Raw genomic sequence first — 72,089 nt, 5'->3', positions numbered from 1 at the left:
ATTTTTCTCCAGAATACATAGTGCAGTCTCTATTGTGTATTTTAAGGCTATAATTTTTCCCAAATTTCTTTTTGATCTCCTAAAAATCATTTGCCTGCGGGTGCCAATACCCCCTTTTCAATTTTATTTTCAATTATAGCTCTTGTTTATTATTGTGGTCACAATGTTCTAACATTTTAAACCATTTTTCTTGAGAATTAATAATGAATTTTTCATTGTGTATTCGAAGACTATAATTTATCCCAAATTCTTTTATTATTCCTTAAAAATCATTTGCCTGCGGGCGCCAATACCCCCTTTCCATTTTTATTTTCAAAATATAGCTCCAGTTTGTTTTTGTGTACACAATTATTAAACATTATAATCCACTTACCACTAAAAAAACATAATTTTATCATGATTTAATTATCCTTCTTTTATTTTTCTTGAGAATACATTATGCATTATTCATCGTGTATTCGAAGACTACAATTTTTTCCAAATTTCTTTTTTGATCCTTATAAATCATTTGCCTGCGGGCGCCAATACCCCCTTTCCATTTTTATTTTCAAAATATAGCTCCAGTTTATTTTGTGTACACAATTTTTAAACATTATAATACACTTGCCACTAAAAAAACATAATTTTATCATGATTTAATTATCCTTCTTTTATTTTCCTTGAGAATACATTATGCATTATTCATCGCGTATTCGAAGTCTATAATTTTTCCAAATTTTTTTTTTGATCCTTATAAACCATTTGCCTGCGGGCGTCAATACCCCCTTTCCATTTTTATTTTCAAAATATAGCTCCAGTTTGTTTTTGTGTACACAATTTTGAAACTTTATAATCCACTTGCCACTAAAAAAACATAATTTTATCATGATTTAATTATCCTTCTTTTATTTTCCTTGAGAATAAATAATGAATTTTTCATCGCATATTCGAAAACTATAATTTTTTCCTAATTTCTTTTTTTGATCCTTATAAACCATTTGCCTGCGGGCGCCAATACCCCCTTTCCATTTTTATTTTCAATTATAGCTCTTGTTTATTCTTGTGGTCACAATGTTCTAATATTTTTAACCATTTTTCTTGAGAATTAATAATGAATTTTTCATCGTGTATTCCTTTCCATTTTTATTTTCATAATATAGCTCTAGTTTATGATTGTGTTCACAATTTTGAAACTTTATAATCCACTTGACACTAAAAAAACATAATTTTATCGTGATTTAATTATACTTCTTTTATTTTTCTTGAGAATACATTATGCACTATTCATTGTGTATTCGAAGACTATAATTTTTCCCAAATTCTTTTATTATTCCTTAAAAATCATTTGCCTGCGGGCGCCAATACCCCCTTTTCATTTTCATTTTCAAAATTTTGTTCTTGTATATTATTGTGGTCACTTTTTGCAAACTTTTTTAACCATGTTCGACTAAAAAACATAATTTTATCATGTTTGAAATATCCTTCTTTTATTTTTCTCCAGAATACATAGTGCAGTCTCTATTGTGTATTTTAAGGCTATAATTTTTCCCAAATTTCTTTTTGATCTCCTAAAAATCATTTGCCTGCGGGTGCCAATACCCCCTTTTCAATTTTATTTTCAATTATAGCTCTTGTTTATTATTGTGGTCACAATGTTCTAACATTTTAAACCATTTTTCTTGAGAATTAATAATGAATTTTTCATTGTGTATTCGAAGACTATAATGTATCCCAAATTCTTTTATTATTCCTTAAAAATCATTTGCTTGCGGGTGCCAATACCCCCTTTTCAATTTTATTTTCAATTATAGCTCCAGTTTATTATTGTGTTCACAATTTTGAAACTTTATAATCCACTTGCCACTAAAAAAACATAATTTTATCATGATTTAATTATCCTTCTTTTATTTTCCTTGAGAATAAATAATGAATTTTTCATCGCATATTCGAAGTCTATAATTTTTTCCAAATTTTTTTTTTGATCCTTATAAACCATTTGCCTGCGGGCGTCAATACCCCCATTCCATTTTTATTTTTAAAATATAGCTCTAATTTATTTTTTTGTTCACAATTTTGAAACTTTATAATCCACTTGCAACTAAAAAAACATAATTTTATCATGATTTAATTATCCTTCTTTTATTTTCCTTGAGAATAAATAATGAATTTTTCATTGTGTATTCAAAGATTATATTTTTTTAAAATTTTTTTTATTATTCCTTAAAAATCATTTGCCTGCGGGCGCCAATACCCCCTTTCCATTTTTATTTTCAAAATATAGCTCCAGTTTATTTTGTGTACACAATTTTTAAACATTATAATACACTTGCCACTAAAAAAACATAATTTTATCATGATTTAATTATCCTTCTTTTATTTTCCATGAGAATACATTATGCATTATTCATCGCGTATTCGAAGTCTATAATTTTTTCCAAATTTTTTTTTTGATCCTTATAAACCATTTGCCTGCGGGCGTCAATACCCCCATTCCATTTTTATTTTTAAAATATAGCTCTAATTTATTTTTTTGTTCACAATTTTGAAACTTTATAATCCACTTGCCACTAAAAAAACATAATTTTATCATGATTTAATTATCCTTCTTTTATTTTTCTTGAGAATAAATAATGAATTTTTCATGGTGTATTCGAAGACTATAATTTTTTCCTAATTTCTTTTTTTGATCCTTATAAACCATTTGCCTGCGGGCGCCAATACCCCCTTTCCATTTTTATTTTCATAATATAGCTCTAGTTTATGATTGTGTTCACAATTTTGAAACTTTATAATCCACTTGACACTAAAAAAACATAATTTTATCATGATTTAATTATACTTCTTTTATTTTTCTTGAGAATACATTATGCACTATTCATTGTGTATTCGAAGACTATAATTTTTCCCAAATTCTTTTATTATTCCTTAAAAATCATTTGCCTGCGGGCGCCAATACCCCCTTTTCATTTTCATTTTCATAATATAGCTCTAGTTTATGATTGTGTTCACAATTTTGAAACTTTATAATCCACTTGACACTAAAAAAACATAATTTTATCATGATTTAATTATACTTCTTTTATTTTTCTTGAGAATACATTATGCACTATTCATTGTGTATTCGAAGACTATAATTTTTCCCAAATTCTTTTATTATTCCTTAAAAATCATTTGCCTGCGGGCGCCAATACCCCCTTTTCATTTTCATTTTCAAAATTTTGTTCTTGTATACAGGGTGATTTTTTTATCATGAACCACTCATTATTTCAAAAAGTATCAATGTTTTTTAAAATATTTTTTTACAAAGTTTCATATTGTTAAAAACACAACGTTTTTATGAAAAAATTATATTTTTAAATATTTTTTATCCTTATAATTTTTTAAGTTTTTTACTTTTTTGAATGGCAACCTACAGTTTTAATTTCATATTCCAAAGCAGAATATTTTTCTAAGTATTTTGATATGTAAAAATCGAATTTTGGACGAGTAGTTCATGAGTTATAAGTATTTAAAGTTTAGACAAGCGGAGTAGTGGACAAACATTTTGCGGGGTAACCCCGTACCACTCCACTCCGCCAATCTAAACTTTAAATACTTATAACTCATAAACTACTATTCCAAAATTCGACTTTTACGTATCAAAATACTTAGAAAAATATTCTGCTTTGGGATATGAAATTAAAACTCTAGGTTGCCATTCAAAAAAGTAAAAAACTTAAAAAATTATAAGGATAAAAAATATTAAAAAATATAATTTTTTCATAAAAACGTTGTTTTTTTAACAACATGAAACTTTGTAAAAAAATATTTTCAAAAACATTGATACTTTTTGAAATAATGAGTGGTTCATGATAAAAAAATCGCCCTGTATTATTGTGGTCACTTTTTGCAAACTTTTTTAACCATGTTCGACTAAAAAACATAATTTTATCATGTTTGAAATATCCTACTTTTATTTTTCTCCAGAATACATAGTGCAGTCTCTATTGTGTATTTTAAGGCTATAATTTTTCCCAAATTTCTTTTTGATCTCCTAAAAATCATTTGCCTGCGGGTGCCAATACCCCCTTTTCAATTTTATTTTCAATTATAGCTCTTGTTTATTATTGTGGTCACAATGTTCTAACATTTTAAACCATTTTTCTTGAGAATTAATAATGAATTTTTCATTGTGTATTCGAAGACTATAATTTATCCCAAATTCTTTTATTATTCCTTAAAAATCATTTGCCTGCGGGCGCCAATACCCCCTTTCCATTTTTATTTTCAAAATATAGCTCCAGTTTGTTTTTGTGTACACAATTATTAAACATTATAATCCACTTACCACTAAAAAAACATAATTTTATCATGATTTAATTATCCTTCTTTTATTTTTCTTGAGAATACATTATGCATTATTCATCGTGTATTCGAAGACTACAATTTTTTCCAAATTTCTTTTTTGATCCTTATAAATCATTTGCCTGCGGGCGCCAATACCCCCTTTCCATTTTTATTTTCAAAATATAGCTCCAGTTTATTTTGTGTACACAATTTTTAAACATTATAATACACTTGCCACTAAAAAAACATAATTTTATCATGATTTAATTATCCTTCTTTTATTTTCCTTGAGAATACATTATGCATTATTCATCGCGTATTCGAAGTCTATAATTTTTCCAAATTTTTTTTTTGATCCTTATAAACCATTTGCCTGCGGGCGTCAATACCCCCTTTCCATTTTTATTTTCAAAATATAGCTCCAGTTTGTTTTTGTGTACACAATTTTGAAACTTTATAATCCACTTGCCACTAAAAAAACATAATTTTATCATGATTTAATTATCCTTCTTTTATTTTCCTTGAGAATAAATAATGAATTTTTCATCGCATATTCGAAAACTATAATTTTTTCCTAATTTCTTTTTTTGATCCTTATAAACCATTTGCCTGCGGGCGCCAATACCCCCTTTCCATTTTTATTTTCAATTATAGCTCTTGTTTATTCTTGTGGTCACAATGTTCTAATATTTTTAACCATTTTTCTTGAGAATTAATAATGAATTTTTCATCGTGTATTCCTTTCCATTTTTATTTTCATAATATAGCTCTAGTTTATGATTGTGTTCACAATTTTGAAACTTTATAATCCACTTGACACTAAAAAAACATAATTTTATCGTGATTTAATTATACTTCTTTTATTTTTCTTGAGAATACATTATGCACTATTCATTGTGTATTCGAAGACTATAATTTTTCCCAAATTCTTTTATTATTCCTTAAAAATCATTTGCCTGCGGGCGCCAATACCCCCTTTTCATTTTCATTTTCAAAATTTTGTTCTTGTATATTATTGTGGTCACTTTTTGCAAACTTTTTTAACCATGTTCGACTAAAAAACATAATTTTATCATGTTTGAAATATCCTTCTTTTATTTTTCTCCAGAATACATAGTGCAGTCTCTATTGTGTATTTTAAGGCTATAATTTTTCCCAAATTTCTTTTTGATCTCCTAAAAATCATTTGCCTGCGGGTGCCAATACCCCCTTTTCAATTTTATTTTCAATTATAGCTCTTGTTTATTATTGTGGTCACAATGTTCTAACATTTTAAACCATTTTTCTTGAGAATTAATAATGAATTTTTCATTGTGTATTCGAAGACTATAATGTATCCCAAATTCTTTTATTATTCCTTAAAAATCATTTGCTTGCGGGTGCCAATACCCCCTTTTCAATTTTATTTTCAATTATAGCTCCAGTTTATTATTGTGTTCACAATTTTGAAACTTTATAATCCACTTGCCACTAAAAAAACATAATTTTATCATGATTTAATTATCCTTCTTTTATTTTCCTTGAGAATAAATAATGAATTTTTCATCGCATATTCGAAGTCTATAATTTTTTCCAAATTTTTTTTTTGATCCTTATAAACCATTTGCCTGCGGGCGTCAATACCCCCATTCCATTTTTATTTTTAAAATATAGCTCTAATTTATTTTTTTGTTCACAATTTTGAAACTTTATAATCCACTTGCAACTAAAAAAACATAATTTTATCATGATTTAATTATCCTTCTTTTATTTTCCTTGAGAATAAATAATGAATTTTTCATTGTGTATTCAAAGATTATATTTTTTTAAAATTTTTTTTATTATTCCTTAAAAATCATTTGCCTGCGGGCGCCAATACCCCCTTTCCATTTTTATTTTCAAAATATAGCTCCAGTTTATTTTGTGTACACAATTTTTAAACATTATAATACACTTGCCACTAAAAAAACATAATTTTATCATGATTTAATTATCCTTCTTTTATTTTCCATGAGAATACATTATGCATTATTCATCGCGTATTCGAAGTCTATAATTTTTTCCAAATTTTTTTTTTGATCCTTATAAACCATTTGCCTGCGGGCGTCAATACCCCCATTCCATTTTTATTTTTAAAATATAGCTCTAATTTATTTTTTTGTTCACAATTTTGAAACTTTATAATCCACTTGCCACTAAAAAAACATAATTTTATCATGATTTAATTATCCTTCTTTTATTTTTCTTGAGAATAAATAATGAATTTTTCATGGTGTATTCGAAGACTATAATTTTTTCCTAATTTCTTTTTTTGATCCTTATAAACCATTTGCCTGCGGGCGCCAATACCCCCTTTCCATTTTTATTTTCATAATATAGCTCTAGTTTATGATTGTGTTCACAATTTTGAAACTTTATAATCCACTTGACACTAAAAAAACATAATTTTATCATGATTTAATTATACTTCTTTTATTTTTCTTGAGAATACATTATGCACTATTCATTGTGTATTCGAAGACTATAATTTTTCCCAAATTCTTTTATTATTCCTTAAAATCATTTGCCTGCGGGCGCCAATACCCCCTTTTCATTTTCATTTTCATAATATAGCTCTAGTTTATGATTGTGTTCACAATTTTGAAACTTTATAATCCACTTGACACTAAAAAAACATAATTTTATCATGATTTAATTATACTTCTTTTATTTTTCTTGAGAATACATTATGCACTATTCATTGTGTATTCGAAGACTATAATTTTTCCCAAATTCTTTTATTATTCCTTAAAAATCATTTGCCTGCGGGCGCCAATACCCCCTTTTCATTTTCATTTTCAAAATTTTGTTCTTGTATACAGGGTGATTTTTTTATCATGAACCACTCATTATTTCAAAAAGTATCAATGTTTTTTAAAATATTTTTTTACAAAGTTTCATATTGTTAAAAACACAACGTTTTTATGAAAAAATTATATTTTTAAATATTTTTTATCCTTATAATTTTTTAAGTTTTTTACTTTTTTGAATGGCAACCTACAGTTTTAATTTCATATTCCAAAGCAGAATATTTTTCTAAGTATTTTGATATGTAAAAATCGAATTTTGGACGAGTAGTTCATGAGTTATAAGTATTTAAAGTTTAGACAAGCGGAGTAGTGGACAAACATTTTGCGGGGTAACCCCGTACCACTCCACTCCGCCAATCTAAACTTTAAATACTTATAACTCATAAACTACTATTCCAAAATTCGACTTTTACGTATCAAAATACTTAGAAAAATATTCTGCTTTGGGATATGAAATTAAAACTCTAGGTTGCCATTCAAAAAAGTAAAAAACTTAAAAAATTATAAGGATAAAAAATATTAAAAAATATAATTTTTTCATAAAAACGTTGTTTTTTTAACAACATGAAACTTTGTAAAAAAATATTTTCAAAAACATTGATACTTTTTGAAATAATGAGTGGTTCATGATAAAAAAATCGCCCTGTATTATTGTGGTCACTTTTTGCAAACTTTTTTAACCATGTTCGACTAAAAAACATAATTTTATCATGTTTGAAATATCCTACTTTTATTTTTCTCCAGAATACATAGTGCAGTCTCTATTGTGTATTTTAAGGCTATAATTTTTCCCAAATTTCTTTTTGATCTCCTAAAAATCATTTGCCTGCGGGTGCCAATACCCCCTTTTCAATTTTATTTTCAATTATAGCTCTTGTTTATTATTGTGGTCACAATGTTCTAACATTTTAAACCATTTTTCTTGAGAATTAATAATGAATTTTTCATTGTGTATTCGAAGACTATAATTTATCCCAAATTCTTTTATTATTCCTTAAAAATCATTTGCCTGCGGGCGCCAATACCCCCTTTCCATTTTTATTTTCAAAATATAGCTCCAGTTTGTTTTTGTGTACACAATTATTAAACATTATAATCCACTTACCACTAAAAAAACATAATTTTATCATGATTTAATTATCCTTCTTTTATTTTTCTTGAGAATACATTATGCATTATTCATCGTTTATTCGAAGACTACAATTTTTTCCAAATTTCTTTTTTGATCCTTATAAATCATTTGCCTGCGGGCGCCAATACCCCCTTTCCATTTTTATTTTCAAAATATAGCTCCAGTTTATTTTGTGTACACAATTTTTAAACATTATAATACACTTGCCACTAAAAAAACATAATTTTATCATGATTTAATTATCCTTCTTTTATTTTCCTTGAGAATACATTATGCATTATTCATCGCGTATTCGAAGTCTATAATTTTTCCAAATTTTTTTTTTGATCCTTATAAACCATTTGCCTGCGGGCGTCAATACCCCCTTTCCATTTTTATTTTCAAAATATAGCTCCAGTTTGTTTTTGTGTACACAATTTTGAAACTTTATAATCCACTTGCCACTAAAAAAACATAATTTTATCATGATTTAATTATCCTTCTTTTATTTTCCTTGAGAATAAATAATGAATTTTTCATCGCATATTCGAAAACTATAATTTTTTCCTAATTTCTTTTTTTGATCCTTATAAACCATTTGCCTGCGGGCGCCAATACCCCCTTTCCATTTTTATTTTCAATTATAGCTCTTGTTTATTCTTGTGGTCACAATGTTCTAATATTTTTAACCATTTTTCTTGAGAATTAATAATGAATTTTTCATCGTGTATTCCTTTCCATTTTTATTTTCATAATATAGCTCTAGTTTATGATTGTGTTCACAATTTTGAAACTTTATAATCCACTTGACACTAAAAAAACATAATTTTATCGTGATTTAATTATACTTCTTTTATTTTTCTTGAGAATACATTATGCACTATTCATTGTGTATTCGAAGACTATAATTTTTCCCAAATTCTTTTATTATTCCTTAAAAATCATTTGCCTGCGGGCGCCAATACCCCCTTTTCATTTTCATTTTCAAAATTTTGTTCTTGTATATTATTGTGGTCACTTTTTGCAAACTTTTTTAACCATGTTCGACTAAAAAACATAATTTTATCATGTTTGAAATATCCTTCTTTTATTTTTCTCCAGAATACATAGTGCAGTCTCTATTGTGTATTTTAAGGCTATAATTTTTCCCAAATTTCTTTTTGATCTCCTAAAAATCATTTGCCTGCGGGTGCCAATACCCCCTTTTCAATTTTATTTTCAATTATAGCTCTTGTTTATTATTGTGGTCACAATGTTCTAACATTTTAAACCATTTTTCTTGAGAATTAATAATGAATTTTTCATTGTGTATTCGAAGACTATAATTTATCCCAAATTCTTTTATTATTCCTTAAAAATCATTTGCCTGCGGGCGCCAATACCCCCTTTCCATTTTTATTTTCAAAATATAGCTCCAGTTTGTTTTTGTGTACACAATTATTAAACATTATAATCCACTTGCCACTAAAAAAACATAATTTTATCATGATTTAATTATCCTTCTTTTATTTTTCTTGAGAATACATTATGCATTATTCATCGTGTATTCGAAGACTACAATTTTTTCCAAATTTCTTTTTTGATCCTTATAAATCATTTGCTTGCGGGTGCCAATACCCCCTTTTCAATTTTATTTTCAATTATAGCTCCAGTTTATTATTGTGTTCACAATTTTGAAACTTTATAATCCACTTGCCACTAAAAAAACATAATTTTATCATGATTTAATTATCCTTCTTTTATTTTCATTGAGAATAAATAATGAATTTTTCATCGCATATTCGAAGTCTATAATTTTTTCCAAATTTTTTTTTTGATCCTTATAAACCATTTGCCTGCGGGCGTCAATACCCCCATTCCATTTTTATTTTTAAAATATAGCTCTAATTTATTTTTTTGTTCACAATTTTGAAACTTTATAATCCACTTGCAACTAAAAAAACATAATTTTATCATGATTTAATTATCCTTCTTTTATTTTCCTTGAGAATAAATAATGAATTTTTCATTGTGTATTCAAAGATTATATTTTTTTCCAATTTTTTTTATTATTCCTTAAAAATCATTTGCCTGCGGGCGCCAATACCCCCTTTCCATTTTTATTTTCAAAATATAGCTCCAGTTTATTTTGTGTACACAATTTTTAAACATTATAATACACTTGCCACTAAAAAAACATAATTTTATCATGATTTAATTATCCTTCTTTTATTTTCCTTGAGAATACATTATGCATTATTCATCGCGTATTCGAAGTCTATAATTTTTTCCAAATTTTTTTTTGATCCTTATAAACCATTTGCCTGCGGGCGTCAATACCCACATTCCATTTTTATTTTTAAAATATAGCTCTAATTTATTTTTTTGTTCACAATTTTGAAACTTTATAATCCACTTGCCACTAAAAAAACATAATTTTATCATGATTTAATTATCCTTCTTTTATTTTTCTTGAGAATAAATAATGAATTTTTCATTGTGTATTCGAAGACTATAATTTTTCCCAAATTCTTTTATTATTCCTTAAAAATCATTTGCCTGCGGGCGCCAATACCCCCTTTCCATTTTTATTTTCAAAATATAGCTCCAGTTTATTTTTGTGTACACAATTTTTAAACATTATAATACACTTGCCACTAAAAAAACATAATTTTTTCATGATTTAATTATCCTTCTTTTATTTTTCTCGAGAATACATAGTGCAGCCTCTATTATGTATTTCAGACTATAAATTTTTAAAAATTTCTTTTTGATCTCCTAAAAATCATTTGCCTGCGAGTGCCAATACCCCCTTTCCATTTTTATTTTTAAATTATAGCTCTAATTTATTTTTTTCTTCACAATTTTGAAACTTTATAATCCACTTGCCACTAAAAAAACATAATTTTATAATGATTTAATTATCCTTCTTTTCTTTTTCTTGAGAATACATTATGCACTATTCATTGTGTATTCGAAGACTATAATTTTTTCCAAATTTCTTTTTTGATCCTTATAAATCATTTGCTTGCGGGTGCCAATACCCCCTTTTCAATTTTATTTTCAATTATAGCTCCAGTTTATTATTGTGTTCACAATTTTGAAACTTTATAATCCACTTGCCACTAAAAAAACATAATTTTATCATGATTTAATTATCCTTCTTTTATTTTCCTTGAGAATAAATAATGAATTTTTCATTGTGTATTCGAAGACTATAATTTTTCCCAAATTTTTTTATTATTCCTTAAAAAATATTTGCCTGCGGCCGCCAATACCCCCTTTCCATTTTTATTTTCAAAATTTAGTTCATGTATATTATTGTGGTCAATTTTTGCAAATTTTTTTAACCATGTTCAACTAAAAAACATAAATTTATCATGTTTGAATTATCCTTCTTTTATTTTTCTCGAGAATACATAGTGCAGTCTCTATTGTGTATTTTAAGGCTATAATTTTTTCCAAATTTCTTTTTGATCTCCTAAAAATAATTTGCCTGCGGGTGCCAATATCCCCTTACCATTTTTATTTTTAATATATAGCTCCAGTTTATTTTTGTGTACACAATTTTTAAACATTATAATCCACTTGCCACTAAAAAAACATAATTTTATCATGATTTAACTATCCTTCTTTTATTTTCCTTGAGAATAAATAATGAATTTTTAATTGTGTATTCGAAGACTATATTATTTTCCAATTTTTTTTATTATTCCTTAAAAATCATTTGCCTGCGGGCGCTAATACCCCCTTTCCATTTTTATTTTCAAAATATAGCTCTAGTTTATTTTTGTGTACACAATTTTTAAACATTATAATCCACTTGCCACTAAAAAAACATAATTTTATCATGTTTTAATTATCCTTCTTTTATTTTTCTAGAGAATACATAGTGCAGTTTCTATTGTGTATTTTAAGGCTATTATTTTTTCCAAAATTCTTTTTGATCTCCTAAAAATCATTTGCCTGCGGGTGCCAATACCCCCTTTCCATTTTTATTTTCAATTATAGCTCTTGTTTATTCTTGTGGTCACAATGTTCTAATATTTTTAACCATTTTTCTTGAGAATTAATAATGAATTTTTCATCGTGTATTCGAAGACTATAATTTTTCCCAAATTTTTTTATTATTCCTTAAAAATCATTTGCCTGCGGGCGCCAATACCCCCTTTCCATTTTCATTTTCAAAATTTTGTTCTTGTATATTATTGTGGTTACTTTTTGCAAACTTTTTTAACCATGTTCGACTAAAAAACATAATTTTATCATGTTTGAAATATCCTTCTTTTATTTTTCTCCAGAATACATAGTGCAGTCTCTATTGTGTATTTTAAGGCTATAATTTTTCCCAAATTTCTTTTTGATCTCCTAAAAATCATTTGCCTGCGGGTGCCAATACCCCCTTTTCAATTTTATTTTCAATTATAGCTCTTGTTTATTATTGTGGTCACAATGTTCTAACATTTTTAACCATTTTTCTTGAGAATAAATAATGCATTTTTCATTGTGTATTCGAAGACTATAATTTTTCCCAAATTTTTTTATTATTCCTTAAAAATCATTTGCCTGCGGGCGCCAAAACCCCCTTTCCATTTTTAATTTCAAAATATAGCTCCAGTTTATTTTTGTGTACACAATTTTTAAACATTATAATCCACTTGCCACTAAAAAAACATAATTTTATCATGATTTAATTATCCTCCTTTTATTTTTCTTGAGAATAAATAATGAATTTTTCATTGTGTATTCGAAGACTATAATTTTTCCAATTTTTTTTATTATTCCTTAAAAATCATTTGCCTGCGGGCGCCAATACCCCCTTTCCATTTTTATTTTCAAAATATAGCTCTAGTTTATTTTTGTGTACACAATTTTTAAACATTATAATCCACTTGCCACTAAAAAAAACATAATTTTATCATGTTTTAATTATCCTTCTTTTATTTTTCTAGAGAATACATAGTGCAGTTTCTATTGTGTATTTTAAGGCTATTATTTTTTCCAAAATTCTTTTTGATCTCCTAAAAATCATTTGCCTGCGGGTGCCAATACCCCCTTTCCATTTTTATTTTCAATTATAGCTCTTGTTTATTCTTGTGGTCACAATGTTCTAATATTTTTAACCATTTTTCTTGAGAATTAATAATGAATTTTTCATCGTGTATTCGAAGACTATAATTTTTCCCAAATTTTTTTATTATTCCTTAAAAATCATTTGCCTGCGGGCGCCAATACCCCCTTTCCATTTTCATTTTCAAAATTTTGTTCTTGTATATTATTGTGGTTACTTTTTGCAAACTTTTTTAACCATGTTCGACTAAAAAACATAATTTTATCATGTTTGAAATATCCTTCTTTTATTTTTCTCCAGAATACATAGTGCAGTCTCTATTGTGTATTTTAAGGCTATAATTTTTCCCAAATTTCTTTTTGATCTCCTAAAAATCATTTGCCTGCGGGTGCCAATACCCCCTTTTCAATTTTATTTTCAATTATAGCTCTTGTTTATTATTGTGGTCACAATGTTCTAACATTTTTAACCATTTTTCTTGAGAATAAATAATGCATTTTTCATTGTGTATTCGAAGACTATAATTTTTCCCAAATTTTTTTATTATTCCTTAAAAATCATTTGCCTGCGGGCGCCAAAACCCCCTTTCCATTTTTAATTTCAAAATATAGCTCCAGTTTATTTTTGTGTACACAATTTTTAAACATTATAATCCACTTGCCACTAAAAAAACATAATTTTATCATGATTTAATTATCCTCCTTTTATTTTTCTTGAGAATAAATAATGAATTTTTCATTGTGTATTCGAAGACTATAATTTTTCCAATTTTTTTTATTATTCCTTAAAAATCATTTGCCTGCGGGCGCCAATACCCCCTTTCCATTTTTATTTTCAAAATATAGCTCTAGTTTATTTTTGTGTACACAATTTTTAAACATTATAATCCACTTGCCACTAAAAAAAACATAATTTTATCATGTTTTAATTATCCTTCTTTTATTTTTCTAGAGAATACATAGTGCAGTTTCTATTGTGTATTTTAAGGCTATTATTTTTTCCAAAATTCTTTTTGATCTCCTAAAAATCATTTGCCTGCGGGTGCCAATACCCCCTTTTCAATTTTATTTTCAATTATAGCTCTTGTTTATTATTGTGGTCACAATGTTCTAACATTTTTAACCATTTTTCGTGAGAATAAATAATGAATTTTTCATTGTGTATTCGAAGACTATAATTTTTCCCAAATTATTTTATTATTCCTTAAAAATCATTTGCCTGTGGGCGCCAATACCCCCTTTCCATTTTTATTTTCAAAATATAGCTCCAGTTTATTTTTGTTTACACAATTTTTAAACATTATAATCCACTTGCCACTAAAAAAACATAATTTTATCATGATTTAATTATCCTTCTTTTATTTTTCTTGAGAATACATTATGCATTATTCATCGTATATGTCATACATGACAATTCAATTCACATAGTGTATTAAACCAGGCGTGGTTATTTTAATAGTAATAGTTCAGTAGTATAATTCATATACCATCAAATACATTACTATTTATGCACATGGGGCCCGTCCCCCCCCCCCCCCATTCACCGTATTTTATACTAATTTTTATTATATGAGAAATTTTACAACTCTACACCCCATGTACGCGAATTTGAACTTTTTGTTTGTGGGCCCCCCCTTAAGACATTTCTAAATACGCCCCTGCCCCCTTTCTCATTTTTTTTTCAGTTTTAACGAGTTGATTTTTGTCACGCAATTTTTAAACTTAAATAATTATTTGCCTAATTAATAATTATCCTGATATGAATTGTAATAAGATACATACTGGATTCTTCAGTGTGTATTTCTCCTGTGTTATTTTTGCCTCTTTAAACACTTTTGCCTGCGGACGCCAATGCCCTCTTTCTCATTTTTTTTTTCCGATAATTTAACTCTAGCTGGTTCTTGTGTACCAATTCTTAAACTTAAATAACCCTGTGTAAACTAAATAATTTTACTGTATGTTAATAGTGTACATACATTTTATTTTCTGCTTTTTGAAGTGTATTTGCCTGCTTATCAAATTTAAAAGTAAGAATATTATCTAGTGAACCTCTAAGGGTTTTTTTAAAATAATTTGGAAACAAGTTATGAAAAATTTAAAAAAAAAAAAAACCAAAACGAGATTCAATAGAAAATATTCTTACTTCTAAATTCAATAACAGATTAATTTTCTCCAATATTAATCATAACAGACTAACAGAGTTAATTTGTTTATCTAGAATGTACAATTTGTTATAATACAAGTTTGTCAGCCAGAGACAACACGTGGGAATGTTGCATCCTCTTAAAATAATTATTAAGGATAGTAAAAGAAGCGTAATATGTTTAGTTTTTGTTAATTGATTATAACATAAATCATTATTTTAACGATGAACTTAAAATATGATAAACAATATTATAATTAAACTTAACTCACAAAATATATATGCAATACAATACTTAATGACCTAATCCCTTAAATGGTCATTATTTCATTCAATTAATTAATTTCAACGTATGTTGCAGTGTTCAGACTTTTTCCGTTAATTCACTACCACTACTTTATTTTATTTTTTTTGTTTTTCTGTTTTTTTTTTTTTAGATGATTATGTATAATAATGGAATGATTCACAGAAATGTGTTGATAAGTTAGGTCAAGTCTTTAGTAGGAGCGCCACTCATCAGTAATTACTGTCGTGCCTGCAGCAACATATTCAATAATAATTTTTCGGAAACAGGAACTAGAAAAGTTTCTTTGGCTTATTAATTTTGTAGATCTTAACACTTTGGATCCCACTAATACTATTGAGAGTTCTTGGAGCAAAATAAAATCTCGAAATAAAAAACAGTAGGCTACCTACCGACCAATGCTGAACAGTTACTTGGTCGAGTACATGTGGTGTAAGCGTATGGTCCTAATAATTTATTTGAAACAATACTACAAACTACAACATATTGCACACTTAATGCCCTAAAAAATTAAAATAATATAATATATATATAATAATCTAAAAAAAAATAGAGAAACCAAAAAAATAAAATAAAAATAGTGGTAGTGAATTAACGGAAAAGGTACCAGTGTTCTAATACAGGTATTAGGTAACAATAACATAAAGTCATAATTTATGTTTTAAAATACAATTAAGTTTAAATATAACATAAAAATAAATATCAAAATCTCTAAACAATCTAAACACAAAGTGTCAAATATATAATAATAAATTTAAAAAAAAAATATCACAAAGTAGTTTTAACTAAATTATAAAATAATCTCTTGATTAGCACATAATTTTTGTAGGTAAATAAAAATAAAAAACTGGATGGCCAAATTACAATAAATGGGAATCAAATTAATCATAACTATTAATGATTTTTTTAAAAATAATATTAAACAATTTCATATCACATACATATTAATAATTGAACACAAAATTTATATATGCTTATATTAATAATATTATCCCTTCTCTTGAAAATTAAGAAAAAAAAGTTTTGAAGTTTGGGTTTGGTATGTTACATGTATCTGTCAATAAATAACAGAATTTAATTAAACATAATTATTGATAAAACCACTGATCTAAAATTACTTAACCAAATAAAAATTTAAAAAAATATAATTTTTACAGATAGTAATAAATTAACTATAAACCGAGTTTTCCCAAATAAAATATATAATATACATATACATTACTTATAAATACTTAAAAAACTAAGATTTCGTTAATGTAATTATGTTATAGAGAATTCAGTTATAATTTGTTACAAATTACAATGTACCACAACAGTCTAAATAAGCAATAATCAGTTTAAACTTTCCCATTACTAGTAAGTAAAGCGTAATGTCAGGTTTTCTTCTTACTACAGTTTAAAGGGTTATAAACACGTTCACAAAGAGCTCTCAGTATATTGCCAGGTACTTTTTGGTGTTGACATATTAATTCTTCTATTGCACTTGCAACCTAAAACAAAAATAAAATTCAATTAGGTATAATACTAATAACCTTCAATCAGATTATTAAAAAGTATAGGAGATGTTAACCTTACACTTTTTAAACCATTTACGATTATTTAATACATTTTAATAATAATATAACATATGTCATATAGTTTTTCAATTAAATAAATATAACTATATAAGCATTACCTTTTTTTGTAAGTCTTCAGCTGATAGATCTGGATCATATGGAATTGGTTTACCAATATGAGTTCTTAGTTTGACGGGAAACCCTCCATAAATTGGTACTATTGGTAATCGGGTCCATAGATATATTCTCAACCAGAAACGACGACCAATACCAATACAACGAAATGCTTCACGAATGTTTTGTGTGAATACTGGTATAATAGGCTGAAGCAGAATTACAGAGTTAACATCAATTAATAATAATAATAATAATAATAGTAATAATAATAAATAATAATATATTATAACAATGTCACGAAAACTTACTACTTTAGCATCTATAGCTACTTTAGCAAAACCAAATCGCTTTTTCCACATAAGTCTGTAATACCTGTCACCAAATTGAGCTTCATAAACACCACCAGGCGAAATTGCTAAAAGATTGTTTTCTTTTAGTATGTCTGAACATGTCTGCACAGTACCGGGTATTACTTTTAATGGTTCAGATATTATTGACCATCCTAAACATACATTAATAATATAAAACAAGTTTTAAGTGGCTTTAAATTATAATTGATAAATCCTTTTAATGGAAATCATTCAATCTGCTATAGCAAAAATAAAAAATAATAATAATTACCAGGTAATTTAAACAGAAAATGATCAGCTACAGTATGCACTAATTTTGCCTTTATCAAATATATTCTAGAAATCATGTAATACAAATCAATAGGAATAGCACCATGATAATACACTAACAAAGCTGGACTGTCAATAGGTACATTTTCAATGCCATTTACTTCATATCCTAAAAAAATAAATTATACATTTAAATTGATAATGAAATATGTTTTAAAGTTTGAAATTAATTACCATGCCATATCCAACCATGGGCATCCCATAATGCAGCTACAGTTTTTAATGCACCATCCCAAAAGTTATTTTCATATGCATTTATAAGTCTTTCCCTAAAATAATACAATGCATCACAATTAAAAAATTTTTTTTATTAGAATTAAGGCTTCAACTACTAAGGTTATTAGCTTGGTACTTGGTATTTGTATGTGAGGGGGGGGCAATTATATGTATGGTAATGATTTGTTGCTAAAACCCTGGGCGGTCACCCATTCAAACAATTTACTGAAAATATTTAAATTTGATGATATTTTCAAGTCACTTCTAGTCACCTACAGAGGACTAACTTTGTTTTAATATTTATCATTGTTAATTCAAATTGTCGATAAAAATTAGTTAAATTTATCTACTAAATACTATGAAATATGTTTTAAAATCATAATCAAAATATGTATTATAAGGCTATATGATTAGGTTGATTTCTTTCAATTTTTGAACTAATGGAGCGCAAATTTGCTATGCACTTTTAGGACAAACACAAAACACAACAAATGGCTGCATAGTGTCTTCTTAATATCACTATAAACATTGTATGATCATCTATATGATTTCATTTAAATTCTTTTTAAATGTATTTTATACACCTACTATATTATTCAAATACCATTGTTTAAAATTACAAGTTATAATTTACATTACCTGACAATCTTAAATAAGTGAGTTTTCTAGGGGCCCTGTAAGTATATGGATATTTAATACTATAAAATCATAGTAAAAAATAATGATTGGTATAATATACCTAATACCTATTTCCTTTTTAAATTTATACTAGATAGTATTTTTTCCTATAAAATTATATTAACTTTTCATTTTGTGATTTTTTCAAGGATACATTGTAATAATAAACATGATATATGAATATAACCTATAATATAACTCATGTGTAATTAGTATGGATTTCCAGAACCAACTAGCAATAATTTAAACATTTTAATTATGGTTCACAGATACAATGTAATCAGGTGAATCATTACATAATTGTAGCATATCTAAGATTTTATTATTTTCACTGAATATTATTTGAGCTTTAACCTTACAGTCAACATAAAGCAATATTTTTAAATTGTACCTACCATATAAATCTCCTCTTATCTTATTAAGTAGGTATTAAGTTTATAGTTTACTAACTATTTTATAAAAATATCAATTAAATTATGAAGTATAATGTATCAAAAAAGTTATTAATTAGACAAATAAACATGTTAAAAAACAAATGATCTAAGAATAGTAATAAATGAATAAATGTGTGGTGCATCTGAATGTCAGCCAATTTTCAATAGCGTATTATGAGAATTTTCAATTTTTTACAATCAGGCCACCATTTTTTCTTATTGCTTTGTGTTAGTTTCATATGATAATAATTAAACGATGTAGTTCACACTTAAAATTTAAATATACCTAATTTAACACCCAAAGTTTTATCCTACCTAGATAGCATATACAACTCAGCCATGCGACATGGCATCTTCCGTCACTTGGAAACATACAATAATAATTCCACTATTCCAGTACATAAACCAGGAAAATCGGCCCACTCCCCATAAAGCTACAGACTAATTAGCCTTCTTCCATTATTATCATAACTCTATGAAAGGATACTGCTCAATAGACTAAAATCATTCACACACATCATTTTGAAACATAAATTTGGATTCAAAACGCATCACTCTACATGTCATCAAATCCAACAAATCTCTGAATTAATTTTAAATGGCTTTGAAAACAATATATAACAGCTGTCTTTCTCGACGTAACATAAGCCTTAAACAAGGTATGGCACTATGGTATGGACTTGAACAAATATTGAACACTCAGCCCTTCCCAAATATTTGTTAAAACCCATAATCTCTTTGATATCGTATTGAATGTTTCAAGTCAGAATTGGAACCAACTTTTTCAACTTTACAATATACAAGCCGGAGTCCCCCAAGGCTCAGTTCTAGGCCCTACTTTATTCAACATCTACTGCTATGACATACCAATTCCCTCAAACTCAAAGCTGGCGATGTTTGCGGATGACACAACAATAATAACCCAAAGCAACTTCCTATAACCTTCAATTCAAAATCTTCAAACAGCTCTAAACACAGTAATCACCCGGTTCAAAATATGGAAACTAAACCTCAATCCAACAAAAAGCACAGCAAAAATATTTCCCCAAAAACGATACAGATCCTTAACACATTTACATTGATAACCAACTAATACAATGGGGCAATAAAGATACTCTGTCAAGTACCTTGGAGTGTTTTTAGACAAAAAACTGACATGGAAAATTTATATAAATAAAAAACTCACTCAAGGCTATGCTAGAATGAACACGCTATATCCATTAGTTAACTTTAAATCAACCCTCCAAATGAAACTGTTCATCTCAATAATCTGACCACTCATCACTTATGCCTGCCCAATCTGGACAGCAACTTCCTCTAAAAAATAAGCAAAATCCAAATCCTTCAAAACAAATATTTAAGAATATGTCTCTAAGTGCCATGGTTCATGAGAAATAGACGAATCCACAATGATACATCCCTCTTCTTCAAGACTGGATCAAAATACAATTCCAAAACTTTCACGCTAAACTCAAAACACCCGATGGCGCACGGTTTTACAATATGGGAATCAAAACAAAAAATTGGCATTTAAAATCATGTCTACTACAGGATCTTTCTATACCAGACCAAAGTAAAGACAAAGATCAATATAATTTACCACCACAAATACTAACTTTAAAATGTATAAATCAATCACAATATCTCAAACTAATTATAATTATAAATAGAATCTTGTAATTTGTAATTTATAAACTGACTTGTGATAGCATGTAATATGCAAAACATTTTAATCTTAATTATACAAATATATGTGTATACCTACAAATGCTTTAAAATAAGGAAAATCGTAAAAAGTATAAACTATACAATAGGTATGTTATTCACTAACACTGTTACACAATAAATTAACAATCCAAGATATACATTTAAAAATAATAATTTACTAATCAAACAATTATACCGAAATTTAGAAAATAAATTTTTAAAACTTATAATACCTGCAGCAAATAAAATATTTTTTTTTAATCACTTATTAAAACTAAATTAAGTAAAATTAGGTATCTGTTACTGTTATAGTTGAATTGTTAAGCACTTAATTAAATATTTTTTTTTTTAAATTGAATAATGATTGTTCAATAATCTTGTTTTATTTTGTATAAATTAAATGTTGTGAATTGATATTATTATTATAACTGTTTAGGCATTGCTACAGATATTTATAATTTACTTCAAATTAAATTCTAATGCTTATTTTATTATTTTAATACAAAGGTTGTCTATTAATGACCATGTATTAAATTTTAAATTTTAAATAAATATATTTAAATTTTCATAAACTATCAATTGAATATATTATATTAACTCATTAATATAATTTCAAGATCCATGTACCTGTGAAGTTTATAGACGTAGAGTATAACACCAGTTATGTAGAACAACAGAACGATAGTGAGGGGCAACAGGAATGTAACAATGAGTGGCCAAAGCAGCCATGTCATCCAAAGCCACAAATCAACATCCACCCCAATATAGCTGACTGTAACATTCAAATATAAATCAAATAAGTATTACAGAATCAGGAAACATGCTCATCAATTCTGAAACACACACCTGTAATTGAAGCAGTGTAGTTATAGGCGTTGTTGAATAGCGTTAACATTGTATCTTTGCTGTTAATGGAGATAGTAGAACAATTTTACACTATTGGTTAGTACTGTGTGTAGTGTAATCGAGGGCTATAGTGCGCACCTCAAACCATGTTCAGTGCAAGACATGTCTGAAGAAAATCGAGCAACAACAAATCTACAGGTTACGGGTACCTATGTAGTTATAGTTTTTTTTTGTCGTTCCTTTACTATATCACATACAAATGCGCTGACTGAGCAACAACGAAATCCCGTCACAATTGAGTTTGTGGAACGGAATCAAAAATGCGTCCGTCGACAAGTTTTTTTTCAGGACAATTTTTTTTGTTCTGCTTACATTTTTTTCATTTCTTGTCAATCGCCGCCACCAACGATTTCTAGAATTTATTGTTGCGACGACACGATTATTGTTTACTGCAGGCACCGTCGTGTTGGACGTCGAATGTTGTGAGTTACTGTTGAACTTGTTGAAGACTTGAAGTGTCGACTGTTGAGTGTTGAACTGTTGAAACGTCGAGTATTGAGAGTTAAGCGTTGACTGGCGAGTGGCGACTGCCGAACCGAGCCGAAGTGCCGAACTGCCGACGGCTATCAGTGAACGAAATACGAATACAAAAATCAAACGATAACAAACGATTCCGTCGACCGAAGTGCGCACGATCGTGCTGATAAGGTTATGATAAGTTTATGTGTCTATAATCTATATATATATATATATATAAATATTAATATATTAATAATATTACCTATGTGAATACTAAAAATTACTTTAAAAAAAAAAATTACTGTATCAGGGTATCTGCATATCAAAATTCAGTAGTTGGTATTTGGGAGCACGTGGAGAACATCTCAAAGATCGATTCGACTTAACTATAGCACCATCACGGTTAAATCACGATTGAATACCTAATATAGAAACTAGCTTAAACATTTGAATATAATAGATGATAATATACTAGTGATTAATAATAAATTTAGTATAGTTAATGCTTAAACAAAAGAAATAAAACGATAATGAATTTGATAACAAACGGAATATATATATTCGATTGCCCGTTGTTTTAGCTGCAACTACGAAATTGCAGGAAAAATATTGTTCTAGCAGTTATTCGTTCTTCAGTGGCGATGGCAAAGCATATACGCCGATTTGCATGATTTGTTCGGTCTGCATGACGCGACTCGAATGACGATTCGATTGTATTTTGTAAATATTTTGATTTTTGACTCATTTTGGTTATTTACAAAAATTTTCATTTTTTTTTCAGTTTTTCCAATAAAAACCAATAAAATAACCTACACTTGGTCAATTAACTTGAAACAATGATGCTGATTAACAAGTTAACGGAAGGTTCCTCGTCAATTGAAATATCAGTATAGTTTGAAAGTATTAAACATATTATACGGTCACGTTTTTTTTTTATAATCTTTTTAAATTTGAACATAAATACTTCAGTCAAATGTATTGAAACATTTAATATGAACGAAAAAAAAAATTTACATTTAAACAAAATTTATACAATCATATAGATAATAAAAATATTCCAATATATTTTTAATTATAATGTTACAGTTAAGGATTAAAAATTTAAAACAATCCTTCTCATAGTATTTCATACTGTCACCTATACTTAAAAAAAGCAGGTAAGTGGGTATCGGTCTTCTGTACATTGTGGGTGGGGTGGACCTCTGACTAGGGTAGGTTAAATTTGAATGAAATGATAGGTATCATTGTATACGAAAAACGATTCTGGACGGAGACGGTTTATCTGTCTAGGATATATTATAGAATATTAACAATTTTCAAATCTTAGATTTAAAAAGAAAATTTTTTGTGAATTTCTAGCTTAAAATAATTTGCGAACTTTCGTGATTTTTACATATGTTGTCAAAATTAAAATTTGAATGCATGTAACAAAAAAATTGTGGCTACATATTTCTTTTATTTTTCAACTGCTATTGTAAAAATATATTATGAGCCTTGTATTAAATTCTCAAATCTTAGAATTAAAAAGAAAAACTTTTATGAATTTCTATCTAAGATAATTTGAACATTGCCGTAATTTTTACGTATTAAGTCAATATTTGAACTTCAAATGCTAATGAAAAAAAACCGTGCCTATGTATTTTTATAATTTTTAAATATCTATAAGAATAACTTATGAGGAACTTTGTATTAAATTTTCAAGTTTTTTGATAAAGCCAAAAAAATTTTATCGACACTTTAAAAAAAAATTTCAGAAAAAAAGAAAATTTCAGTTGTCTATAAATATCTAAAAAAAAGTCAAAATATTTCGAAAATTAAATCATTTAAAGAAAATGCCAATCTAAATAACTGGTGAAATTTTCGAGTATCTACGACTTATACTTTTTGAATAATAACAAATGTTTAAAATCGTTTGAGGATAAATTGTTATCGTTACGCTATTTCGTAAAAATTTAAAATTCAAACGCACTTAAAATTTTTCCTATAATGATGTTTCAGTTTTCTCTATAGCTACTTGAAGCAAATAAAATAAAATGGAAATCCCGGGGCCCCCTGGACAATCCCCTAAATCCGGCCCTGTATATGTCATATGGAATATTCTATCTTTATACTCTATCTATACTTCTACAGTGTATTGTGTACTTATAGTGATTATACATGTGTACAGTTTATATACAGAAATAATATTTGAACGTCGTTGACAAAAATACTAATTGGTTATGACTTATGACCGTCCGCGATAGCGTGAACTTCTCAAAAACAGATAAACGAATAAAATAATGTTTCAACGTCTCAATACAACGCGACAGTCCACCGCGTGTCTTGTGACCTGTGCGTTATATTCGAGTGTGTTGTGTTATAAATTTATTTTTTTTCTCAAAGTTAGTTTTGTTATTTTGTTTACAATATGGAGAGATGGCTTAAAAAAGGAACTCAGAAACGTTCCTCTCCAGAACCTGAATATTTTGCGGTGAACTGAAGTCATATTGATAATCATAGTAAAAATGAGAATGATACAAATTAAATTTCCCCAAAATATTTTAGGAAAGTAACTAAAAAATTTAGAAAGTATGAGGAAAGTTACATATCATTAGGATTTAGGAATAATAATGATAATCCTCAGTGCGTTATTTGCAGCAAAGTTCTCCCAAATAGCTCTATGGCTCCAGCTAAAATGCGTCGTCATTTAGAATCTGTTCACGGTGAACTTAAAGAAAAAAATGTAGAATTCTTTATTCGAAAGCGTAACGAACTACTAAAATCAATAAACTGTATGGCTCAAACCACAAAAACTATGAATGAAAAAGCGACCGAGGCTTCTTATTTAATTGGCTATCGGATAGCTCAACGCGGTGAAGCTTACACAATTGCCGAAAGTCTAATAAAACCTTGTACTATGGAGATGGTAAAATGTATGTTAGATGAAAAATTGGCAAAAGAAATATCTAAAATCCCACTATCAAATGACACGGTAGCTAATCGTGTCGATGATTTAGCAGCCGATATACAGAATGAACTTATTTTTCGTCTCAAATCGTGCAAATTTGCATTACAAATGGATGAGTCTACCGATGTAGCTGGGCTTGCAATATTAATTTTCATCGTTAGGTATCAACACGAAAGCACATTATTGGAAGATCTTCTTTTATGCAAATATCTACCAACACGTATTACTGGAGTTGAAATATTTGATCTTCTAAATTCATTTCTTGAAGGAAATGAAATACCTTGGGAAAACTGCGTTGATATCTGTACTGATGGAGCAAAGGCTATGAGTGGTACAATTAATGGAGCTGTACAGCGTATTAAAAATATTGCCAGAAACTGTATGATACATAGACTAATGTCTAAACTTTAGACGATCGGACGATCCTGCAATTTAGTCCTCCTCCTCCTTAGCTCAGAGCCATTTCTCTTTCACAATGTTTTTATGTATGTTGCTATATTGAATTCAAAACTAACAAATCTATTAGGTACCTACAGTTCAGACATCTAATATACATCTCAACAGAGTGACGACTGACGAGTAAACCTTGTTGTCAGTAAAGTTGTCCGTATTTTTTTTATTAATTTTTATAAAGCATTTTCAATTTGTTATAAAGTAATATATGCTAGTAGGTATTCTCAATTTAAAACTAATTGTCGACATGACAGGCATACCTATTATGTTTAATAATCTTAGGCTATTAATAATCTCAATGAATCGTGATTCTAAATTGTTTTTATTAATAATATAAATTATTGTTTTAACTTATGTTTATTATACATTTCTAAAAAGTTGTCCCAAACTTGGAAAATGTATTGAGTATGTAATAAAAATCTATTGATTAAAAATCTAAAATGCAATTTGGAATAAACCAACAATTGGAATAATATGCCTTAGAACCTTAGATCAGTTAGATCATAATATAGATTGTGATCATTTGAGAATATTATAATTGTATAATATATAAATATAATCAATATGGTATTGTGGTACAACATTAAAACGTTAATTATGATTATGATCTAATATTTTAGCTTTGAACAAAACCTTATTGGAAGAATTGGGTAAGTTATGGCAAGTGTATTAATACGCCTTGGGTAGTGGTATAAGTAGATAATGGAACAATTGGTCATTGGAACAAAACCATGGACATACGAAATATTAGTCAATGGTTTAATATGGTTTAAACTTGTGATGCTATCGCCTGCCTGCTATCGCACATGTGGTTATGTTATTGTTTACAATATTTTATATTTTAAAATTTTAAACTGACTACCAATTATTACCGGTCATGGTAAACAGAGCTTAGTAGTAGGTTAGTACAGACTATGATGAAGATGTTTTAAAATTAAACTGAAAACTACAGGTTACGGGCTATAAATACACAAAATTGAAAAGTAAAAACAATAAAAGTGAACACTGAGCACAGTTGTTTACTGTTGGTACTTTAATATATTATTATAAGCCGCGGTGTATTATTATCTATTACACATATTCTGTCTAACGCCGTTGATTTCGGTTTTATTCGTCGTTTCTCCAGAAGAAGATCGCACGTTATTCACCTGAAAAAATAATAAATGTGAAGAATTTATTCAATATTTGTCTCATTGGTTAGTGGTAGCTTATAATAATTCTTCGTTCTCACTACCATGGAACCTGAAGCAGTGTGCCGAACCGTGCTTAATGAAATCGAAGAATGTTTGTCGCAAATCAAACAAATGCCTTTACCACCGTTTCCCGTTTACGAGAGTGAGTATGAAACATCAATTTTCTAATCGAACACCTATAGCTATTATTATAAGTGTGAACTGTTGGCAATAAGTTTTATAAATGTTCATTTGCATGGTAAGATAACAAGTTGAGTAGTAAGTACTACACTTCTAAATAGATGCTGATTGGAAAACATACTATAATGTTTTGGTTTGAAAAAAAAAATATTTTACGATTACCTATATCATTAGACAATTTTAATATTACTTTGCTTATTGAATTAAATGTATTTGTGATTGTGGATATCATATTATAACTCTTACAACCTCATTAATCTAGTCTAATTAGGACAGCCAGGATTATACAAAATAATTATGAATAGAGCCAAAACACATATTTAGAAATTGGAAATTAAGATAAAACTTAAATGATAAAACTTTGCTACATCGTTACTTTATTTATAATTTTTGAAAGCAATAGTATTTCTGCAAGGAATTCATGTTATACCTAGCTATTAAATTCCACTAATTTTATCTTCAATGATCATAATTTTAGTTGCCTATTTTTTTCAAACACTTAATATGTAAAAAATTACAATATATTATTATAATTTAATAATTGTTAATATCATACCTTTTATAACATATAGTACCTACCTAATTGTGTAAATTGAAAACTTATTAAGCGTTGAATGGTGCAATTGTTTTGGACGTAATAGGACATCTGAAGTGGTGATAGGTTAGTTAAGTACAATTACTATGTTTATATGATGGCAATAAAACGCTTTGAAAGTAAATCGATTTTAAATTCTTTAACTACCTAGTGTAGGCATTTTAATTTTTAAAATAGTTTATATAATGTAAACGATTTTAACGCCATCATATTGATATAGTAAGTTGTAAAAACGATTTAAAAAATGTAAACTGTTTTACAAGTTAAAAAGCTCGCACTATGTAGTTTAAAAATTTAAAACCATTTTAATGCTATCATATAAATATAGTAGTTGTGTTTAGTCACTAGATCTAATGCAACATCGTCATGCGTGTATCAGCGTATCTAGGATTTTTTAAAGGAGTAGGTATGTTTTGATTTAATATTTAAATACAACTTTAGGAAAAGATCACACATCTAATATATTTTTGCATTTTAAAGCTGTAAAAGGTGGATTGAGGGGGTTTAATATTACCCACGTTGGGCTATACACTACTAGGCCCTACAAAATATAACATAACTGGATTTTTCAATCATTTTTCTGAAAGTATTAATAATAAGTATTATTAAACAGCCGTTCGTTTTGATTAACTTGTATTGTATCAAAGTATAACTTATCTACCTATGCATTAGTACTACTAAACAATATACTTAATATAGGTATATGAAGTATACTGTCCATAAAAAGCGTGTATTAATTTTCAAATTTTCATAGATACAAATAAAGCTGCTGCTTATATAAGCTATCGTTTAAAAGAGTATGATTCTGTTGCTTATTATTTATCTGAAGCTCATGGAGGTGGAATTCGTTCAAAACTTTCATTGATAATGAATCCAGAGTAAGATCGACATTGTTCAATTATTTTTTATTAAAAACATTAAAAATATATTCTCATTTGATTTAATTAATAAAATAATAACTGCATTTTTGTATGAATTATTTAACTTTTCATTGGGTTAAATACATTTATTTTTATTCTAGTACTGCAAGTAAAAAAGAACTGAATGATTGTTTATCCTTGAACTCAGAATATGTGACCAAAAGATACAATGGTCTTTTGGAACGTTTAAAAGAAATGCCATCAGAATGGACATTAATACAAATCACTAAAAACTATAATCCTAAAGATGTAGTAACTCCTAGGCCTACAGAGAAACCTACAGAAGTTGGTGAATTGTTTATATCTAGATATCAGTGTGGTCAAAAATACAAGAATATGTATGATATTTTTTTAAAATTAATTGGACATTTTTATCATACCTATTGATAATTAAAAAATATTTGACTTTTTAGTAAACCTTTGACTATAAAAGTGGATAAAGCAAAAACCAGTTTAGGACAAAAGACTATTTTTGAAGTTCTGAAAAAAAGCTTAGAAGATACAAATGACAGACAAAATAAGGATCCATCAGTTATTCGGAATTTAAGAGATTCCGCTTCCCAGTCAATTAAAGTAAATAAACAACTATTGAAATAACCCCGAATAAGTCTCCGAACTAAATGCAAAGTCAAAAATTATTAATAATTGAATTGTTATTAAAATGATTGTTTCCAACAGAGCATTTCACAGGAAATTCATACTAGTTGGATAAAACATTGGATTTGTATGTTGTTAGGCAATTATTTTGATGAGAAACTTTCAGCAGAAGTCTATAGCATTATTGATAATGTCATAGAGTTAGTAATTGTATATATAATTTTATCTCTTGAAAATTATAATTCATGTGTGTACAATTTATTTATTTTTATTATGTAATATTCTCAGAGAAGAAAACATGACTATAAGTGAACGGAGCAGAATGATTTTGTATCAGATAACAAATGCAGTCGTCCAGTTGACGAATGATGAAATAAATAATCTTCTTAAAGAAGTTGACTGTTCAACAGAGGAAATGAATAAATTTGAATCTGCTATTAATAAATATAAATTAAATGGTTCACATTTAATGTTGAAAAAAAGACATCCTGTTTTGCTTATATTAGACGAGGTATAGTATTAGTTTGTATTACTAAAAAGATTTATATTTTTTGATTTTCTTGTTTCATAGCATTTAGAATGTTTGCCATGGGAAACAATACCGTGTTTAAAAAGACATCCAGTCTCCCGCGTGTCATCTGTACATATTGTGCACAGGTTATATCATAAACACAAGGATTCTATTCAAAATGGATTAATGTAATATAATGAAAAAATATTTATAAATTATGTATATTCTAACTGCAATTGATTTCAGGAAAATTAGAAACCAAGGATATTACATTTTAAACCCTGATAAAACATTGTCTAATGCTGAAAAAAGAATGTCGAGTTTCCTCAAGGAAAGAAATGTAAACTGGGACGGCATTCAAAGTCAAGAGCCTACTTCAGAACAGTTCAGTTCTTTACTTAAAAAAAATAACATACTATTGTAAGTGATTATATTATTATGATTTTGTTTTGATTTGCTTATCTAATATTATTAAAATATTAACCCTATTTAGATATTGTGGCCATGGTAACGGAACACAATACTTGCATAGTTTGGATTTAGACAAATTAGATCTACAGTGTATACCAATGTTGTTTGGGTGCTCAAGTGTTAAACACACTGACAAAGGAGGACGATCTAATTTTGTGGGTGCTTCTTATGGATATTTAAAAGCTGGCTGGTAATTCATTTCTCAACTACCTACAGTTTTTTAAAAATTTTAATGAACATCTATTTATTTAGTCCCTGTGTCATTGGTATGTTGTGGAATGTAACAAGTTTAGATGCTGATAACTTGGCCAGAGCCATGCTTAATGTTTGGCTACCCGGAAATCCCATCAACCTTCAAGGTGAATAAAAATTATACAATTTAATCATTATTTAATATTTCACAAATTAATGTTTATGTATTATAATAATAACAATAATTTATATAAATTATAATAGATGAACAATTATTTTTGTACCTGAATTTAAAAATAATTTATCTTAATTGGTTTGATTTGGATAATGTTTCAGAGAAATGGCCTAAAGAATTTTTGGATCAACAGGATTATCCCATGGAACGAGAACTCTTGCGTACATTAGCGATTGCCAGAAAAACTACTAGAAGTTTTTTCAACTATGCCGCTTTAGTTGCACGAGGTATACCAGTTATCATGACAGACTGAAAATGATCCTGATGTAATATTATTTTAATTTTAAGTTACCGAAGTTTTTAATGTTTTTTTTTTTATACATATTAAATAGTTCAAAGTATTATACTATTAAGTTTTTACCTATTTACAGATTTACACAATTATTACAATTTGTTAAATTACATTTTTAAGTAATAAATTGTTTATAATTTTTTTTCTCATATTTTGCTGTGTGTTAAGTTTTATATTTAAAATTATAATTACATTCCTACATCTGTTGTGCCTAAAAATTCTATCTCTGGTGTAACAATATAATAACTAAGTATATAATATAATTATATACTTAACGAGAATGTACTTACATAAATATTTTATAAATTATTCAATTATCTTCTAAAATATTTCAGTATCTATAATTTAATCTATTAAGTTATAAAAGGTATGTTTCTTATCCTGCAGCTTATAGCATTAATTAATGGTCTGTTTTTATGATGCTGTGCTGTACAACTGTTTGACACTGCTGAGAAAATGAATCTTAAGAAAATAATATACATAGTTGAATATTAGTTGAATAATTGGAAAATAATTTTACATCTATAAAAGTTATCATGTTATTTTCTGTTAATACTTCAACACTTCTGAAAATTGATTTGGCTAATTCTTCAAAAACATAGTGTATAATAATAATATTGTAATGATCCCTTGTTATTGGATTTTGTTTCATTAACTACTTACCGATGTACAAATCAATATATACTATGCTATACTATAACTATCTGTAAGTACAAGGTAAATTGTTTTATTTGTGTTATTATTGCTAATCTTAAGAGAATATTCAAAGTAATAATATATTCTGCTGTAAATTCACGAAAGTTTATTGTCACAAGGGTAGCAATAATCATTTCAATAACTAGGATCTAGGAGATATGACATATGAGAATACCTACACATGTAAAGTATGAGACATAGCTAAGTTCCAATATTTGATGTACCTTTGACTTGAATATTTAATATTATAAAATAAATATTTGTACCTACTACAGCCTATCAGAAAATTCATCTAATCTGTGTGCTTATCATAGACATTTGCTAGTAATTAGGGGCTGAATTTTACTACAAGTGCTAGTAGGTGTATAATATAGTTAATCATGTACCTATGCAATATTTTTTAATCGTGCTTCAAATAATAATTTCAATTGGGAATCTAGGCATTATATAAGTCGCTGGATTTCAAGGTTGACAAATTTTCTTTGTCAGCATACTAATTGGACAAATGGTATATTTTAATTTAATTAAATATACTTAATTTAATAAGTTGTATAATTTTATTATACAACTAGTTACTAACGTTTTTACTCAAGGGTTTTAGGTATATTATGATTTATGAGAACTCATTTACCAGACTCATATATATCACAATAGCACAGAACATTAGACAAAGTATATTTTGGTCTGACCGACAGAAGTAATCGAAATAGATTCCATGTACTACATACTATCATGCTTAAAAATAAAATGAACAATAATGCATGTATTGAGATTATTGTTTTTTTTTTTTTAATTCTAATTTTGTATAGATCATTCAGATTATTGTAGTATAAAGTATTATGTGGCTATAAACTGTGCTGTAGTGCAGTATCATTGTATCCTCAATTATAAAACTCTTTATACTTGTACAATCACAAATTCTATTTCCTTAGCTTTAGAGTTACTTAAAATCTAAAATCTAAATATATTATTCAAATTGATAACTTTACTATCTCTATACGGCTATATTTTAGATTCTGAGTGGAGCAATGAATGTATTGATTTTAGTAATTTTACAATGTGTATTTTTATAAGTATATTTGTGTGTGTGTGTGTAGGTATACAATTAGACGTGGAAATAATGCTTCGATTCAAAACTTCAGCGAATTTTCCGATGGAAAAGTGAATCTAGTAAGTGCATTAGGGAGATCAAAATTTTAAATTCTCAGTAGTTTTCACAAAAGCACCGAGAAAAACAAAAAAATATTATGAATAGACAGTAATTTGTACGTAAAATCGGTTTTTGAGAAAATCTATTTTGAATATTATGGTGTAACTCTAAAACAAATTACCTTAGGTACTTACATGAAATTATCACTGAATATTTATGTTGACATATTTTTCTATACTTTGAAAATTTTTTAAAACATTTCAAATCTTTTTAAGTTATTTGTAATATTTGAAATTTTGAATTTTTTAGTTTTTTTAAATTAAAATTACAGTCACATATTTTTTAAGCATTTAAAGTTTGAATTTTGACAAATATTTTTAAAATTATACCTACATTTTACATTTAAATAATTTTTACATTTGTTTATTTTATCATTTCATATACTTGATAACATCTTCAAAATATTAATTTTGTAAAGTTATTTATAGGTATTTGATATTTTTTATTTTTTTTATTTTCTAAATGTCGATATAATTTTATTTATTGGGTCAAAAAAGTTGAAAATGTAACACAAAAGGTTCCCCATAAGTTGATATATTAGCAGTTGGAAAATATTGAAAATACATAGGCACGTTTTTTTCTAGTACATGGTTAATGATCATTTAAAGGGCACAAGATTAATAAATTTTAAAATTTGCGTACCTATACAAAAATCAATACAAGTTACATTATTAGAAAAAAAATTGGAAAGGGGAAGTTGGCGTCCGCAAGCAAATATATTTTAAGTGGCAAAAAAAATATTGGAAAAAAATTATCACTTGAAAGCACACAATGAATACTGCAATATGTAGGTAGGTACCAGAGGTACCTACTCTAAATAAGTTGACTAAATGCAAAAATCGAAACTTTAGTATGTAATCTCCAGTTCATGATAAAATGATTATTTAAGGGCATATGGTTATTAAAGAATCAAATTTGTGTACACAAAAATCAACTAGATTTAAATTATCACAAAAAGAGGGGGTATTGGCGACCAGGGGCAAATGTGTTTCAAGACGTAAGACAAACAATTATACAGTAGGGATATACATTGGAGACTGCAGTGTGTACCTAATCTGAATATAATTAAATGAAAAAAATATATAAATATTTAGAATACCTAATAAAATCATGATAGAATGATCATTTAGTGTTCACATAGTTATTAAAGTTTAATGATAGTGTGTACAAAAATCAACTACTATATTTCAATATAAAAAAAAAATGGGAAAGATTGTATATTGGCATCAGCAGGCAATGAGGCAAATATGTTTCAAGAAGCAAAAAAAAAAAATTAGAAAAATTCTACAATAAAAATACACACTGAATACTGCATTATGTAAGCAACAATTTATGTTAGAATAATTTTTTAGAAGGCATATGTCTATTAGTTTGATAGTTGTGTACACAAAAAATTAATTAGAGTTAAATTATGAAAAAAAAAATAAGAAGGGGTATTGGCACCTGCAGGCCAATGTGTTTCAAGAGGCAAAAAATAAATCTAGAAAAAAATTATCAGTAGGAATACACAATAAAGACTGCAGTTGTAATCTTCAGTAGTTCAGTTCATGTTGGAATATATAGTAAAGTAAAACAAAATAACTATCAAGAACTTAAGCACGTGGTAATAAAAGTTTGAAAATTGTTTAAACTAGATTTTAATAATGAAATCAAAAAAAAAACTGGAAAAGGGAATTATTGGCTCCAGCAAGCAACACTGATTCATGGAGCAAAAAATACATTTAGAAAAAAATTATTCAGTAGGAATAAATTGTAATGAAGACTGCAGTATGTAATATAAAGATAACTAAAAACAAAAAAACTATTAAGAAAAATAAAGTCGTGAAAGAATGATTATTTAGAAGAATGGAAATTTAAAAATTGTGTACACAACAATCAACTAGAGTTTAATTATGAAAAAAAAAATGAGAAAAGGGGTATTGGCGCCCGCAAGCAATACTAATTCAAGAAGCAAAAAAAAATTCAGGAAAAACTCTACATTTGGAATACATTGAAGACTTCAGTGTAAAATCTCCAGTTCATGGTTGTACAATTATTTAGTTACACATGGTTATAAATTATAATTAAGTTAAAGCACTGTGTACACTAAAACCAATTAGAGTTAAATTATCGAAAAAAAATAAGAATGGGCGTAAGGCACCCATGGGCAAAAGTTTGAAGAAACAAAAAATAAATTTAGAAAAAATTTATCTGCAGTTGGAGTAGGTACACAATATAGAATGCAGTATGTACTATGTAATATCCAGCTCATTTATATATGATTAGGTATTTAAAGGGTACATGATTATTAAAGTTTCAAAATCGTGAGGACAAAAATCAACTAGAATTAAAAAATGAAAAAAAAAATGAGAAAGAGGGTGTGGGCGCCCACAGGCAAAAGCATTTTGAGAAGCAGAAAAAAATTTTGAAAGTATTATTCAGTATGGAAACACATCGAGGACTGCAGTATGCAATGTCAATAGTCAATATAATGAAAAACAAAATAACTATTAAGAATCTTAAAATCAGAATAGATTGATAGGTAATTAAGAAGGCACATGGTTTTGGAAGTGTAAAAATTGTGTGAACAAAAATTAATTAGAATTAAAAATGAAAAAAAAAATGAGAAAGAAGGTGTGGGCACCCGCAGGCAAAAGCATTTTGAAAAGAAAAAAAAAATTTGGAAATATTATTCGGTATGGTAACACATCGAAGACTGCAGTATGCAATGTCGATATAATGAAAAACAAAATAACTATTAAGAATCTTAAAATCAGAATAGATTGATAATTACGAAGCCACATGGTTATGAAAATGTGAAAATTGTGTGATGATTTGAAAATAAGCATGGCCGTTGCTATTGATAAAACTTCACCTTAAAATAATTATATTAACTAGGGTGGTTTAGTTAGCTATTTTAAATGAATAATAATTAAAGGGATTTGGAATAGCGACTTCTTTTATCCTATCTTTTATTACCAATTAAAGCATATAATTATTACGATTGATTGGGGTCGTGAGTGTATAGATTTATGAACGAAGGGTATAATGATTTATGATGCACCTCAGTTGCATGTAACCTAGGGTCCAAGTGTTGCTCAAGCAACACCTTAAATATGGGTGGGTGGGTGGGTACTAGGTGGGTATTGCTAGAAGGACAATATTATTACAATAATAAACTAATTAAGTGTTTATAGAAAAATACAATATAAATATAATTATAGTATTTGAGTAGTGAGTAGTGTCATAGTGAGTACATACTTATATATGGCTATATAGGTACCTATAGTATACCTATAGTTTTATTATTAAGAGGACGTCTAACCCGCATGTGTTGTCTCCGTCTTACACACGTACGACATAGGAAATGATCAAAACAATAGTAGGTACCTGTATTATAATTTTTAAGTTATAACCAGGGTTCGGATTTTATAGCATTCGCTACTTATTATAGGATAGAGATAAAAATAGCAGAGTGGGCTGTAAATTTGTTTAATACACCACGGACTCTAAATATGAAATTTTATTTTGCTATTTTTTGCACATTTGAAGAATTTTAGAATCTTAGTGCTACTTTTAAAGTTTTAGTGCCATGTTTTGCTAATATTCTTAATTCAACGCTTTATTTTATATTTTTCATAAATCTCGTGACAAATGGTAATCATTAATGCGAATCAATAAGAATTGAAATTTTATTCTTATTTACTCTGATAATTTTGGATAGTTGCGTACAAACGATGTCATAATTCAAGGTATCAATAGTTAATCAGTACATACAAATTTTTTTAAACTGCATACGAAGATTTTAGTTTTTTTTTATAAATATATGATTTAATAATATAAATATAATAATAAAGATATATGATAAATTGAATACAATTTTGATTTGTATTTATTTTTATTTGTTGTTATTTTTGATTTTTTTAGGGAATATTTATAGAGCATATTTTAGGATTTTTGATGCTATAAAATCCGAAACCTGATAATAAACATAATATGCAAATTCGACATCTAAAATAACTGAAAGAAACAATAAAAAAAGCTAAAATAAATTGGTTTATTTGGAATAAGAATAGCGTGAGTCTAATTTATATATATAAAAATTAAATTTCTATCTTCTACCTATATGAAAAAAAGAAGTATTTGCTTTAAAACCCTAGCCCTACTTATTATAATTGTCATGACCTTATGATTAACAATATTATTATGCTACGAAGATGTGTTTAGTGAGATTGTGGTGGCACATGATTGGCATATTGGTGGCTTTTGCCGTAGATAATTAATTAATTATAATAAATAACAAATTTGTAATTAATTATTAGTTTCGTATTCGGAGAAAATTTTTGACTTGGAATTTTACAAACTAGCTGTCGCCCGACATGGTCGGTACGGAATATTAATATGTACACTGTATAACTTAATTTTAACTTTAAAAAGCAGTAATCACATTTATTTAATAGTTCATAAAGAAATATATTTTAGTAAAAATATGCATGTGCTTCTAACATTTAAACACCATCTTAAATATTCTTAATCGATAATCAAATAAATAAATTTAAAAAATATAATTAAAATAATACCAAGATACCTACTTTATTTTGTTATACATAATTTTAATTTAAAGTTATGCATTATTTCGTTATAGTTATCTCATTTCATTATTGCCCGATGTCCTGCAATGAACAGATTGTATACAAGGGCATCGTTGATACAAAAGTAGTATATAATATATACCTAGGTATCTATGGATTTTTCTTATTAATTTAGTACAATATAATCCATGGCGATTGTCAAAGTCGTTGCGGAGGACGCAGTCTATTAAAGATTCTAACATTTCAATTAGATAGCAAAGTAGACATGAACGAAAAACATCCTGTTTTCCGTTTAATCTTTTTTTTTCATAAATCACATTATTTTTAGACTTCAATTCAGCAGTATCTGATGCGTTTCCATTTCAGCGTCGGAGTGCATACACGTCGCGGACTCTAACAAATCCCAAAATAATTGATATTTAAGGTAAGTTTGTTTTAATACCAATTCTTTTGCGGCTTAATATTATAAAAGAATTGAGGTACACGTTTGTACACTTTTACAATGGTGATGTTTGCAAAGAGTTTTTCACCTATGCATTTGAAACTAAAAACTACAATAGGCACTTTAAACATACTTTATATTGTGACTTTTTCAAATATAATAAAATATTCCCTTGAACCCAAAAAGTCAAACTTATTATGGCATTTTAAGTAAACGCAAGACTGTCATATTTTAATATGTGGCTGTATTGCATACAGAAATTGATTTTCAGACATACCAAAATATGGCAGTATTGAACTTTAAATTATTAATGAATAAGAAAATATTATTAACTGTTAGTTTTTTTGAAATTTGATTAAAATTGTTGTGTTATAATTTATAATTGTACAGGTAATATATATAAGGATGAAAATTAATCATTTAATAGTTGTAGGTATAATATATATATATTATATATATATATATATATATCTTTAAAAATAATTTACTATAAAACACTAAATAAAAAATAAAATACTACTTGTCTTTAAGTAGTCAATAAGTGTATTTTTATGTGTCAAAGTAACAAATAATATGACAAATTAAAAAAAAAATATATTCTAAACTGATAATGACTATAAAATTATCAAATGCTTTTGAACAACAAGAGTACAAGACTGTAACATTATGTACGAATTTGAATAATATAGGTAATACTTGTTTGAAATACAATGTAAAAAAAAAAGTTACTCATTATAATTATCATGGCCTTATGTTTAATAATATTATGCTACCTAAGGCTTTGAAAATAAATAAATAATAAGTCTAATTTCATTATATAAATTTATCACCATCTTCATAGTTTTTTATTATTATTATTATTTTATTAGTATTTGTTATAAGTAGTATCAATTTCAGATATTTTTAAGTTTTTATAAAAATGATAATAAGTATCTGGAATAAGTTTTGCTTTGCGCGATAAAATTAAATATTTTTTTTTGTAAGATTCCAGGCTTTTCAATAAATGCGAATTTCATATGTAATGTATGTTTGATAATTTTATTTTTATTTAAAACTATAATTTCTTGATAATTTGCTTGCCCATAAGTTGTTTAATTTGTTGTAAAAACAATTTATCAGGGAATTCTTTTATAACTTTAATTAATTTAATATCTCTCTATAAAACCATATGACCGATATTATTTTTATTAAAGTTGTTACAAAAATCTTTACTATGACACCTTGTTCTAGTTAAAATGTCATCAAATTCTGATTTTAGACCTTTCTTATGATGTTCCTGAGCTTTTATTTTTCTTCCAGTCCTTGTCTTTAATACTATCATCAAAATATTCATTATCTAAATCTGTAAACAGAATACAAACTGTGTTGTAACATAAAGATCATATAAACACGAGATCATTGAGATCAACATAAAATTCTTATTTATTATTAGAGTCAGTTATTTAATCACACTAAGTTTCCATTGGCACCTACTAGCTCAATAGAATTTTGTTTGATTTGTTTGAATGTGTCATGTGTGGTTTTCAATGGTAAATCGTCTAAAAATATATTATAATAATATAGCTTGTAAAAAATTGCAACTGTGTAGCTGCTAAGTACCTAGGTACTTACTGTTCTCATATTCATGTACTTATCACTGAAGGTGTAGTATTTAACCATCCAATATTACTTTATTTGTAATATTAAATTCTGCATTTTTAATACCTGTTAATATAATTTAATAAAATTAAAATTTATGGTTGATAAGGTTTTGTACATTAGAAATTATAAGAAAATGATTAATATAATGAATTGCATTCGGTATTTATTAGGGTATATGATATTATACAAAATATATACAATAAGCCAACAACTGACATAGATTAATATATTGTTACCTATTTATACATTATATTTTTAATTCATAATGCTTAAAAGTTAAAACATTTAAAGTTAAATTAAATTTTTACAGATTTATAGGTAAACAATTTTATATATATATATTTTTTTAATGAGCATATTCACATCGACAACAAAGGTCATTAGTTACACTTATTTACAATAATGATATAATATAATATGTAGGTACTGATACAATGGTAAGTTATTTAATTAGGATAAAACATTTTTTTTTTATATAAGATTGAAAAATTTTGTTTTTCTTAAAAAATTAATTATGTCTAGGTTTTTTTCATGAATAGGTTATTTTATATTTGACGTAGGTACCTAATTCAATAATTTATTAAAATTGCATTTATTATTTATTTTCTAAAAAAAACACAATATATCAAAAATTAATAAATAATAAATTGGAATAATATTTTTATAAATTATCGAAGTAAAATAAATAAACATTAATACAAGTAATTATAATTATTAATCTTATATTATTAAAATAAAAACGAACCGGTAGGTATCCGAGTTTTAGTAGATACCTTGTTGTGGTTAGTGAACTAGTGAAGAAATAATAGCACCTTAAATAAAATATTCAAAAAACATAAATTAACACATTATAACTAGGTAGGGATGATAAAAATTAAACATTAATCGGATTATTTTAGATATATAATATACCTGCATAAAAGAAGCATAATCGTAATCAATAATCAAACAAAAATAGGCTGAGAAAAATAATATATTATTATATTATTATAATTTAAATTTAAATTACAAATATTTTTTGGTTATTGGTGTATCACATTTAATTATTTAAATGAACATTATTCATAAACGTGAACCTCCTTGGTAATAGAAGTTTTATTGAAGTATAAATATTACATATCTTTGGATTTATCCTATTCGCGTAACATAAATTATAATACAATCTGTGGCAATTGTCTTTTCAGAATCAGAAGTGGCAATCGATTAAAGATTCTAAAATTATAATTTCAATGAGCACTAGATCAAACATGAACTAAAAATATTCTGTATTCCATATAATTTTAATTTCATAATTAATAATATTTTCAGACTTCAATTAAGTATCTGACGCGTTCTTAGATCGGTATCGGAGTGTACCCATACACGTCTCGGATTTCACAAAAACCCCGAAAAAGAGTCGATGTTTGAGGTAAGTTTATTTTCATATTCTTTTGAGGCTTGAATCTTATGTTAGGCTTTAAATAAATATTTAACGTCACGAAAAATATATTCCCAAGTTCCAAGTATCGTTGACGCTTATTTTATTTCTAAGCGCAAAATTAAGAAATACACGAGATCGAATAATATAAACGCGCTGCGTCGTTTCTCAGGTTGCCAAACGTATAATAATTATAATTTCATAATTATAACCTATAGGTATGTGTTTATAATCGACATTTTTCAATTTTTGTTTAGTTAGTTAATCGTAATATCCGTTTTAACTGATAACTTCTGTATATACAAAACGCATAGGGAGCAATTTTAATTCGTACCTAAATGGTAATTTGTTAGGTAAATAAACAAACTCTAATTTATTGCAATCGAATTTTTATTCATTTTATAAAACTCAACCTTTCAAAAATTACTATAGAATAATAATTATAATATTCATGAATTCTTGAAATAAAATAAATAAACAAACTAAAATACGCAATAATAATTAAAGTTTGTATAAAAAATTTTAAAATAAAAATGAATCAGTACTAGAGTTTTAGTAGCCATAAAGTAGGTATAATGTTTTTATAGCCATATAAAATTAATAATTTCTTGAATAAAATAATCAAAATACATAATAACATTAAACGGATTGTTTAGCTATATATTATCTGTAATGATAAAAAAAAGCGGGTAAGTGGATGTCGCTCTGCTGTACATTAGGAGGTGGGGTGAACCTCTGACAAGGGTAGGTTAAATTTTAATGCAATAATAGGTACCTTTCATTGTATACGAAAAACGATTCTGAACGGAGATGATTTGTCAGTCTAGGATATATTATATTTAAATATTATCATATATATTTTGAAACAAATATTTTATTTTTCAATTAAGACGCATTTCGCATAAGGCATGGTTAATCAATTTTTCCAAAAACATTGCATGTAGTTATATCATAATTCATAATACCTTGTATTATCATAGATATGCATATACCTGGTTTGAGGATAAATCGTTATCATAACGAGATTTCATAAAAATTTAAAACTCGAACGCTCAAAACATTTTTCCTATAATGACGCATCAAATTTTGTCTATAGTTATTTGAAACAAAACTTATGGAAAACTTAGTGTTAAATTTTACAACCTTAGATATAAATACAAACAATATTATGAATTTTGAATTACAAAATAATTTGCAAATATTCACGGTTTTGACGAATTTTTGTCAATATTTGAAATTCAAATGCTAATAAAAATTTAATTTGAATTTCCGTGAGACATTTTTTTGTGATAAAGATTGACAAATTTGTAAGGAATCTTGTATTAAATTTTCAAATCTTAGATTTAAACAGAAAATTTTTATGAATTTCTAGCTTAAAATAACTTGCGAATTTTTGTGATTTTTACGTATTTTGTCAAAATTCATAATTTGAATGCTTATAAAAAAAATTGTGACTATGAATTTATTTTTATTTTTCAACTGCTATTGTAACAATATGTTAAGAGCCTTGTATTAAACTTTCAAGATTTTCTAACCAAAAAATAATTTTTTATCGATATTAATTTAAAAAAACTAATAATGATCGAAAATTGCATATACCTATGAATAGTTCAACTTAAGTCAAACATTTTTGAAAATTTTATGGTGGTTAGAATATACTTATATAAACATTCGTTGAAAATTTCATGTATCAATGGTCATTTGTTTTAAAGTTACATCAAAAATCAAAATCGATTATGTCGAAAACTGATTGTGCGTAAAATTTCCCGTTTTTCCCTTAATTTTTAGTTTGTTTATCCCGATTATTTAGAAAAATATTAAGAATACTTTTGACCACAAAAGTACCAATTAGATTCACTTTCTGATCGAATAACGTACTGAAGTCAAAAATCGAAGCGCTTTTACTGCCTCAAAACGTGATGACAGACATAAAAAAATATATATTCATGGTTTTGACAAATTTTTGTCAATATTTGAACTTCAAATGCTAATAAAAAAAAATTGTGCCTAGGTTTTTTTAATCACTATAAGAATTACCTATTAGACACTTTATATTAAAATTTAAAGGTTTTTTATAGGGCCAAAAAAATTTTATCGACACTTCAAAAAAAAATTTTCAGAAAAATCTAAAATTTCAGTGGTCTATAAATAACTCTGAAATTAAACTGTATATAGATTACACTAACATAAATATTTGGTGAAAATTTCAAGTATTTGCAGTGATTAGTTTTTGAATTACAACCATATAAAAAAAATCGATTTGGTCGAAAACTGGTTTTGCGTAAAAATTCCGTTTTTCTGTCATTTTTTCTTTTGTTTTTCTCGATTTTTTTGAAAACTGTTGGAAAATTTTTACTTTTGACCTCTATAATACACCTAGGATATTCACTTTTATATCGGAAACCACCCCCAACGTTTGAAGTTGAAGCATTATTTCGACTAGTTATGATGTACCTACAGACACACAAAAAAAAAACACACATCATTGTAAAATCAATACATTCATCACTTCGTTCAGAATCTAAAATGAATAGGTCAGAAAATATTGTTGAATATTTTATTGAAATTTCAGTGATGGTATTCGTCAGTGAAGATTTGCCAACTAAATATCATATTCGTTGTGAAGCCTGTGTGAAGTGTATTAACAATATTTCGAAGATGAAGTTTTATAGTAGATTCAGATATTGGGTAAGTAATTTTCTATTTTTTCAGTAGGTTTATTTTTATTTTATTAATTTATTAATTGATCAGGGGATAGATTACTTGCAATTTTTAAATTATTCGTTTTGTAACCACTGGTATAACACTATTCAAGTTATCAATAAAATCGTGATAAAAATTAGGAAATTGGTCAGGTATAATAATATTTAAAATTTTTATTTTTTAATAATTTCCTCAATGATATTTAAATATTTTCACCAATTATCAGGTACGATGACCTGTAGGTACTATGGGGACTGGGTGTGTGTGAGTGGGGGCAGAGTATGATAAAGAGATAGGGGGGGGGAGAGAGAGAGAGAGAGAGAGAGAGAGAGAGAGAGAGAGAGAGAGAGAGAGAGAGAGAGAGAGAGAGAGATAATGAGAAGTAGTGTAGAGAGATGGCAGAGAAGCAGAAGAAAAATCGAGAGAAAAAGGGTGAGAAAGAAAAGGAGGGATAGTAAGTGAGATAGATAGTGTGAGGTAAGGTTAGATTAGGTTAGGTTAGGTAAGGTAGGTACTCTAGTGACTTGTAAAGAGAGGGCGAGAGAAGGATAGTGTGAAAGGGAGCGAGAGAGGTAGATAGGATGAAGGATAAGGAGATAAAGTGAATGAGAGGGTGCAAGTGTGAGAAAAACGGGTAGAGGGGGAATGTCAGACTAGTGAGTGTGAGAGAGATAGGTGAGGGGGATGGTGTGAAAGTGATAGGGTGAGAGAGAGGTAGTGTCAAAGGGAGATGATAAGGTTAGGTGGGGGAACAGAACAAAAAGCGAGAGAGAATTGTGAGAGGTTGTGAGAGACAGTGAGATAGGTGAAGGGGAGGGCGTGATAGGGATAGGAAGAAAGAGGGGTAGTGGCAGAGAGAGAGGATTAGGTTAGGTGGGGGGAAAGGAGATAGTTAGGTAGAATAGTTATGTTAACAATTCTGAATATGTAGGAAAGGATCTTAATTGCAAAGGTCACTTGACCCTTTGAGTGATACTACCAGGTTAGGTAAGGTTTACAACCTTCGACTTATGGGATAGAATAAAAAGAGAAGGTTGGTTAGGCCGATTAAGAGGATGTCAGTGGAATTTTTTTTTCTCCGACTCATGCGCAATATATCAAATTTTTTGTTAACAATAATCTTAATAATTTATATTTGCTATGTTGTGCGTGGGTCAGAGAAAAAAAAAAAGAAATGCACTGACATCCTCTTAAGTGTTATCAAGTAAAAAAAGCTCTTGATTGTTGACTGTTTACATTATTATAAGTCTTGTAAAAAGTATGACTTTGTCATTACATATTTTGTTAAAATATCACATCAATCAAATGAATATTATCTTTAATATAACAAATTTTATTTTTATATACAAATTTACAATTTCATTAAACATATTATTAATAGTCTTATTATGAAAAGTAATGTAATGCTCAGTAAAAAAAAGGTACTAGAATTGTAGCTTGATAAGTAAAAAAATTTAAATATTTTAAATTCTCATTCTCAAAATAAAATATTTGAATACTTTTGTTTAATATTACTTTACAAGATTGTATTATGATTGTTATTAAAAAAATAAAATTGAAAGTAGGCATGATTGGAAGTAAAAGTTATAATTAATAACTGTAGAACTATAGGACTTTTATGTACTTACTAATAATTCATCAAATATATACAGTTAGATAGATTATTTGTTTTTGTAGTCCAATGTAGTGGTTTAGAATGATCAGATGAGTTCTTCCTTGTATAAGGATTTCATGATTATGATCTGGAATCTGAATGGTTAATCCATTTAATTTCTTGTAGCTTACATTTATTTATTTTTATAAATTAACAATTTTTATTTTTATTTTATTGTTTTTGAACATTGATTTGTAATTAGATTATTAGTATTATTTTTAGGTACCTATAGTCTTGTAGAAATTAGGACATTTTAATTGGTTATTATGTTAAATTTGTATTTTTGTTGTATGGTTAACTTGTAATAATATGATTTTATTCTTCTAACATGAATGATGTTTTCACTTAGTTTGTTATCGAAGATTAATTTTACTTTATAATCTAATTCTGATATTTATTTATTATTTTTAAATTACTTTAAATTGGCCTCTGTATTTTTGTGCTAATTTAGGCGTTTTGCCTATTTGTGAAAATAGAAATGTTATTAATTCTTGGTCGCCTGGATTAAAGCTTACTATTCCGTGACTTTTGTCTAAATAATTTTTTCGTTTAATTTGTGCCATTTTTTTACTATTTGTGGAATTTCATTCCTTTTTTCGTTTAGATCCTTCAATAATTTTTATATGTTGTAAGGCATGCTTTTTCTGGTATTAATATAATATCTATTGGAAAATAAGGTTCAAAATCATGCGTTAGGAAAAAAAAATGATATAATTGGTATAATATGGTGTGCATTGTTGATAATATAATATGTTATTCATTATGACAAATTGTCGTGATTTCCTCAATATGTTGTTATTTATATTTTCTTTGGGTTTATTAATCGCTTTTGTTGTAAATGCAAAATTGATCTTTGGAATTCGATGGATTTATGTCGTACATTCGTACCTAATGTGATATGTCGATTCCAATATTTTTATCGTTTGTATTTATGTTATTGTATTATAGCCCGTCTGATACTCTGTTTTCTTTACCATTTTTATGTGATATATCAAAGGTAAAATCTTATAGTTCGATATTATTTTTGAAAAAGAAACATTTGTTTCTATTATTGAAAAATTCATTTTGTCCATGATTATGAACACTTATGTAAGGTAAATTTTGTTGTTTGTTTCAGTTATTTGATCGTTGTTGTTATCTCTGGACATTTATTTTTTTATCATTATTTTTTTTTCTTTTGTATTTAAATCATAATTATTTGTTAAAAGTTGGCTATGAATTAAATTCCCGATAATCTGCTATGGATTATGTTTTATTTATTATTAGTCATCGTTTGGACTATAATCTTAATTTTATTTGATATTATATTAATATACGTTATTTATTTGATCTTTATTTATTATTAGTCATCCTTTGGACTATAATATAGTTATAATATATTTTTATTTTATTTGAATCTAAACATCTCTGTGTTTAATTCATTTATAAAAAATATTTTAATTTTCTTTCGATTATATTTTATTATTAGTCATCATTTGGACTATAATATAGTTATACTATGTTTTTATTTTATTTGAATCTAAACATCTTTGGGTTTAATTCTTTTATTAAAATTGTATTAATCTTCTTTTGATTATATTTTATTTATTATTATTCAACGCTTTGGCTATAATTTTAATTTAATTTGATATTATATTAATATATTTATTTTATCTTTAAATATAATTATTAGTCATCATTTGGACTATAATATAGTTATAATATACTTTTATTTTATTTGAATCTAAACATCTCTGTGTTTAATTCTTTTATTAAAATTGTATTAATCTTCTTTTGATTATATTTTATTTTTAATTAGTCGTCATTTGGACTATAACTTTAATTTTATTTGAATCTAAACATCTCTGTGTTTAATTATTTTATTAAAAAGTGTGTTAATCTTTGGATTATATTTTATTTATTATTATTCAATGCTTGGACTATAATTTTAATTTTATTTGAATCTTAACAACTATGACGTGTTTAATTCTTTTATAAAAAATGTATTAATCTTCTTTGGATTATATTTTATTTATTATTAGTCGTCGTTTGGACTATAACTTTAATTTTATTTGAATCTAAACATCTATGTGCATAACTCTTTTAAAAAAATTTGTTAATCTTCTTTGGATTATATTTTATTAATTATTAAACGCTTTGACTATAATTTTAATTTAATTTGATATTATATTATTATATTTATTTGATCTTTATTTATTATTAGTCATCATTTGGACTATAATATAGTTATAATATATTTTTATTTTATTTGAATCTAAACATCTCTGTGTGATTATTTATATTTTATTTATAATTCTTAGTTTTTTGGTTTGGTCTCCAGTAAATTTGGTTTTTTTTATAGTGTACAATGGCATTATTTATTTTGTATGTTATTGAAAATTACATTTTTTTTTTGTAGTCCGACATACTAGATTGGTATAATCAGATTAGCCCTTCCTTGTATGAGAATTTCATGATATCCAAAAATTATATTTAAAATAGGGATTTCCATTTAAAAAAAATGAAGAAATACATGACTTATAAGAATTTTAAGTCATATAGGATTTTATGATTGATTTGTCTAGTTTAACGCCCAACAAACAGAATTAAAGATATTTACAGGTTAATGAGCAATAAAGTGTACCCTGTTATTTGAGACACATGATATATTGTATATATTTAAAAAAATAAAAATAAAATTCTAGTAAAAATTTCATTTTTCTTTCATATTTAATATAATTATATTTTGATCCATAAAAATATTTACCTAAGTGCTTGATTTTCGATAAACTATCAAGAGATGCACTTAAAACATTTAGAATTTTATCACATAAGTTTTTAAATATGCTGTGTACTACTACTAACCTAGAAATAAGCATACAATAAAGCTTACGAAAAATAAAAAATATATAAAATGCATAAAAAGTCTTTGCTCTAGAAAACATAAAATGTTTTAAAATAAAAATTTGTAATAGTAATTTGTCCAGATAAAAGAAAAACAACTTTTGAAGGTGATTAACTCACAAATTATTTCTCAGAAAAATTACTTATCACCAGATCTTATTTCTTCTTTCCAGCATTAGAAATTTGGATTAATTTTAAAAAAACTAGTAATATAAGTTGCTTTCAATTTCATAGTGAAATTCTTTTAAAGTATTTTTTTAGTTGAGTGTTGGAATCTATACTAGTGTTAATCGTATACTTTTTCGACTAGCCTAATGGAATTTTTTAATTTAAGATTTTAAATAAAAAAAAAAAATTTTGTTGTTCACGTATGTATTTATTACCTAGGTATTCAATATTTTAAGTGACATACGTGTTGTTGTTATTATTAGCTATAAAAATAAAAAAAAATTCTTGAACTTGATGAAAAATAGACTTACATGTACTAATTATCTCATTTAATAGATATGGTTTCTGTATGTTAAAAAAGTACATTTTGGACCTACAGGTCAACACATCGACTTTCGTCGCTAGCTCCCGGATGGGCAACCACCTGGGTTCTTAGTGACGAATCCTCGTCTTATTTACATGTGTTTAAAACCAAACAGTAAAATCAGGTTATGCAGTTGATAAACTTGAAAACAAAAAAATTGCCTCTGGCATATGCACTGCACACTAGTCGTATACTGTATTTTGGGGTATGGTGTGGCGCGGTGGTTTGCCGTGGTTAAACATCGCCTGGCGTCACTAGCTCCTGGATGGGTGACCACCTGGGTTCTTAGTGACGAATCCTTACCCCACATACTCACATGTTTCTAAACAAACACATGCAATATGGATATATAATTGCCGAAGGATTTGTTTAAAAAATACGTATATTATGTAATAATAAAAATAATAAGAAACCAGTTGTACATTGCGTGTTTAAGTCTATATGAGATATTATACTTCATACTATAACTTTTAAATAATAATAATAATTAACAATAAGTATGTAATTTGAGATATTTTAGATGATTAAATTTTCTTCTGGACACTTGATCTTTGTCACAAAAAATGTACAGACACTGTGATGTAAAGATTACCAATCACACAGCAAAATGTTATGTTGAAATAATAATATTTTATTGTAGAAAAGATTGTGTAAACATTTTTTTTAGATCGTTTCATTTAAAAAATATTCAAAATCGTAATAATTCAATTTCCGGTGTCTAGGGTCGTTTTTATTAGGTACCAGATAAAAATAAAAATAAAATTACCATTATTGTACCACCCGACGTTTTTGGGCCCAAAAAAGAATGATAACTATAATTTTGGTGTGTTGGAAGGGTAAAAAATTTAGATATTACACCATTTATGTAATAATACTACAAAAGTTGTTTTGCTTTAATGAGGATGTCGCACTCTCATTCTCTTCAACAGGACTTTTGTAAGTCGGAAACAATACAAACACATAAATCTTTAATAATTATTAGTTATTACTTGTATAATTTACATCCAATCATTCTTGCGAGTTTAGATGACAATTTTTGATTAGGACTTGATAGAATGTACTATGGATGTGTAGATGTGTTAACAACAGTTCCCCTCACGTAATTATGCACTCATCCCGGCCAGACACTCGTCGTCATATAAATATGCGCTTAAAGTTATATACAAAAAAAAATGGGTATGGCGCTATCCATAGGTAATATATTATCTAAGAAGCAGTTGCACCGAAATCCTAAAAATCTATTAGGGAGAAAAATATTTCAAGAGGCTCAACATCTTAATAATCAGAGCTATTTCTAAGAGGTTAACAATCAATAGAACAACTTGATAAGTAAACACTTATATCGGAAATCAACTAAGGATCTTTTTATTCAAAGTGTCCTAGCTAACCATCCGTTTGTCACGCGTTACCCAAATACCCAAAAAATTATGATTGATACTTATTAAACCCAGTGTCGTAGTCAGCCTTCCCGAGGGGTATTGGGTGTATAGTACTGTATACACTTATCCCTCCTCAAATCCTAACCCTGGCTACGGCACTGCCTTCCCCGCGGACAAATAGATGGTTACCTACATAAGTCTTCAGAAGGTTAGTTTAGGTTAGGTACCTATCGACAATGGTAAGTTGAGCTCAAGTGATGATAGATGACTATCATCACTGGTCGTGACATTTGCATAGAACCTTTCTTACTAACTAACAAGGTATTCGAAATTGTCAACATAACAACGATGAAAATATTTAAAAATTAACGAGGAAAATATTAATACTACATTTGTACTAAAATATAATATTATACTTATATATTAGTGAACTATACGTACTTTTTTTTAGCTTTTATAATAAATACTTAATATTTAAAATACTATATATACCTGATTAATATTGACATAATTTGGATCACGGTTTTAAAGCCATACGAGTATTAGTGTTTTACCAGTATTTCATATCAACTATAATGGCAATCACAGTGAATAATGCGTCCTCTGATCATAATTTCTTCAACAAACTATATAAAAATCTAGTTTATTTTTGTGTTCACAATTTTCAAAATTTATAATGCACTTGCAACTAAAAAAACATAATTTTATCATGAAATAATAATCCTTCTTTTGTTTTTCTTGAGAATATCTATAGAAGTCTACATTGTGTATTCAAAGACTATAATTTTTTCCAAATTTATTTTTTGATCCTTAAAAATCATTAGCCTGCGGGCGCCAATAACCCATTTCCATTTTATTTTCAAAACATAGATCTAGATTATTTTTGTGGACAAATTTTTTTTTAACATTATTAGCCACTTGACACTAAAAACATAATTTTATCATGATTTAATTATCCTTCTTTTATTTTTCTTAAGAATACATAGTGCCGTCTTCATTGTGTATTCCACGACTATAATTTTTTCCAAATTTCTTTTTGATCCTTAAAAATCATTTGCCAGCGGATGCCAATAACCCCTTTCCATTTTTTTTTCAAAATATAGCTATAGTTTATTTTTTTGATACAATTTTTAAACTCTATAAGCCACTTGCCACTAAAAAAATAATTATATCTAGGTTTAATTATGCTTCTTTTGTTTTCTTGAGAATATCTAATGAAGTCTTCATTGTGTATTCCAAGAATTTAATTTTTTCAAAATTTCTTTTTGATCCTTAAAAATCATTAGCCTGCGGGCGCCAATAACCCCTTTCCATTTTATTTTCAAAATACAGCAATAGTTTATTTTTGCATTAAATTTTTAAACTCTATTAGCCACTTGCCACTAAAAAACATAATTTCATCATGATTTAATTATCCTTCTTTTATTTTTCTTAAGAATAAATAGTGCAGTCATTATTGTGTATTCCAAGACTATAATTTTTCAAAATTTCTTTTTTGATCCTTAAAAATTATTTGCCTGCGGGCGCCAATAACCCCTTTCCATTTTTTTTTCAAAATATAGCTATAGTTTATTTTTTTGATACAATTTTTAATCTCTATAAGCCACTTGCCACTAAAAAACATAAGTTTATCATGATTTAACTATCCTTCTTTTGTTTTCTTGGGAATATCTAATGAAGTCTTCATTGTGTATTCTAAGAAATTCATTTTTTCAAAATTTCTTTTATGATCCTTAAAAGTCATTTGCCTGCGGGCGCCAATATCCCCTTTCCATTTTATTTTCAAAATCTAGATTATTTTTGTGGACAAATTTTTTTTTTACATTATTAGCCACTTGCCACTAAAAACATAATTTTATCATGATTTAATTATCCTTCTTTTATTTTTCATAAGAATACATAGTGCAGTCTTCATTGTGTATTTCACGACTATAATTTTTTCCAAATTTCCTTTTGATCCTTAAAAATCATTAGCCCGCGGGCGCCAATAACCCCTTTCCATTTTATTTTCAAAATATAGCAATAGTTTATTATTTGGATAAAATTATTAAACTCTATAAGCCTCTTGCCACTTAAAAACATACTTATATCATGATTCAATTATCCTTAATTTTTTATTTCATTTAATTTTCTTGAGAATACATAGTGCATTCTTCATTGTGTATTCAATGACCATGATTTTTTACAAATTTATTTTTGATCCTTAAAAATCATTTGCCTGCGGGCGCCAATAACCCATTTCAATTTTATTTTCAAAATATAGCTATAGTTTGTTTTTGTAGATATAATTTTTAGACTTTATATGCCACTTGCAAATAAAAAACATAATTTCATCATGATTTAATAATCCTTCTTTTGTTTTCTTGAGAATATCTAATGAAGTCAATTGTGGATATAATTTTTGGACTTTATAAGCCACTTGCCATTAAAAATAAATTATATCATGATTTAATTATCCTTAATTTTTTATTTCATTGAATTTTCTTGAGAATAAACAGTGCATTCTTCGTTGTGTATTCAATGACCATGATTTTTTCCAAATTTCTTTTTGATCCTTAAAAATCATTTGCCTGCGGGCGCCAATAACCCCTTTCCATTTTTATTTTCAAAATATTGCAATAGTTTGTTTTTTGCATAAAATTTTTAAACTCTATAAGCCACTTGCCACTAAAAAACATAATTATATCATGATTCAATTATCCTTAATTTTTTGTTTCATTTAATTTTCTTGAGAATACATAGTGCATTATTCATTGTGTATTCAATGACCATGATTTTTTCCAAATTTCTTTTTTGATCTCTGAAAAATCATTTGCCTGCGGGCGCCAATACCCCCTTTCCATTTTTATTTTAAAAATATAGCTATAGTTAATTTTTGTGGACACAAATTTTAAACTTAATAACCCACTTGCCACTAAAAAAAATAATTATATCATGATTTAATTATCCTTAATTTTTATTTCATTTAATTTTCTTGAGAATACATAGTGCATTCTTCATTGTGTATTCCACGACTATAATTTTTTCCAAATTTCTTTTTGATCCTTAAAAATCATTAGCCTGCGAGCGCCAATAACCCCTTTCCATTTTTATTTTCAAAATATAGCAATAGTTTATTTTTTGGATACAATTTTTAAACTCTATAAGCCACTTGCCACTAAAAAACATAATTTCATCATGATTTAATTATCCTTCTTTTATTTTCTTGAGAAAATCTAATGAAGTCTTCATTGTGTATTCCTAGAATTTAATTTTTTCAAAATTTCTTTTTGATCCTTAAAAATCATTAGCCTGTGGGCGCCAATAACTCCTATCCATTTTTATTTTCAAAATATAGCAATAGTTTATTTTTTGGATACAATTTTTAAACTCTATAAGCCACTTGCCACTAAAAAACATAATTATATCATGATTCAATTATCCTTAATTTTTTGTTTCATTTAATTTTCTTGAGAATACATAGTGCATTATTCATTGTGTATTCAATGACCATGATTTTTTCCAAATTTCTTTTTTGATCTCTTAAAAATCATTTTCCTGCGGGCGCCAATAACTCCTTTCCATTTTTATTTTCAAAATAAAGCTATAGTTTATTTTTTGGATACAATTATTAAACTTTATAAGTCACTTGTCTCTAAAAAACATAATTTCATCATGATTTAATTATCCTTCTTTTGTTTTCTAGAGAATATCTAATGAAGTCTGCATTGTGTATTCCAAGACTACAATTTATTCAAAATTTCTTTTTTGATCCTTAAAAATCATTTGCCTGTGGGATCCAATAACCCCTTTCCATTTTTATTTTCAAAATATAGCTATAGTTTATTTTTTGGATACAATTTTTAAACTCTATAAGCCACTTGCCACTAAAAAACATAATTTCATCATGATTTTATTATCCTTCTTTTATTTTTCTTAAGAATAAATAGTGCAGTCTTTATTGTGTATTCCAAGACTATAATTTTTTACAAATTCCTTTTTTGATCTCTTAAAAATCATTTGCCTGTGGGCGCCAATACCCCCTTTCCATTTTTATTTTCAAAATATAGCTATAGTTTATTTTTATGGACACATTTTTTAAAACATTATTAGACACTTGCCACTAAAAAACATAATTTTATCATGATTTAATTATCCTTCTTTTATTTTTCTTGAGAATATCTTATGAAGTCTTTATTGTGTATTCCAAGACTATAATTTTTTCAAAATTCATTTTTTGATACTTAAAAATCATTTACCAGCGATGCCAATAACCCCTTTCCATTTTATTTTCAAAATATAGATCTTGTTTACTTTTGTGGTTACAAATTTTAAATTCAATAAGCCACTTGACACTAAAAAAAAATAATTATATCAAGATTTAATTATCCTTAATTTTTTATTTCATTTAATTTTCTTGAGAATACATAGTGCATTATTCATTGTGTATTCAATGACCATGATTTTTTCCAAATTTCTTTTTTGATCTCTTAAAAATCATTTGCCTGCGGGCGCCAATAACCCATTTCAATTTTATTTTCAAAATATAGCTATAGTTTTTTTTTGTAGATATAATTTTTAGACTTTATATGCCACTTGCAAATAAAAAACATAATTTCATCATGATTTAATAATCCTTCTTTTGTTTTCTTGAGAATATCTAATGAAGTCAATTGTGGATATAATTTTTGGACTTTATAAGCCACTTGCCATAAAAAATAAATTATATCATGATTTAATTATCCTCAATTTTTTATTTCATTGAATTTTCTTGAGAATAAACAGTGCATTCTTCATTGTGTATTCAATGACCATGATTTTTTCCAAATTTCTTTTTTGATCCTTAAAAATCATTTGCCTACGGGCGCCAATAACCCCTTTCCATATTATTTTCAAAACATAGATCTAGATTATTATTGTGGACAAATTTTTTTTTATCATTATTAGCCACTTGACACTAAAAACATAATTTTATCATGATTTAATTATCCTTCTTTTATTTTTATTAAGAATACATAGTGCCGTCTTCATTGTGTATTCCACGACTATAATTTTTTCCAAATTTCTTTTTGATCCTTAAAAATCATTAGCCTGCGGGCGCCAATAACCCCTTTCCATTTTATTTTCAAAATATAGCAATAGTTTATTTTTTGCATACAATTTATAAACTCTATAAGCCACTTGCCACTTAAAAACATAATTATATCATGATTGAATTATCCTTAATTTTTTGTTTCGTTTAATTTTCTTGAGAATACATAGTGCATTCTTCATTGTGTATTCAATGACCATGATTTTTTCCAAATTTCTTTTTTGATCCTTAAAAACCATTTGCCTGCGGGCGCCAATAACCCCTTTCCATTTTATTTTCAAAACATAGATCTAGATTATTTTTGTGGACAAATTTTTTTTTTACATTATTAGCCACTTGACACTAAAAACATAATTTTATCATGATTTAATTATCCTTCTTTTATTTTTCTTGAGAATATCTAATGAAGTCTTCATTGTGTATTCCAAGACTATAATTTTTTCAAAATTCATTTTTTGATACTTAAAAATCATTTGCCAGCGGATGCCAATAACCCCTTTCCATTTTTTTTTCAAAATATAGCTATAGTTTATTTTTTTGATACAATTTTTAAACTCTATAAGCCACTTGCCACTAAAAAAAATAATTATATCTTGGTTTAATTATCCTTCTTTTGTTTTCTTGAGAATATCTAATGAAGTCTTCATTGTGTATTCCAAGAATTTAATTTTTTCAAAATTTCTTTTTGATCCTTAAAAATCATTAGCCTGCGGGCGCCAATAACCCCTTTCCATTTTATTTTCAAAATATAGCAATAGTTTATTTTTTGCATTAAATTTTTAAACTCTATAAGCCACTTGCCACTAAAAAACATAATTTCATCATTATTTAATTATCCTTCTTTTATTTTTCTTAAGAATAAATAGTGCAGTCTTCATTGTGTATTCAATGACCATGATTTTTTCCAAATTTCTTTTTTGATCCTTAAAAATCATTTGCCAGCGGATGCCAATATCCCCTTTCCATTTTTTTTTCAAAATATAGCTATAGTTTATTTTTTTGATACAATTTTTAATCTCTATAAGCCACTTGCCACTAAAAAACATAATTTTATCATGATTTAACTATCCTTCTTTTGTTTTCTTGAGAATTTCTAACGAAGTCTTCATTGTGTATTCTAAGAAATTCATTTTTTCAAAATTTCTTTTATGATCCTTAAAAGTAATTTGCCTGCGGGCGCCAATATCCCCTTTCCATTTTATTTTCAAAATCTAGATTATTTTTGTGGACCAATTTTTTTTTTACATTATTAGCCACTTGCCACTAAAAACATAATTTTATCATGATTTAATTATCCTTCTTTTATTTTTCATAAGAATACATAGTGCAGTCTTCATTGTGTATTTCACGACTATAATTTTTTCCAAATTTCCTTTTGATCCTTAAAAATCATTAGCCTGCGGGCGCCAATAACCTCTTTCCATTTTATTTTCAAAATATAGCAATAGTTTATTTTTGGATAAAATTATTAAACTCTATAAGCCTCTTGCCACTTAAAAACATACTTATATCATGATTCAATTATCCTTAATTTTTTATTTCATTTAATTTTCTTGAGAATACATAGTGCATTCTTCATTGTGTATTCAATGAACATGATTTTTTCCAAATTTCTTTTTTGATCTCTTAAAAATCATTTGCCTGCGGGCGCCAATACCCCCTTTCCATTTTATTTTCAAAATATAGATCTTGTTTACTTTTGTGGTTACAAATTTTAAATTCAATAAGCCACTTGCCACTAAAAAACATAATTATATCATGATTTAATTATCCTTAATTTTTTGTTTCATTTAATTTTCTTGAGAATACATAGTGCATTATTCATTGTGTATTCAATGACCATGATTTTTTCCAAATTTCTTTTTTGATCTCTTAAAAATCATTTTCCTTCGGGCGCCAATAACTCCTTTCCATTTTTATTTTCAAAATAAAGCTATAGTTTATTTTTTGAATACAATTATTAAACTTTATAAGTCACTTGTCTCTAAAAAACATAATTTCATCATGATTTAATTATCCTTCTTTTGTTTTCTAGAGAATATCTAATGAAGTCTGCATTGTGTATTCCGAACTACAATTTATTCAAAATTTCTTTTTTGATCCTTAAAAATCATTTGCCTGTGGGATCCAATAACCCCTTTCCATTTATATTTTCAAAATATAGCTATAGTTTATTTTTTGGATACAATTTTTAAACTCTATAAGCCACTTGCCACTAAAAAACATAATTTCATCATGATTTAATTATCCTTCTTTTATTTTTCTTAAGAATAAATAGTGCAGTCTTTATTGTGTATTCCAAGACTATAATTTTTTACAAATTCCTTTTTTGATCTCTTAAAAATCATTTGCCTGTGGGCGCCAATACCCCCTTTCCATTTTTATTTTCAAAATATAGCTATAGTTTATTTTTGTGGACACATTTTTTAAAAAATTATTAGCCACTTGCCACTAAAAAACATAATTTTATCATGATTTAATTATCCTTCTTTTATTTTTCTTGAGAATATCTAATGAAGTCTTTATTGTGTATTCCAAGACTATAATTTTTTCAAAATTAATTTTTTGATACTTAAAAGTCATTTACCAGCGATGCCAATAACCCCTTTCCATTTTATTTTCAAAATATAGATCTTGTGTACTTTTGTGGTTACAAATTTTAAACTTAATAAGCCACTTGACACTAAAAAAAAATAATTATATCAAGATTTAATTATCCTTAATGTTTTATTTCATTTAATTTTCTTGAGAATACATAGTGCATTCTTCATTGTGTATTCCACGACTATAATTTTTTCCAAATTTCTTTTTGATCCTTAAAAATCATTAGCCTGCGAGCGCCAATAACCCCTTTCCATTTTATTTTCAAAATATAGCAATAGTTTCTTTTTGCATAAAATTTTTAAACTCTATAAGCCACTTGCCACTTTAAAACATAATTATATCATGATTGAATTATCCTTAATTTTTTGTTTCATTTAATTTTCTTGAGAATACATAGTGCATACTTCATTGTGTATTCTATGACCATGATTTTTTCCAAATTTCTTTTTTGATCCTTAAAAATCATTTGCCTACGGGCGCCAATAACCCCTTTCCATATTATTTTCAAAACATAGATCTAGATTATTTTTGTGGACAAATTTTTTTTTATCATTATTAGCCACTTGACACTAAAAACATAATTTTATCATGATTTAATTATCCTTCTTTTATTTTTCTTAAGAATACATAGTGCCGTCTTCATTGTGTATTCCACGACTATAATTTTTTCCAAATTTCTTTTTGATCCTTAAAAATCATTAGCCTGCGGGCGCCAATAACCCCTTTCCATTTTATTTTCAAAATATAGCAATAGTTTATTTTTTGCATACAATTTATAAACTCTATAAGCCACTTGCCACTTAAAAACATAATTATATCATGATTGAATTATCCTTAATTTTTTGTTTCGTTTAATTTTCTTGAGAATACATAGTGCATTCTTCATTGTGTATTCAATGACCATGATTTTTTCCAAATTTCTTTTTTGATCCTTAAAAACCATTTGCCTGCGGGCGCCAATAACCCCTTTCCATTTTATTTTCAAAACATAGATCTAGATTATTTTTGTGGACAAATTTTTTTTTTACATTATTAGCCACTTGACACTAAAAACATAATTTTATCATGATTTAATTATCCTTCTTTTATTTTTCTTGAGAATATCTAATGAAGTCTTCATTGTGTATTCCAAGACTATAATTTTTTTAAAATTCATTTTTTGATACTTAAAAATCATTTGCCAGCGGATGCCAATAACCCCTTTCCATTTTTTTTTCAAAATATAGCTATAGTTTATTTTTTTGATACAATTTTTAAACTCTATAAGCCACTTGCCACTAAAAAAAATAATTATATCTTGGTTTAATTATCCTTCTTTTGTTTTCTTGAGAATATCTAATGAAGTCTTCATTGTGTATTCCAAGAATTTAATTTTTTCAAAATTTCTTTTTGATCCTTAAAAATCATTAGCCTGCGGGCGCCAATAACCCCTTTCCATTTTATTTTCAAAATATAGCAATAGTTTATTTTTTGCATTAAATTTTTAAACTCTATAAGCCACTTGCCACTAAAAAACATAATTTCATCATTATTTAATTATCCTTCTTTTATTTTTCTTAAGAATAAATAGTGCAGTCTTCATTGTGTATTCAATGACCATGATTTTTTCCAAATTTCTTTTTTGATCCTTAAAAATCATTTGCCAGCGGATGCCAATATCCCCTTTCCATTTTTTTTTCAAAATATAGCTATAGTTTATTTTTTTGATACAATTTTTAATCTCTATAAGCCACTTGCCACTAAAAAACATAATTTTATCATGATTTAACTATCCTTCTTTTGTTTTCTTGAGAATTTCTAATGAAGTCTTCATTGTGTATTCTAAGAAATTCATTTTTTCAAAATTTCTTTTATGATCCTTAAAAGTCATTTGCCTGCGGGCGCCAATATCCCCTTTCCATTTTATTTTCAAAATCTAGATTATTTTTGTGGACCAATTTTTTTTTTACATTATTAGCCACTTGCCACTAAAAACATAATTTTATCATGATTTAATTATCCTTCTTTTATTTTTCATAAGAATACATAGTGCAGTCTTCATTGTGTATTTCACGACTATAATTTTTTCCAAATTTCCTTTTGATCCTTAAAAATCATTAGCCTGCGGGCGCCAATAACCTCTTTCCATTTTATTTTCAAAATATAGCAATAGTTTATTTTTGGATAAAATTATTAAACTCTATAAGCCTCTTGCCACTTAAAAACATACTTATATCATGATTCAATTATCCTTAATTTTTTATTTCATTTAATTTTCTTGAGAATACATAGTGCATTCTTCATTGTGTATTCAATGAACATGATTTTTTCCAAATTTCTTTTTTGATCTCTTAAAAATCATTTGCCTGCGGGCGCCAATACCCCCTTTCCATTTTATTTTCAAAATATAGATCTTGTTTACTTTTGTGGTTACAAATTTTAAATTCAATAAGCCACTTGACACTAAAAAAAAATAATTATATCAAGATTTAATTATCCTTAATTTTTTATTTCATTGAATTTTCTTGAGAATAAACAGTGCATTCTTCGTTGTGTATTCAATGACCATGATTTTTTCCAAATTTCTTTTTGATCCTTAAAAATCATTTGCCTGCGGGCGCCAATAACCCCTTTCCATTTTTATTTTCAAAATATAGCTATAGTTTATTTTTGTGGACACATTTTTTAAAAAATTATTAGCCACTTGCCACTAAAAAACATAATTTTATCATGATTTAATTATCCTTCTTTTATTTTTCTTGAGAATATCTAATGAAGTCTTCATTGTGTATTCCAAGACTATAATTTTTTCAAAATTAATTTTTTGATACTTAAAAATCATTTACCAGCGATGCCAATAACCCCTTTCCATTTTTGTTTCAAAATATAGCTATAGTTTATTTTTTTGATACAATTTTTAAACTCTATAAGCCACTTGCCACTAAAAAACATAATTTTATCATGATTTAATTATCCTCCTTTTGTTTTCTTGAGAATATCTAATGAAGTCTTCATTGTGTATTCCAAGAATTTAATTCTTTCAAAATTTCTTTTATGATCCGTAAAAGTCATTTGCCTGCGGTCGCCAATAACCCCTTTCCATTTTTATTTTCAAAATATAGCTATAGTTTATTTTTATGGACACATTTTTTAAAACATTATTAGACACTTGCCACTAAAAAACATAATTTTATCATGATTTAATTATCCTTCTTTTATTTTTCTTGAGAATATCTTATGAAGTCTTTATTGTGTATTCCAAGACTATAATTTTTTCAAAATTCATTTTTTGATACTTAAAAATCATTTACCAGCGATGCCAATAACCCCTTTCCATTTTATTTTCAAAATATAGATCTTGTTTACTTTTGTGGTTACAAATTTTAAATTCAATAAGCCACTTGACACTAAAAAAAAATAATTATATCAAGATTTAATTATCCTTAATTTTTTATTTCATTTAATTTTCTTGAGAATACATAGTGCATTATTCATTGTGTATTCAATGACCATGATTTTTTCCAAATTTCTTTTTTGATCTCTTAAAAATCATTTGCCTGCGGGCGCCAATAACCCATTTCAATTTTATTTTCAAAATATAGCTATAGTTTGTTTTTGTAGATATAATTTTTAGACTTTATATGCCACTTGCAAATAAAAAACATAATTTCATCATGATTTAATAATCCTTCTTTTGTTTTCTTGAGAATATCTAATGAAGTCTTCATTGTGTATTCCAAGACTACAATTTATTCAAAATTTCTTTTTTGATCCTTAAAAATCATTTGCCTGTGGGATCCAATAACCCCTTTCCATTTTATTTTCAAAAAAATACTATAGTTCATGTTTGTGTATACAATTTTTTAAACATAATTAGCCACTTGCTACTAAAAAACATAATTTTATCATGATTTAATTATCCTTTTTTGTTTTCTTGAGAAAATCTAATGAAGTCTTCATTGTGTATTCCAAGAATATAATTTTTTCAAAATTTCTTTTTTGATCCTTAAAAGTCATTTGCCTGCGGGCGCCAATAACCCCTTTCCATTTTATTTTCAAAATATAGATCTAGTATATTTTTGTGGACACATTTTTTAAAACATTATTAGCCACTTGCCAGTAAAAAAAAATAATTATATCTTGATCTAATTATCCTTCTTTTGTTTTCTTGAGAATATCTAATGAAATCTTCATTGTTCATTCCAAGACTATAATTTTTTCAAAATTTCTTTTTTGATCCTTAAAAATCATTTGCCTGCGGGCGCCAATAACCCCTTTCCATTTTTATTTTCAAAATATAGCTATAGTTTATTTTTTTGATACAATTTTTAAACTCTATAATCCACTTGCCACTAAAAAACATAATTTTGTCATGATTTAATTATCCTTCTTTTGTTTTCTAGAGAATATCTAATGAAGTCTTCATTGTGTATTCCAAGACTACAATTTATTCAAAATTTCTTTTTTGATCCTTAAAAATCATTTGCCTGTGGGATCCAATAACCCCTTTCCATTTTATTTTCAAAAAAAAACTATAGTTTATGTTTGTGGATACAATTTTTTAAACATAATTAGCCACTTGCTACTAAAAAACATAATTTTATCATGATTTAATTATCCTTTTTTGTTTTCTTGAGAAAATCTAATGAAGTCTTCATTGTGTATTCCAAGAATATAATTTTTTCAAAATTTCTTTTTTGATCCTTAAAAGTCATTTGCCTGCGGGCGCCAATAACCCCTTTCCATTTTATTTTCAAAATATAGATCTAGTATATTTTTGTGGACACATTTTTTAAAACATTATTAGCCACTTGCCAGTAAAAAAAAATAATTATATCTTGATCTAATTATCCTTCTTTTGTTTTCTTGAGAATATCTAATGAAGTCTTCATTGTGTATTCCAAGAAATTAATTTTTTCAAAATTTCTTTTATGATCCTTAAAAGTCATTTGCCTGCGGGCGCCAATATACCCTTTCCATTTTATTTTCAAAATCTACATTATTTTTGTGGACAAATTTTTTTTTTTACATTATTAGTCACTTGCCACTAAAAACATAATTTTATCTTGATTTAATTATCCTTCTTTTATTTTTCTTAAGAATACATAGTGCAGTCTTCATTGTGTATTCCACGACTATAATTTTTTCCAAATTTCTTTTTTGATCTCTTAAAAATCATTTTCCTGCGGGCGCCAATAACTCCTTTCCATTTTTATTTTCAAAATATAGCTATAGTTTATTTTTTGGATACAATTATTAAACTTTATAAGTCACTTGTCACTAAAAAACATAATTTCATCATGATTTAATTATCCTTCTTTTGTTTTCTAGAGAATATCTAATGAAATCTTCATTGTTCATTCCAAGATTATAATTTTTTCAAAATTTCTTTTTTGATCCTTAAAAATCATTAGCCTGCGGGCGCCAATAACCCCTTTCCATTTTATTTTCAAAATATAGATCTTGTTTACTTTTGTGGTTACAAATTTTAAACTTAATAAGCCACTTGACACTAAAAAAAAATAATTATATCCAGATTTAATTATCCTTAATTTTTTATTTCATTGGATTTTCTTGAGAATAAACAGTGCATTCTTCGTTGTGTATTCAATGACCATGATTTTTTCCAAATTTCTTTTTGATCCTTAAAAATCATTTGCCTGCGGGCGCCAATAACCTCTTTCCATTTTTATTTTCAAAATATAGCTATAGTTTATTTTTGTGGACACATTTTTTAAAAAATTATTAGCCACTTGCCACTAAAAAACATAATTTTATCATGATTTAATTATCCTTCTTTTATTTTTCTTGAGAATATCTAATGAAGTCTTCATTGTGTATTCCAAGACTATAATTTTTTCAAAATTCATTTTTTGATACTTAAAAATCATTTACCAGCGATGCCAATAACCCCTTTCCATTTTTTTTTCAAAATATAGCTATAGTTTATTTTTTTGATACAATTTTTAAACTCTATAAGCCACTTGCCACTAAAAACATAATTTTATCATGATTTAATTATCCTTCTTTTATTTTTCTTAAGAATACATAGTGCAGTCTTTATTGTGTATTCCACGACTATAATTTTTTCCAAATTTCTTTTTTGATCTCTTAAAAATCATTTGCCTGCGGGCGCCAATACCTCCTTTCCATTTTTATTTTCAAAATATAGCTATAGTTTATTTTTGTGGACACATTTTTTAAAAAATTATTATCCACTTGCCACTAAAAAACATAATTTTATCATGATATAATTATCCTTCTTTTATTTTTCTTTAGAATATCTAATGAAGTCTTTATTGTGTATTCCAAGACTATAATTTTTTCAAAATTCATTTTTTGATACTTAAAAATCATTTACCAGCGATGCCAATAACCCCTTTCCATTTTATTTTCAAAATATAGATCTTGTTTACTTTTGTGGTTACAAATTTTAAATTCAATAAGCCACTTGACACTAAAAAAAAATAATTATATCAAGATTTAATTATCCTTATTTTTTTATTTCATTTAATTTTCTTGAGAATACATAGTGCATTATTCATTGTGTATTCAATGACCATGATTTTTTCCAAATTTCTTTTTTGATCTCTTAAAAATCATTTGCCTGCGGGCGCCAATACCCCCTTTCCATTTTTATTTTAAAAATATAGCTATAGTAAATTTTTGTGGACACAAATTTTAAACTTAATAAGCCACTTGCCACTAAAAAAAATAATTATATCATGATTTAATTATCCTTCTTTTATTTTTCTTGAGAATATCTTATGAAGTCTTTATTGTGTATTCCAAGACTATAATTTTTTCAAAATTCATTTTTTGATACTTAAAAATCATTTACCAGCGATGCCAATAACCCCTTTCCATTTTATTTTCAAAATATAGATCTTGTTTACTTTTGTGGTTACAAATTTTAAATTCAATAAGCCACTTGACACTAAAAAAAAATAATTATATCAAGATTTAATTATCCTTAATTTTTTATTTCATTTAATTTTCTTGAGAATACATAGTGCATTATTCATTATGTATTCAATGACCATGATTTTTTCCAAATTTCTTTTTTGATCTCTTAAAAATCATTTGCCTGCGGGCGCCAATACCCCCTTTCCATTTTTATTTTAAAAATATAGCTATAGTTAATTTTTGTGGACACAAATTTTATACTTAATAAGCCACTTGCCACTAAAAAAAATAATTATATCATGATTTAATTATCCTTAATTTTTTATTTCATTGAATTTTCTTGAGAATAAACAGTGCATTCTTCGTTGTGTATTCAATGACCATGATTTTTTCCAAATTTCTTTTTGATCCTTAAAAATCATTTGCCTGCGGGCGCCAATAACCCCTTTCCATTTTTATTTTCAAAATATAGCTATAGTTTATTTTTGTGGACACATTTTTTAAAAAATTATTAGCCACTTGCCACTAAAAAACATAATTTTATCATGATTTAATTATCCTTCTTTTATTTTTCTTAAGAATACATAGTGCAGTCTTCATTGTGTATTCCACGACTATAATTTTTTCCAAATTTCTTTTTTGATCTCTTAAAAATCATTTGCCTGCGGGCGCCAATACCTCCTTTCCATTTTTATTTTCAAAATATAGCTATAGTTTATTTTTGTGGACACATTTTTTAAAACATTATTAGACACTTGCCACTAAAAAACATAATTTTATCATGATTTAATTATCCTTCTTTAGTTTTCTTGAAAATACATAGTGCAGTCTTCGTTGTGTATTCCTAGACTATAATTTTTTCCAAATTCCTTTTTCGATCCTTAAAAATCATTTGCCTGCAGGTGCCAATAACCCCTTTCCATTTTATTTTCAAAATATAGCTATTGTTTATTTTTGTGGATACAATATTTTAAACATTATTAGCCACTTGCTACTAAAAAACATAATTTTATAATGATTTAATTATCCTTTTTTTGTTTTCTTGAGAATAAATAGTGCATTGTTTATTGTGTATTCAATGACCATGATTTTTTCCAAATTTCTTTTTTGATCCTTAAAAATCATTTGCCTGCGGTTGCCAATAACACCTTTCCTTTTTATTTTCAAAACATAGATCTAGTTTATTTTTTGGATAAAATTTTTAAACTCTATAAGCCTCTTGCCACTTAAAAACATACTTATATCATGATTCAATTATCCTTAATTTTTTATTTCATTTAATTTTCTTGAGAATAAACAGTGCATTCTTCGTTGTGTATTCAATGACCATGATTTTTTCCAAATTTCTTTTTTGATCCATAAAAATCATTTGCCTGCGGGCGACAATAACCCCTTTCCATTTTATTTTCAAAATATAGATCTTGTTTACTTTTGTGGTTACAAATTTTAAACTTAATAAGCCACTTGACACTAAAAAAAAATAATTATATCAAGATTTAATTATCCTTAATTTTTTATTTCATTGGATTTTCTTGAGAATAAACAGTGCATTCTTCGTTGTGTATTCAATGACCATGATTTTTTCCAAATTTCTTTTTGATCCTTAAAAATCATTTGCCTGCGGGCGCCAATAACCCCTTTCCATTTTTATTTTCAAAATATAGCTATAGTTTATTTTTGTGGACACATTTTTTAAAAAATTATTAGCCACTTGCCACTAAAAAACATAATTTTATCATGATTTAATTATCCTTCTTTTATTTTTCTTGAGAATATCTAATGAAGTCTTCATTGTGTATTTCAAGACTATAATTTTTTCAAAATTCATTTTTTGATACTTAAAAATCATTTACCAGCGATGCCAATAACCCCTTTCCATTTTTTTTTCAAAATATAGCTATAGTTTATTTTTTTGATACAATTTTTAAACTCTATAAGCCACTTGCCACTAAAAAACATAATTTTATCATGATTTAATTATCCTCCTTTTGTTTTCTTGAGAATATCGAATGAAGTCTTCATTGTGTATTCCAAGAATTTAATTCTTTCAAAATTTCTTTTATGATCCGTAAAAGTCATTTGCCTGCGGTCGCCAATAACCCCTTTTCATTTTATTTTCAAAATATAGATCTAGATTATTTTTGTGGACAAATTTTTTTTTTACATTATTAGCCACTTGCCACTAAAAACATAATTTTATCATGATTTAATTATCCTTCTTTTATTTTGCTTAAGAATACATAGTGCAGTCTTCATTGTGTATTCCACGACTATAATTTTTTCCAAATTTCTTTTTTGATCTCTTAAAAATCATTTGCCTGCGGGCGCCAATACCTCCTTTCCATTTTTATTTTCAAAATATAGCTATAGTTTATTTTTGTGGACACATTTTTTAAAACATTATTAGACACTTGCTACTAAAAAACATAATTTTATAATGATTTAATTATCCTTTTTTTGTTTTCTTGAGAATAAATAGTGCATTGTTTATTGTGTATTCAATGACCATGATTTTTTCCAAATTTCTTTTTTGATCCTTAAAAATCATTTGCCTGCGGTTGCCAATAACACCTTTCCTTTTTATTTTCAAAACATAGATCTAGTTTATTTTTGTGGACAAATTTTTTTTTTACATTATTAGCCACTTGACACTAAAAAAAAATAATTATATCTTGATCTAATTATCCTTCTTTTGTTTTCTTGAAAATACATAGTGCAGTCTTCGTTGTGTATTCCTAGACTATAATTTTTTCCAAATTTCTTTTTTGATCTCTTAAAAATAATTTTCCTGCGGGCGCCAATAACCCCTTTCCATTTTATTTTCAAAAACAAACTATAGTTTATTTTTGTGGATATAATTTTTAGACTTTATATGCCACTTGCAATTAAAAAACATAATTTTATCATGATTTAATTATCCTTCTTTTGTTTTCTTGAGAATATCTAATGAATTCTTCATTGTGTATTCCAAGAATTTAATTTTTTCAAAATTTATTTTTTGATCCTTAAAAGTCATTTGCCGGCGGGCGCCAATAACCCCTTTCCATTTTTATTTTTAAAATATAGCTATAGTTTATTTTTTGGATACAATTATTAAACTTTATAAGTCACTTGCCACTAAAAAACATAATTTCATCATGATTTAATTATCCTTCTTTTGTTTTCTAGAGAATATCTAATGAAGTCTTCATTGTGTATTCCAAGACTACAATTTTTTCAAAATTTCTTTTTTGTACCTTAAAAATCATTTGCCTGTGGGATCCAATAACCCCTTTCCATTTTATTTTCAAAAAAAAACTATAGTTTATTTTTGTGGATATAATTTTTAGACTTTATATGCCACTTGCAATTAAAAAACATAATTTTATCATGATTTAATTATCCTCCTTTTGTTTTCTTGAGAATATCTAATGAAGTCTTCATTGTGTATTCCAAGAATTTAATTCTTTCAAAATTTCTTTTATGATCCGTAAAAGTCATTTACCTGCGGTCGCCAATAACCCCTTTTCATTTTATTTTCAAAATATAGATCTAGATTATTTTTGTGGACAAATTTTTTTTTTACATTATTAGCCACTTGCCACTAAAAACATAATTTTATCATGATTTAATTATCCTTCTTTTATTTTCTTAACAATACATAGTGCAGTCTTCATTGTGTATTCCACGACTATAATTTTTTCCAAATTTCTTTTTGATCCTTAAAAATCATTTGCCTGCGGGCGCCAATTACCCCTTTCCATTTTAGTTTCATAATATAGTTATAGTTTTTTTTTTTTTATACAATTTTTAAACTTTATATGCCACTTGCCACTAAAAAACATAATTTCATCATGATTTAATTATCCTTTTTTTGTGTTCTTGAGAATATCTAATAAAGTGTTCATTGTTCATTCCAAGACTATATTTTTTTCAAAATTTCTTTTTTGATCCTTAAAAATCATTTGCCTGCGGAAGCCAATAACCCCTTTCCATTTTATTTTCAAAATATAGATCTAGTTTATTTTTGTGGACACAATTTTTAATTCTAATAAGCCACTTGACACTAAAAAAAATAATTATATCATGATTTAATTATTCTTAATTTTTTATTTCATTTAATTTTCTTGAGAATAAATAGTTTATTCTTCATTGTGTATTCAATGACCGTGATTTTTTCCAAATTTGCTTTTGATCCTTATAATATCCTAATATTGATGCCCGACGGCAATTGATTTTTAAGGATCAAAAAAGTTTTAAGGATCAAAAAAGAGATATGATGATATTATGGTCTTTGAATACACAAAGAAGACTGCACTATGTAGTCTCAAGAAAAATAAACGAATGATAATAAAATCATGATAAAATTATGTTTTTTAGTGGCAAGTGGCTAATAATGTTTAAAAATTGTGTACTCAAAAATAAGCTATGGATATATTTTGAAAGTCATAATGGAAAGAGGGTATTGGCACCCGCAGGCAAATGATTTTTAAGGACTTAAAAAAAAATTTGTAAAAAAGTATAAAGTATTATTGTACTATTATAGGCTATTATATTTTATAATTTTTGTCTATAATAAGAATATAATGTCAGATTCCAATTACGCTGCTTGTTTATGTGGTAAAAGCGATTAAATTTAAATGAAACAAACTGTAACTACAATGTGACTTAAACAGCCTTTATCAATGGTGTATTGAAAATGATATGTCTTTGAATATTGATAAATTTGCTATAGTCTCATTTTCTTTAAAAAAGAATACTTTACTTTTTGATTACACATTAAATAATTCCGTCTTAACACGTAATAATGTAATTAAAGACTTAGGGGTTTTTTAGATACAAAACTTTCTTTTAATTTTCATGTTGATTATATAAGAAACAAATCCTATAAAAAACTTGGCTTAATAAAACGTATGTGTAAAGTTTTTACGATGAATCAGCCCTAAAAATCTTGTACTTTACGCTAGTTCGTTCTAACTTTGACTATGCCTTTATAATTTGGCGTACTAATAATATTATCCAAAACCATAGTCTATCTACTGTTCAAAATAACTTCTTAAGATACCTATCATATAAATATCATTATAAAAGAACTCCTCATTCTGGATATGAAACTGTTTGTAATCTCTTTAAAATAATGCCCCTAAATAAAAGATTCATTATTTTAAAATGTAAGTTTTTAAACAAACTATTACATAATATTATAGATTGTCCCGAAATACTCGAACGTTTAAATTTTAGAGTAAACCAATCTAATTCTAGAAATAATTCCACTTTTTATCTTTCCTGTATCTCTTCAAACTATATGTTATATACCCCTGCAAATATACTTATGTCTGCAGGTAATTCAACTAAAGACTTAGATTTTTTTAATACTACCTTATTTAATTTGTCTAATATTTAATCTAAACATCTCTTATCCTCTTATATTTCTCTGCTTTCTGTTGTCATATTTTCCCTCCTTCTATTTCTTCTACCTACATTTATAACCACTATATTCACAATATAATTATTTATTCATATCATGTCACTTTTATATAATATCTTTAAGTTTAAATCGTTATTTAATATTTGTATACATATACTTTCTTTCTTTTTTGTTTATTTTATTTTGCTCTTTTCTCTATTTTGTTTTGTTTTATGTTATCTGTATTCATATTACTTTTAAGTTATAACCCATATTATGTGCACCTAACAAAAAAACTGTCACTACAATATTTTTGTGATTGGAATTTATTTCCATAAATAAAAATAATAATAATAATTATTATTATTAATTGTGTACACAAAAATCAACAAGAATTAAAAATGAGAAAGAAGGTGTGGGAGCCCGCAGGCAAAAGCATTTTGAGAAGCAAAAAAAATTTTTTAAAATATTATTTGGTTTTTAAACATAATAAAGACTACAGTATGCAATGACACAATATCGATAAAATGAAAAACAAAATAACTATTAAGAATCTTAAAATCAGAATAGAATGATAATTAGGAAAGCACATGGTTATGAGCTGAGTTAAGTGTGAAAATTGTGTACACAAAAATCAACTAGAATTAAAAAATGAAAAAAAAATTGAGAAAGAAAGTGTGGGCACCCGCAGGCAAAAGCATTTTTGGAAGCAAAAAAAAAATTTTGAAAATATTATTCGTTATGGAAACACATTGAAGACTGTAGTATACAATGTCGATATAATGAAAAACAAAATAATGATTTAGAATCTTAAAATCAGAATAGAATGATAATTAGGAAGGCACATGGTTATGAGCTGAGTTAAGTGTGAAAATTGTGTACACAAAAATCAACTAGAATTAAAAAATGAAAAAAAAATTGAGAAAGAATGTGTGGGCGCCCGTTCACAAAAAAAAATTTTTAATTTATGTATTAGGAGTATAAACACTTACGAGTTACGACTGCATTCTACATTCCAAATATTCATTAGTCCAAAAACTTATTTACAGTTTTTAATTCATTGAGGAACGAATCTTTTAATATTCTCATTATTTTTGAATAATAAGTGGATTTATAAAAAATCATTGATATTCATCAATGGACTAATTAATGTAATTTCATTTTATTTCACACTTATTGGAGTTTTGTTTATGAAAATAGAAATTATGAGGGCATTGAGATTGAAGGTAATTAAACTTATTTTAAGATGCAAAAAATTCTGATTATGATGATATAACGAAATAAATCTCACATCCAAGAACTGCTGTCAATTTTAAATTACATATTAAATATTATTGTATACATAAAAATTAATGAATATAATATCATCATTGAATCCATTATTTATTATGATTGACAATAGTAGGTTTTATGAAATACTGTTATAACATTAATATGGCTTTAAATCCGTTTTAAAAATTACTGTTAGTCAATCTGGTATTAATTACATTAAGTACTGAGTATTAAGTATTTATTATTTATTAATTGTTTTAGTATACTATTAATAATTTCCTCAGCAATTTTTAAATATTTTCTTTCATCATTATGTTTACAATGTCGAATACCTTGATAGTTAGTAGGAAAAGATCATTGCAAAGGTCATGACCGGTGACGATATTCAACTATCATCACCTTTGCTTCGACCGTTCGACCTACCATAGACTATAGGTACCTAACCTAACCTTCTTATGACTTACTTAACCATCTGCTTGTCACACGGGGAAGGCAGTGCCGTAGCCAGGGTTAGGATTTGATGAGGGGAAAAGTGTATGTTGTATACAGTACTATACACCAAATATCCCTCTGAGGCTGACTACGCCACTGGGTATAATAAGTATCAATCTGAATGATTGTAGAAAAATAAATAGTATTTGGGTAACGCGTGACAAACGTATGA

The 72,089-nt window shown here is 26.7% G+C and overlaps 3 protein-coding genes across 4 annotated transcripts; 2 read left to right on the top strand and 1 right to left on the bottom strand.

Moving 5' to 3' along the window:
- Positions 1–15,616: 15,616 nt before the first annotated feature.
- Positions 15,617–22,606, bottom strand: LOC107171601 (DGAT1/2-independent enzyme synthesizing storage lipids). 2 transcript variants are annotated; one of them, XM_089226738.1, is made up of 7 exons: positions 21,975–22,606; positions 21,756–21,900; positions 18,268–18,362; positions 18,035–18,202; positions 17,722–17,915; positions 17,416–17,619; positions 15,617–17,230 (listed from the first exon to the last, which is right to left on the bottom strand). In XM_089226738.1, the coding sequence occupies exons 1-7, from the start codon at positions 22,021–22,023 to the stop codon at positions 17,114–17,116; spliced, it is 972 nt and encodes a 323-aa protein (XP_089082864.1). In that variant the 5' UTR covers positions 22,024–22,606; the 3' UTR covers positions 15,617–17,113. The 2 variants fall into 2 exon arrangements, with proteins under 2 accessions (XP_089082864.1, XP_089082865.1); XM_089226739.1 differs by having other exon boundaries at positions 22,347–22,606.
- Positions 22,607–24,526: 1,920 nt separating this feature from the next.
- LOC107171600 (zinc finger BED domain-containing protein 5-like) lies at positions 24,527–25,851 on the top strand. The gene is made up of 2 exons (XM_089226992.1): positions 24,527–24,624; positions 25,038–25,851. Exons 1-2 carry the CDS (start codon positions 24,527–24,529, stop codon positions 25,849–25,851), a joined length of 912 nt encoding a protein of 303 aa, XP_089083118.1.
- An 863-nt stretch (positions 25,852–26,714) lies between these two features.
- Sse (extra spindle pole bodies like 1, separase) lies at positions 26,715–31,230 on the top strand. The gene is made up of 11 exons (XM_015521849.2): positions 26,715–27,228; positions 28,616–28,739; positions 28,883–29,119; positions 29,195–29,354; positions 29,460–29,578; positions 29,667–29,889; positions 29,950–30,077; positions 30,136–30,309; positions 30,383–30,550; positions 30,613–30,719; positions 30,889–31,230. The coding sequence occupies exons 1-11, from the start codon at positions 27,129–27,131 to the stop codon at positions 31,038–31,040; spliced, it is 1,692 nt and encodes a 563-aa protein (XP_015377335.2). The 5' UTR covers positions 26,715–27,128; the 3' UTR covers positions 31,041–31,230.
- The last annotated feature ends 40,859 nt before the right edge of the window (positions 31,231–72,089 follow it).

This window comes from Diuraphis noxia, unplaced genomic scaffold (assembly GCF_037042655.1).
Source record: "Diuraphis noxia isolate RWA-SAM2 unplaced genomic scaffold, SU_Dnox_SAM2 contig0004, whole genome shotgun sequence".
NCBI classification, from domain to species: Eukaryota; Metazoa; Arthropoda; class Insecta; order Hemiptera; family Aphididae; genus Diuraphis; species Diuraphis noxia.
This window is presented reverse-complemented; position numbering and strand designations above follow the sequence as displayed.

Excerpts from the sequence above, each read along its gene's own strand:
- LOC107171601 (XM_089226738.1), bottom strand. The coding sequence starts at position 22,023 with ATGTTAACGCTATTCAACAACGCCTATAACTACACTGCTTCAATTACA. Across the intron at positions 18,363-21,755 it reads TACGTCTATAAACTTCACAG|GGAAAGACTTATAAATGCAT; the intron begins GTACATGGATCT and ends GTATTATTTTAG. Across the intron at positions 17,231-17,415 it reads CTGAAGACTTACAAAAAAAG|GTTGCAAGTGCAATAGAAGA; the intron begins GTAATGCTTATA and ends TTTTTGTTTTAG.
- LOC107171600 (XM_089226992.1), top strand. The coding sequence starts at position 24,527 with ATGGAAATCCCGGGGCCCCCTGGACAATCCCCTAAATCCGGCCCTGTA. Across the intron at positions 24,625-25,037 it reads TCTATCTATACTTCTACAGT|GAAAGTAACTAAAAAATTTA; the intron begins GTATTGTGTACT and ends AAAATATTTTAG.
- Sse (XM_015521849.2), top strand. The coding sequence starts at position 27,129 with ATGGAACCTGAAGCAGTGTGCCGAACCGTGCTTAATGAAATCGAAGAA. Across the intron at positions 29,120-29,194 it reads GGTCAAAAATACAAGAATAT|TAAACCTTTGACTATAAAAG; the intron begins GTATGATATTTT and ends TTGACTTTTTAG. Across the intron at positions 30,720-30,888 it reads AAATCCCATCAACCTTCAAG|AGAAATGGCCTAAAGAATTT; the intron begins GTGAATAAAAAT and ends ATAATGTTTCAG.